Source organism: Serinus canaria, chromosome 1 (genome assembly GCF_022539315.1).
Source record: "Serinus canaria isolate serCan28SL12 chromosome 1, serCan2020, whole genome shotgun sequence".
Lineage (NCBI taxonomy): Eukaryota > Metazoa > Chordata > Aves > Passeriformes > Fringillidae > Serinus > Serinus canaria.
The window spans coordinates 42,062,929-42,124,302 of NC_066313.1; the positions used below are offsets into that span (position 1 = coordinate 42,062,929).

The 61,374-nt window shown below is 43.1% G+C and overlaps 1 long non-coding RNA gene across 3 annotated transcripts; it reads left to right on the top strand.

Moving 5' to 3' along the window:
- Window positions 1-15,636: 15,636 nt before the first annotated feature.
- On the top strand, window positions 15,637-50,378 carry LOC127059552 (uncharacterized). 3 transcript variants are annotated; one of them, XR_007777495.1, is made up of 5 exons: window positions 15,637-15,732; window positions 16,836-16,928; window positions 17,230-17,516; window positions 20,764-20,828; window positions 50,226-50,378. It is a non-coding gene; the product is annotated as an uncharacterized LOC127059552 (long non-coding RNA). The 3 variants fall into 3 exon arrangements; XR_007777497.1 differs by having other exon boundaries at window positions 16,836-16,914; XR_007777498.1 differs by lacking the exon at window positions 50,226-50,378 and adding an exon at window positions 21,334-21,755.
- The last annotated feature ends 10,996 nt before the right edge of the window (window positions 50,379-61,374 follow it).

Below are 61,374 nucleotides of genomic sequence, written 5' to 3' on the forward strand. Positions count from 1 at the left end.
GGCATAGAAACTGTTCCTTGCATATAGCTTTATATAACTGCTGTATATAACCTGCTATAGCTAAACTGCAGCAATTTAAAAGCAATGACAATTTATTCCCAAGTGTGGTCCCTGATCAAAGCTGGAGTCTCCATTTTAGGTGTTAAATATTTATTCAAAGTGCAGATCCCACATTTCTGGTACTGTGCAGGGAATTTATGATAAAGCACCATTTCAGACTGAACACCAAAATGTCTTCTACACCAGCTTTTTTTTTTTTTTTTAAGAGCAAAGTAATTGAACATAAAATAGAATTAGACCAGTCCTTTTGCCAGCAAAGATGTAGCTAGCTCTCACTTCTACAGCCCAAGTGTGCAGGCCCAGGAGCTGTGGGATGCTGGGTGTGTGCCTCCTCCCCTCGCTGGCTCTCCTGGTGCCTCTCCTGGGGGTTTGTGCTGTTGCTGGCAGAGCTGACACTGCTGTGGGTCTGGTCACTGCTCATGGTCATGGCAGTGCTGTGTGCCTGCTGTGTGCAGCCAAGGACAAAGGCTCCTCTGTGTGACAGACTGAAACTGGACAAGGAGTGACCAGTACAGAGGGCTGCAAGCACAATGGGCAGGGTGAGCACAAACCTTCCACACCCAGTGCAGAAATAAGGAGGGTGAAGGGTGAGAGGGAGGCAGCATCAGAGGGAAACTTCAGCCAAACTGAGGGAAGAATCTGAAGGTGTTTCACTCTCCTTTTGGTACAGGTAGAGCCTGGGCAAACAGGGGACTAAATTTAGATACCTGAAGTTAGCTGAGGAGAATCAATCTGAGTCCAAGGGCACACAGGACAGCTCTGCAAAGGTGGAAACAACAGTGCAGGACTCGTAGCCTTCCATCATTTGAAGCTCAGCATTCACCTGGAGGAAGATTGCCCTTTACTGATCGACCCATGGCACTTTCCACAGGGCTGACCCAGTGCTCTGGCTCAGGTGAAGTTTTGCCTTTTGGCAAAACTGGAGCAGGGTCTAGAGCTGCAGGTAATGTGTCCAACAAAATTATTAGGTTTGGCAGATGGAATCCATTTTCATAGTCCATCATTTTCTTTCTTCTATGAGCCTTATTGTTTCTAATGTCAGTAATACTGGTATGTATTGTTTGCTTCATGTACTGTGCAGTGTGTCTTCCCTGAAAAAACTCTTTCATTTACCTTTTTGTTCTTACACCCATGACATTGAGTCAGGGGAAGAAAACCACCTGACTTGGGGGTGAATAAATGACCAGTTAGCTGAGCGTTGACAAATTAAAGAACTGGCAACTCTTGTTCCACATGCTTGTGAACAAATCACAAAATAATTTAAAAGGGGCCTCTGGAGATCAGCCAGTTATCCCCTTCCTGAAGTGGTGACAGTTAGGTTAGGTTGCTCAGTCCAGCTGAGTTTCAGACATCTTCAAGGATGGAGATTGCCCAGCCTCACTGTTCAAGGAAAGGCAGCAGTAAAAGCATACACATAGAGAGGTGAAGAACACCTCACAACAGCAGGACAGTGCAGTGAGCAGTGACCTCAGCTCTCCAGGATCACAGTCACCACAAATATTTTGCTTACCTAGTTCCTAGTGACACAAAGCACTCCATTTAACTCGGGAGCTTTTCCTTATGCTATTGAACTAACAGGAAAACATGGCAATTTTTAAGCTTTAGGCAGCCTTATTTAGAAGTGAAATTCAAATATTTAACCACTGGATCGTCTCTACTAAATAGAGGTCTCATGTTTGCACAACTAAGGGTGAGGATCATGCTCTGTATCTGAGGAAATTAATGCCAGCTCTGACTCTAAGGATCAAACCCCGAACGACTCTATAGGAACGATTTATCATCACAGGAGTGAAGCATCATCTTCTTTTTTGTGTAGCAGAGGTTAGGACAGAAACTCATTGACCTTCTCCAGGAGGAGAACTGGGACACATTGAGATTCTGATCACTGTCATGTTGTTGGAAATTGAGAGAAAATCCTTTGAAATGACATTGGAGCAGAGCAGCAATAAGCAGCCTGAGAATGAAGCCCATAATCTCTCTTCCCTATGTTGTACATGTTCTTCCTTTAGCTTAGTTTAAGAACAAAATCTTAATTTGTTTGAGAAAACCAACAGTGGCTGCTGTAGTTAATTTATCTGGGGACACACTGGTGCTGATGAGCTGGAGGAGGATGTTATCTCTGTCCTTTTACAAGGAGACAGATAACACCATGATGTATGCAAGAGCCAAGCTGTGGCACATAGGTTGAGAACGAGATAGCTCATTTGATTCCTGCAAAGCACGGTGCAGGCCAGCTCTTGAGGATTCCTGAGGCACAGGGAGCAGTGGGAAATGGAGGTTATGTGTACTTTCATCCCCTTCATCCCACTGCACGTGCCTGTGACAGTAATGACCACTGTGCAACCTCAGAGCAGAGCTGCCAGGAGTAGACCCCCTCCTGATTATCACAGATGCTCCACAGGGTGACTGTAGTTCATTTAACCATTTCATCCTACAGCTGACTTTATGCACAAGGATCTAACAGGTTTCTTTCCCACTTCTTGGACGCAGTGGTGCCCAAGTTTTCAGAGCATGACTGCAAAGGTGTGAATGTGACCCGTTCTGGTGGGCCAGGCTGCCTGTGCAATGGCACAAAGGGGATGGATGAAGAAGAGTTTGCTTGGTTTCTCCTACAGAAGCAGGGAAAAGGGCTCCAGGGATATTCAGCATGCATCTTGCCAGCTTCTGTTTGCCCTGCTAGGAACTTTTTGTTTTGTGTTGGTGCTCTTCCCTGATATTTTTTGGGCATTAAAAGAGTAGAAGGGTGCAAGGCCATAATCGTATTGCACTAAAAAATGTGTTAGGCAATGGGGCTCAACACTGCTCCTTACTGAGCTGGTGGGTAAACAGGAGTAACCAGGTGTCCAGGAGAAGTAGTGCCAGTGACTATTTCAGAGGAGGTACTGTCTGAGAAGTGTTCTCCCTGGGCGAGAGGAGCCCTGCTCCAGTAAGCCAAGGGAAGGTAAGCAAGAGCTTGAGCTGTCTGAGCATCACTTCTGGTGTTGCTGCCGCCCTCCAGACCCCAGGTTACCACCAACCCTTGTGGCCCCAGGCAGGGTTTGAATGCTCTCCTCTGTGGTTAGTAGCTCTGAGCTGTACTTCTCTGGTGGTACTTGTGGTGGTGTGCACCTGAGCCTGTTCTTCTCTGACCAAAACCCGAGGGCCAGGGGTAGGGTGAAGCAGAGGGAGGCTGCAATGTCAGTGTGGCACCTCTTGGGTTAAGTAAGTGTCTGGGTAAAATTGTTCAAAGTGTCTCAGTGACCTGGGCAAACAGCTGTCTGCCACAAGTATCTCAAAAATCCCATTTATAAATGGGACTTGGGGACCTTAGATAAAGGGACACATTTGAAAACTATATCCTTCATGTTTAATGAGCAAGAAATCAATACAACAGGAGCAATCAGAGAGTTTGATGAAGGCATAACGAAATAGAAAGCATTTGCCATCCACTTTCTGGTACCAGTCTACCTTCTGCTCCCTGTCCAGGCTGTCTAAGCTGTGCATGCTTGAAGACTGAGGTTTATTTATTTGTAAATAAATAAGGCACATGCACTTTGGCTGAGGTTTCCAGGTGCTAATAAAGCAAGGATCCCTCATCAGCTTTTGGTTATCAACTCTAATTTTGGTGCATAAGCACCAGAAGAGATGGCACTGGTTACATTTATTCTCTGCTTTACATGGAGAGAAAACCTGTTGCCTGTTCATTGAACTGGATTTACTATATCCCAAAGACTGTGCATGTGGAAGACATGACAACTATTTGACAAAAGGCTCTGCAGTTAAATTCCCCACTTTGCACTCTCTGCTCAAGATAAAGTGACGTTAGCCTGCCAGGAAAAATAAAACAGCAAACTGCATAACTGCACAGTTAATTATAGCTAATGACCAGAGAAATGGGTAACCTTTGGTAGCATGGAATCAGCCAGTGGCTTCCTTGCTTATTTTACTCCTGATGGAAAAAGAAAAGGTAGGAAAAATGTCCTCTGACCTGTGGTCCAGTATTTGCTCTCAGTCCATTGGATAGCATGTTGTGTCATATCAAAAGAGCAGTGGGTTGTGACTGGATGTGACACTCTGGGTGTCAATAGAAAATAGTCCTGCAAGGCCCCTGTTGTTCTTACCTTGTTAGCTATCAGAAGAAAAGACATTTTCAGAAAATTCCTGTTTTCTCCTTCTCAATTATTTTGAAACACCTCAGCCCTAGACCAAGTCTGGAGCACATGGGAAAAGGCATTGCCCCAAATGATACCCTCCTTATGACCAAAATTCCAGCAGAGGAGGGCAGTAAATTCTGCATGTGCTAAAAAATGTGTTGAAGAGTAGAGCTGCAGAAATATTTGAAGTCTATTGTACTGCAATGTCTCCTCATCTATTAATGCACCTCAAATGTAGCCTGTCAGCTCGCTTTAGCTCTGCAGTGAATCTTTTTTGTCATTCTGGAATCTGTAAATAATGAAGGCCATCTATTAGGAAAGTATCAAATGTCTTTTTTAACCCAAGTCATAAAGGAGTCCTGTAGGCTATGATTTGGAAAGGGTCTGGGCTGCTCTAACGTGTTTGAGCCCTAATGTGATAAAATGAGGAGTTATGAGATGTGAATCTTAAGTTCAATCTCAGTGTTGGCACAAATGAGACAATGAAAGCATCTGTCTGATTAGGCAATTGAACAAGGAGAGGTGACTCAAAATATCCCTTCCATTTCAATAACTCCTGTGAGATTAGGGGCCCTTTGAAAACCATGTCAAACTCCCTTTTTCTCTAATACACCTGCATTTAATTGAAATGCTATGAAAGAGGATGAAGGCAGTTGTAACCTGAGCAGCTTTGGGTGCATTCTGGTGTCACACCAGGACTTTAAAATGGTTGAGGAATTAGGAGTGACAGACTAGTCCCCTGAGCAGTTGGTTTTTATACCCCATCTTTGTGCTTTCCAGGTCCCGCTGTGTTTCTCCTGTGTGGTGCAATGTATTTTGTGGGTTAGCAAATCCTCTGGATAAGTCAGAAGTGCTGCTCAGACAGAACAGCAAAGTGAAGCTCAAGGTCTTATCCTGAATTGCTGGGTAGGGGATGCAAGATAAACTCAACTCCAATTTCTCCTACTCCACCCTTTTGGTGCAACCAGATGTGCTGCTGTGATTGCCTTCACCAGATCCCTCAGCCTTCACAGGAGGTCACAGGCATCCCTGCAGGGATCATGCTCTCTGCTCAGTGTCCCCTGTGCCTCTGGTGCTGCAGGGAGACTGCCTGGTAGGTGAAGTGGGAATGCAAAGGGGGATGGTCCCCAGCTCTCTCTGGACGATGATGCTCCACACTCAGAACACTCAGGTGGCAGGACAAGCCTGGCTGCCCCTCAGGAAGGGTGACATGCTGGTAGCAGGCAAAGTAAACACAGAAAGGGCTCTGCAAAGGAGGTCCCCAGGTTGCTTATAAATGTGTCTCTCCTTGTTCCTCTATGTTACACTGAATTATTTGTCCTGGTTTAGACACGGAATAAATTGCTCTTGTTCTCCTGCCTTACGCATTGTGTCCTGAACATCTTGTTCTAAGGGCTTTAGGCTGCCTATAGCTTCTGGCAGGGTGAACAAATAAAATGGGTAAAAAATGCCATAAAATACCAAACAAAATTTTCAGCTAGCTCCATTCTGCTGTTTGTACTTGGCTGGGTTATATCACTGTGTTGGGTTATGTTATTGTGCGAATATATTGTGCTCTTTGGACGAGGCTGAGTCAGCGCCGCTCCAGGGCAAAGCTTCGTACAGGATTGACAGAGGCTGCTGTGCCAGGACAGGGTCAATTCTATTGTCCAGTTTGAGTCCTACTTTACTGAATTTCCTGGCAATGCAGCCAGCATATCCCAGGAAGATCTAGAGAACATCTGCAGCTCTTGAGCGGGGCCTGCAGTAGGCTCAGCTGTAGACACTCAGCTGCAGCTGAATTGAACAGAGTGGATCAGGCAGGATGGAGAGAAAGCAGAGATCACCTCTGAATGCAAGTGAACAAACACATGATGGAACCTGTCAGAGACAGAGGTCCTCAGTGGACAGACAGCAAAATAAACATAAAGGAGCTGGGAGACTCACAGTCAATGTAAGAGTGCATTTTGTCCCAGTTAGATCCTAAAGAAACACTTAAATGTTGGAATGATGCTATGTGAAATGAATTTAAAATCTGTCTAATGAGTATTGTGCCCAGTGAAGTTCTCTCTTTAATCTACAAGCCTCCCATAGTCTATCAGTCTATCTGCTGATTTTTTCCATTTAGGAATTCCCATAATGAGCAAATTGTATTCACAGTTCTTGTATTGAATATTGGTCAAAACTTTGTTTCTACAACTGCAAATGTTCATGAATTCTGTATAAAGCCAGCTTTTCAGTGAGAGCAATTTTTTGTACTGCCTTAGAAATAACCAGTTAGCATGTTTTTAATGTGCTTGATTATTGCAGAATGTCCATAGATAGAAAGAAAGAGGATGCTAGAGAAATCTACAGACAATAATCATTAAGGATTTGTTACCACAAATTGAATGAATAAATTTGAACAAACTCAGCTTAAATTCATGAGTCAAACTGGTACTTTCACTACTGTAATGGTCCAGATACTGTAATGCTTACTCTGTAGAGTGCCTTTGTAAAGTTAGGTGGAATTTTATCAAAGCTAGGATATGTAAGGTGAAGTTCATTGTCTGTTATTTATTTATAAAGAAACAAAAATGTGCTAGTCCCTTCAGAGTGCAAACAAACAAACAAACAATAGCTATTCCCTGTACTAGAGACCTTATACTCTACTCTAGACATGTGAAGAGGAGTGAGAGCATTACACATTGCAGAAAGAAGACATTAAAAGACAAGTTTTATAATGGGAAGTGGGTAAGGCTCTGTTGTTCTGTTACATACATACACTTTTATAGGCTTAAGATCTTGAGGTGATGCAGAAGGCAGTGAGTTTTGAGAAGACATGTTGCTAAGGAGAGATTATTAAGAATTTTCCTCTTTTGATTCTTCAAGTGTCACTTCCTGGTATTGTGACAGGAATGCTGGTCTGTTTGTAGCAGAGGCTTGGCTGAAGAATCAGTGCCACACTGGGCAGAAGCTGAAGCCCAAGGGGATGAATCAGAGAGTGTAGGAGGAGCCCAGCTGTGCCCTGCAGGCTGGCTGGTCAGAGGGGGGGGTCCTGTGCCCTTGGGCTGCTCCACCCAGGTGTCATGGGGATGATGCTCTGAGCTGCTGTGTGTGTGATCCTTAAGGCAGGAATCACTGGTCAAAAAAGGACTTGTGTGCCACAATGTTTTTGTGTGTTCTGTGGTTTTACTCGCTGTGCCTTGGCAGCTCATTCCAGAGCCCCAGGTCAGGGTCCTGTCTCTCTGCAAGGTGCAGGGGAAGATGGAAGAATGGATGGGCAGGAGCAGGAGGCAGCATGCTGAACAGGCAGTAGCTTTGCAACTTAACACAGGTCCCTTCAGATGGGGACGTATTTTAAATTGTTGCCTTCTCTGGGGCTTGGTTTTTTTTCTCAGAGCTAAGGGAAGCACATTTATCAGTCTGGATTTACAGTTGATAGCTTTTCCTGGAGGCTACTACTGCAAAAATAAAAGGAGAAGAGATCAATTTTTTACTTTATTTTACAACCCAGTATGTGGGATGAGATGCTCTTTCTGTTCTGCAGAGGACCAAGGCCAAACTTATCCTTGTCTGATGAAATTCAGTCTATTTATCTTCATCATCAATGAGGGATTTTTGTCCTGTGCATGAAAACTCATGGGATGAGAGAGCACACAAGTGAATGCCAGTGACACTTGTGTTTTCACTTGAAAGATTTGGGTTCCTGTTTTGGCTATATGAATGCTTTATACATTAATGCAATGTCTGCTTGACATGAACCACCCTGAATATGCCCCTCTCAGCAAGCCTGGCAGCTGGGCACTTGTAGATAAGGCTTTTCCACTGGGAGATAGGGAATACATCTGAATTAGGCTTAATTAAATTTTACTTCCCCTTGTTTGCAATAGCTTCACATTTTTCACAGATAGAAAAAGGATAGTGATGTGTTCTGTTTAAAATACCCTTATGCAATTAAATATTATGGGGGAAATTTCCTGTTTCTGTATTATGGCACTTATCCAGTGCACCATTAAGGCACATGCACTCATGCAGGGCAGCAAAGATGGTGGGGGCAGCCCACCAGAATGTGGCAATTTATGTGCTATAGCAGCCATTGACTTAGATAATTATATTTTTTCTGGTGTAACATGCTTTTTCCTTTATCTTCTATCACAGATAGATTAATCATGGAACATACAATTGCAATATATTTTGTTTTACAACTACCTAAATAGATGGCTGACTTCCTTCCACAAAGTTTTAGGTATAACAGTTTCAACATTTTCTTTTTCTTTACTCACCCTTAAAACAATGTGTCTTTTAAGTCCTTTGAAACCATCTTTTTGCTTAGTTTTAAAAAAATAAATGTTTCTGCTTAGAAGAATTGTACAATGCATCAATTATTGTACAATTACAATACAATTAAAGTATTCAAGCTAAAAAGAAGCAGTTTCCTGATTTCTTTAAGAAATAAGTTAAGAATTCAGTCAATTGTTCTTTATTTTATTTTGACAGTGTTGTTTATGCTGATCAGCGCTGTACACTCCATGGGTGTTGCCACCATAATTAATTTGGGAAGGATATGTGTGTGGCTCAGTTCAGAAGATGACACTTGTTCACCCCACTGAGGACTGGGAACCTGCTTTGTCACCGAGCAGCTCCATGACCAGAGGAGGAGCAGCAAAGAAAGTGGCCAAACATGGTACCAAACCAAATGTTCTGAGGAGGATATGCAAGGCCTCCCTTTGTAATGCTTTGGTGTAGAAGTGTTCCTCTACCTGAGCAAAGACATTTCTCTGTTTTCTGTCTACCAGCTCAGCACCTCTGGCCCAACATGCTGCAAACAGCTCTTGCACGGGCTGTCCCTCCTCCATGTGGCTCCCCAGCTTCATCCATCTCTGTGCCAAGCTGGAGCTACTTTTGATGCTTACTTTTTTTTCTGAGCTGCACCTTTCCTAGTCTGGAAAATCATCAGGAGATTCCCAATGCTCATCTCTCCTTGTGGCTCGGTGCATGCATTTACTTCCTGTAGATTTCCCCTTCTATTTGAAGATGGAAGAAGCTCAGTCCTAGCAGTGGGCTTGTGCCAGTTTGAGTTTGAAGCAAACAAGGCAGTTTTGTTCCCAAACACCCATAAACACACTCCTGTCCATTTGACTGTCTCTGATGTCCCTCTCTGCTCTGTCACTTGAATCTCTGTGACGTGGGGACACCACTGATCAGCAAATTATCTTCTCTGTTTATAATATCTTGTGTATTATCTGAGGGCTATTACATGAGTCAAACTGTTGTGCATGAGGCATTTGCCAGGCCTTGATTCCACCTTATAGGAATAATGGGCTGTGGTCCTAAATAAGCAGAAATAGTTCACCCCAGTTTTGATGATGAATCCATTTTACTTACTGATGAGTCTATTTCACTTACTGGTGACTTAACTTTGCTGTCACTTTGCAAAGTCTTACTTGTACATTTCATTCACTGTTGACTATTCCCTTCAAATGTAAAGACACCCAACCCCTCCTTTGTCCCTCTCCTTTGGCTTTGGGAAGGGACATCTAGAGAAGTAAGGACCCAAACTTAATTCTTTCTTCTTCCATCCGGCAGTGCTAGTGTTGCTGCTGGTGATGGTCATTGGTCAAGTCAGGATATCGGGTTTATGTTCCTAAACCCTGGAATTCACATGCATTTTTTTCCCACTGCAGAGTGCTTGGATTTTGTGCTAAAACCATTTTTTAGCACAAAAAATGCTCTCCTTTCATCCTGGGGACTCTTCCAGCTCCCCAGCCCCAGGGCAGCTGTCAGTGTTGTCTCTTGAATGTTGAAACCACAGTTTGGTCCAACCAATGTAATCAGGTCTCTGGATTATTATCTGAACCTGGCCCCTGCTGCCCTTAAGCCCTTGCTTGTCCTTGGCAGCATTGCTTTCCCCTCTCCTCTTTGCCTTGCTCTGAAGTCAATGTTGAACTGTACTGTTGACCTTGACATATCATTCTTTAATTTTAGAAAAGCTGCAAAGCTCCCAGCTCCTGTGTTTTGAGGGGGCAGCAAATGCCTAAACCTGTACCTTTTACAGGCACAGACACAGAGGAAAAATATTTTCTACTTGTCTGTATTTATTGTCTGAAATGCAAGGAGAGAGTACTGCAGTCCTTCACTATATTGCCAGCAATACAAGTTTTGCGGTGAGCTCCTCAATTTTCTCTTAAACTACCCCTCATATTTCTTCCTCATCGCCAGTTTTTTAAAGGGATCATTAAGTTCCTCTCAGATAGACTCTTCTGATGTTGCAGCATGGAACCCTTCTGCTTTATTGCACTGCTTCATGATGTATGGGCAGAAATTCTGCTTACCAAACAGGAGGTGAAGGGAAGCCCTGGCTCTGCCGTGCTGTCGTATGTTGCAGAACCCACTGAACACTCCTTAACACTGCTTTAATGCAGGGGGGGGAAAAAACCCAACCATATATATTTTGAGTGGTTTGAAATTATTCCAAACAGAGAGAAAAATCAGAGCTGTGATGCAGCCGGCAAATGCCAAGCATTCCAGGTCCTGGGACTGTCCCTGCAGGGGCCCAAGCAGCCGCTTCTACCACCTGAACCCCGTGGATAATGCCAAGCATTACTCATTAGCCAATGCATATTTCACCTGAGGGGGGAAAAAACAGGAAGAAAGCACCTTGTGAATTTAAAGATCAGAGCCACTATTGGAGAGGTTTGTAGATTTTGTCCCGAGGGTCTGTGATTGGGGTGGTTGTAGGAGTTATGTGTGAGAAGCACCGAGGTGTTCTGATATTCAGGTGGAATTGTTTTGACAAGTCTAGAATTAAGTGAGTGAGGAAAGGTGATGAAACAAAATTTCCCTCAATGAAATTAAGGAACTTATTAACTCAGCAGCTTTGGAGAAATACTTTCAATCTAGATGGACACCTGACAAGAGCCCTATCAAATTTTCATAGATACAATTAATTCCTTCCATTTAGAAACACTCAATTAGAAGTTTCCAATTAGGTTGTACAGTGCACCAATAAAGTGCCATTAGCCCTCCAAACCCCTGCTACTGACACTCAGGATCTGAGAAGGAATGATTAAGCAGCTTGGTCTGAAATGAAAGTAGCTCACCTAAGGCAAGCCTGGTGCTGATGTGAACACTTTCCTTTTTTCTTTTCTTTCCAAAGTAGATCATTTGAACAGAGGCACATGGAAGTGCTTTGCATCACATCACAAGCAGGTCCAGCCTGTGGTGAGCCATCCACAGGACAGGGCTGCTGAGCTCCTTGGGAACCCACTAATCACTGGCTGGTGGGAAACCTGCTCCAGACCTGGCCTGGGCTTCCTTGCACAGTGCCACATCCTGCAGCACAGTGTCACCACTCTGGCCTTGCCAGCACTGTCCTTCCCAAGCCTCCCATCTTTTTAGAAATGCTTGGAGCCCCAGATCCCACAGTGGGATCCCATGATCCTACTTTTAAAAACACTCAAGTGACTTCTCTGATTTAAAACCACCCCTTTGGTCACAGCTTTTCCTCACTGTTGGCCTGAGCTGGTACATTTTTTGGTTTTTAATGGGTGCCTGCACTTTTCCTTGCATGTAGGGTGGGTATGAACAGACCTCAGTGAAAGCCTAGTTCAAAGGTGTATCTCATAGAAGTTGGTGGAAGAGGTGGTCTTTTCTCAACTAAGGCAGAGAAAGTGTGTGCTTAGGGAACTGAAAGTGCACTATTGACAGATGGCTTAAATGCTCATTATTAAAGGCCTCGGTGAAATGAGGGAAGGGGAAAGGGAGTAAGAGTCCAGGCAAGTGGTGGCTTGAGCAAGAGACTCCCTTGGGATGTATTCTGCTGTTTCACATCTAGGAGGCACTGACCATGTTAAATTACTGCTTAAGCACCTGAGCAGGTCTTGTCAAACCTGCTGGTTTTGGCTGGGGTAGAGTTAGCTTCCTTCACAGAGGCTGGTGTGGGGCTGTGGTTTGGGTTTGTGCTGAGCAGAGAGCTGATAACACAGAGATGGTTTTGTTATTGCTGAGCAGGGCTCACACAGAGCCAGGGCCTTTTCTGCTTTTGTACTTCCAGGCTGGGGAGGGGCTGGGGGTGCTTGGGAGGGGACACAGCCAGGACAGGTGACCCCAAGTGACCAAAGGGACATTCCAGACCATCTGACATCATGCTCTGTGCTTAAAGCGGGGGAAGGAGGAGGAAGGGGGAAACATTTGGAGTTATGGTGTTTGTCTTCTCAGGTAACCATTGCATGTGTTGGTTCCCTGCTCTTGTTGGGATGGCTGAACACTGCCTGCCCACAGGGAATGGTGAGCTAATCCCTTGGTTTTTTTTGCTTGCATGCATGGCTTCTGCTTTCCCTTTTAAACTGTCTTTATTTCAACCCATGATTTTTCTTTCTTTTACTCCCTGATCTTCTCCCTGATCCTTCTGGTAGGGGAGCAAGTGAGGCTTGGTTCCTAGCTGGGGTTACACCCCAGCATCAGCTTACATAGAAAGACTGGGGGGTCACAGGAAGCTTCTGGTGCAGACAGAGTTTGACACATGAAAATACCTGAGCTAACTTGGGAAATCTGGATTGCTGGCCTGCCTCTCTGGGATCCATCCTGGTGCCAACAGGATGACTTTGCCAAATGTACTTGGAGGCGGCTCCATGCTTGATGTGTGGTATCATTAGTGGCTCAGAAATGGATGGAAACTCCTCAGTTAATGCCAATGTTGAAATTTGGTACTCTGAATGTCCAAACTTCTACTGAAACTTTGAAAAAGTTTGCTGAATGTGCCTCCTAGTAGATATTTCAAGGTAACATATCAAGTGTTTTTAATTAATTGTATTTCCATACACACAGAGATAGCATTCTCCATTCTGAATTAATGACCTGTGAAATCCTGAGTTTAAATACAGAGGTCATTTGTAATTTACTGGAGGGCAGAAAAAGCATCAACTCTCCCGTAATGATTCCACTGTTTTTTTATTTCCCTTGACCTCAAACAACCAGAAGGATTTTTCTCTAAAAAACCTTTTGCTTCCAGTGATGAGACTCTGTATGTTGAGTTTCAGCTGTGATTGAATTTATACTACAGCCGAGTTATAAACCCTCAAAAATAGGATTTATAATGGAAATTCCAAGTGCAATCTTAACTGTAACAGCCAGCTTTATACTCAATACTACTATTAACATTCTTCAAGCCCAATGTTCAGGATGAGTCATACTGATCTAATTCTTTACATAACCCTTTTCTTTTCTGCAGCGCAGGCCTACTCCTGTAATTTCCAGTCATATGCCAATGGATACATTCCTTTAATTTGGGGGCACACAGGACACAGCTGATACCCAGTGCTATGGGAATAGACACTATTTCCAGCAGGGGCATGCCCTCTACACATGTTTATTCAGTTAAAGGACAAGTTTTGAACAACTTTCCCTGGCCTGAATCATTAATGTATCTGTTGCTTGTATAATATCTATGGAGCCTTCTAGTTCTGTTTTTTAGTGCTTAGATAATCAAGCAACATTTAAAATTACTACAGTGAACAAAAAGTTTCAGGAAGCTGTGAAAGTGAAGATAAGAGAATTGTAACCCCTTCTGCTTCCTACCTGTTCTTTGTAAAAGAGAGGTGAAGAATAATTGGCATCATGTCCTGCCTCAGTGAAGAATATGACATGCACTGTCCTCAGTGGTGCTGTGCTGCTATAAATGCATAAGGTGATCCTAAAAAGGGAAGGTGAATATCAGGGATAAGAACAATGGTGATGAAATCACTTTGCTTTTCCTGGTCCCTGCACCAGAAGATTTGATGTTGCTGGCCAGAATGTAAAAATTCTGGTTTGTGAGTATTATGGAAGTTTTAGAATTTCACAAGAAAATACAACTTAGACTTTGTGTAAAAACTCATGAAGACAGCATCTAAAACAACTAGCACTTTGGGAGGAGAAGGACCAAACTGGCACTGTGTCTGAGAGTGGAATCAGCGGGTGAAAGAAAGGCTCGAGTCCCACCATTCCCTCATGGCAGGGCCTTGCCTTCCCCTTGCCTCTGCTGCCTTGTGCCAGGGAGAGAGTGAAGTATTTATCTGCTTATATGAAGTAGATTGCTCAGGTGAGATTAGGAAGCTGCCTGAGGCTGTTGGCTCCCCTGTCCTTGCTCCATCCATCAGCAGAGGGTGAAGGGAAAGAGGAGGTGCCAACAATGGGCCAAGCTGTCAGGAGCAGAGCACGAAGCACGGGGCAGCTGGACATCCCTCTCCAAAGAAACACTGGTTCATGGGAACTTGATGAGTGCCTGGAGAAAATCTGGCAGTATGGTCCTTCAGTTCAGTCCTGCTGCAGCATAGGCAGGCCCATTCCCTTTTGCTGCATTTGTCCTTTCCTCAGATAGAAAAAGTTTCCTTGCAGCCCATGCTGCCTTATCCTGCCATTAGCTGTGCCTGTGGGTGAAGCATTCTGCCAATTACATCTGCTGGTGATGAGCTTCTCCTCCCACCCACGGGCTCACCAGGACCTGTGCCTGAATGGGGCTGCAAATCCAAATGCAGGTGACACTCTGGGCATGCCAAGAGCTGACAGCAAGCTGCTCCAGCATCGAAGCAGTGTCTGTCCTCGGCAGGGCTGCACACTGCTCCTTAAAGCCTTAATTCTCATAAACTGCTTCTGACAATCAGTGAAAGTAAACAGGTAAAGCAAGCCTCTCGTGAGCAGGTTTGTGTTTTCTTTCATGGGTCACTCTGCTGTGAATTTTTAGGGGTCTGAAAATTGGAGAAGATTGACAGCCACAGGATCGCTTCTGTAAATGGCCAGAGAACAGTCAGGGAAAAAAATGTCCATATTCTTTCCACCTCTTCAAAACTGAGACATAACTGGTGTTTCAAATCCTTGTGGAATTGAGCTTCTTTTAACATAATCAATTGGGAAATTTTAATTTCTTTCTTTAATAGGTCATATTATCATAATTCAAATTGCTGTTCTCCCACAGTTTAAATATATTTCCAAATTTATCCCTGTGATCTTTTCATCAACTTTTTCAGATCTGAAGTGTCAAGCCCTCTGGGAAAAAGAGGGTCACTAACACTAATATTTGATTGATGCAGTAACATTTCCACTTGAATTTCTATTAAACTGGTTTTACAGGGTCTTGAATACACACATTAGTACCTGATTTTTAGTTTAAGCTCTATCTCTCTGGGTGTTGCTTTTGAAGGTATAAGCATAAGAAAAACTTTACTTTCTAGTTTTAAAAATAATTTTTCAGACTGTTGAAATTATTTGTGATGTTGTTATGATTTTCCAGAGAAGAAAAGTACTTTTACATATTTCTGGAAAAACTTAGAGAAGTATATGATTAATAAAGATTTGAAAGTTATATTTGAAGTCTCTTGGGTATTTTAGGAAAGGCTTATACTCTTCCAAACAAGTCTTTCCCCTCCGGGGCACAAAATTTCTCCAGCTATCTCACCCACCTTGATGTTTGCTTCTTCACATGTCTGTGAAAAGTTTTTAACCTCTTGGTTGCTCTTAGCCAAACTCAGAAGAGGAATAGGCAGCTCATGGGCCCCTGAAGAGCTCTGCAGAGATGGAGGATTCCTTATCCAGGGAAACTCAGGTGACCTGTAGGCCAGGGGCAGCTGCCAGCATCCCATGGAGTGGTGGGTGGCACATAAGGTCTTTGTAGGAGGAGAGATGTGGCTGCTGTGCTTGGGGTAAAACATTGTGGACCACAGCAAAGGACACTGGGCTGGGACAGGTCTAATGCAGGAGATGAGGGGAATCAGAGCTCTCTGTTGTAGGTGGTGTCAAATCAGCCTCTGCCAGGGACCACAGACTCCTGCCTGAGCCACATCTGTAGAAGTCTCCCGACTGAACTCGACCAATGAAGAATAAAACAAACCAGCCTTTAGGAGCCCTTGCCTGGCTGGATGTAGGTTTTGAGTTGAAATGGTTTTTTGGCTGCTATGAGACTACAAAATGCCTTTTTCCTAGAAGGAGGACAACATGTACATATTTTCACAATTAGTTTTGGAGGGTTAAAAGAAAGGGCTTGAACAGGAAAACTGCATAAAGCTATGCAGAAGGGCAGGCAGAAGACTTCAGAGTACAGAAAGATCACACACGCCACCTCTCCCCTCTCCCTGTGAGTGCTTGGTGAGGCCAGCCAAGTGTTGGTGTATTTACTGCACTTCTTATCCCTGAGTGATTTGTTTTGGCTTACCACTCCAGCTCAGCCAGGAGCTGTCACAGATTTGGGAGGAAAAGGTCTTTGCTCTAATTGCAATAGACTCTGCAGGACTGGAGATGGGGCTTAGATAGGAGCAGGCATGTTTTGCTTTGTTGTTTGACAGGTGTCCAAGGGATTTGGAGATCATACAAGGTTTTTGGAGAATCCCACTCTGGACAAAGTGCTGTTTTAGCCTTTTCCAGGAGAAGCCATATCCATCTCTCTGACTCAAGTTTGGTGCTGACAAGCTGCCTTCTTGGCATTAGCACCCTGGAGCCTGACACAGTGTGGGGGGTCACTTTGCAGGGGTGCAGAGGAGGAGTGATGGAGATTCATCCTCCTTCTGCTGCCAGATCTGTGCCCTCTTTCCTGGCTCCTCTTTGCCTGTGACTGTCACGGTGCAGACTTATGGCTGCTTATACTCTCTCATATATCCTCCTTCAAGATCCTTGATTATAGGTACTTAAAGTTAATTACTGTGGATTTTATAGGACTCTGGGACAAGATAAAGGAGAATGACAACTAGCAAGGCAAGTGGCCCTTCCCCTGCTGTTCAGGGAAGACTTAAAGGTATTTTTTAACAGGTAATTTATGAAACTGTGATCAGATTATGCAGCTGTTTCCTGCAATCTCAATATCATCCTCATGAGAACACTACCAATAGGACTTGGCAGTAAATTTCTGGAGATCTCTTAATAGTATTAGTCTTTCTGCATATGGGAAAAAGTTTTCTGATGTGAATAAATTTATATTTTTCCTGATGAACAGTATTAATTTCAGACTGTTTCTTTAGTTTATCAAAATTATAACACATTGTCACGCTGTTCTACTAAACATCTCTGGTTACTTGCAGCTTTTCTGTCACCACTTCTTTGTTGTTTCCAGCTGGAAGTCACCTGATTGAACTGATTTTCTTACTGTATTGAGAATTTTATCATGTAAGATTTACAACTTAAATTTATATTATTGAGAGAAGAAAAAGAGGAGAAAAAAGAAATCACATGTCCAAATTGCAAATTCCTGGCAATTTGCCTGGAGGAAGAGGGAAGGCACAGAGGTGTCCAGCTGCAGCTGCTGTGGCCTGAATGAGGACTCTGCATCTCATTCAACACTGGCTGAGATGAAATAGAAACTTCCATTCACCTTATCATGGAATCAATCTGGATCCTTTGGTAAGTAGCCTGTTTCAGTATAAGAAATGTCAGAGAGAAGGATAAGAAATCTCCACTGTTCTGTGATCTTAAAGCTCTTTTTAAAGATATTTCTGGTGTGTTGTCTAGAAAATGTTTATCATTTATAAGAAGAAAGTTTGATTAATTTATTTGTGATTACCAGCCTCATCAAAAAACTTGCTCTGCACTTGTCTCTGAATAACACTAGGTCATTTAGAAATTCAACTTACTGTTTTATTTGTTTTAATGTCAAGAACCACTAATAATTTAAAAAAAAAAGTTCCATCTCTGACAGAAGTCTTTTAGTGGGAGTTCAAGTAAATTATTCACAAATCAAATGATGATTTTATTCCAGTGGGAAGGTGAGAGATTGCATTATTCATTATTAATTCCATAATACTGCACAGCACTTTATGCAAAAAGAAAGAAACCATCAGTTGCAAAGAACAAATGCCTCTGGAAGCAACATGCACATGGAGATAGGTAGAAAGGGGCTGTGGTGAGCCTCAGGTCTTGTGCATATCCCCTTCTTTCTTTTCTTTTTCTTTCTCCCACTTTGTTTTCTGTCCCTCCCTGATTTCAAGCCCACCAGTTTGGAAAGGACAATTTAGATTAATAACTGACCTAGAAGAAAAGGGCTTTGGAAGACAATGGAGAGATGCAGATGTAAGAGTGAAGCTGATCCTCAGGACGTGCAGGTAGCAGCAGAGAACAAGATTAGAGGCAGCTGCTCAGGAGGGAAGGAAACATGAATTGAACAGGAAGAAAAAGCATGAGGACTGGAGATGTAGGTCATGACCACTATTTCTGCTCTCTTTGATGCATGAGCAGGATCTGTGTGGGACACAGAGCAAAGTATGAGAGGGGAGTCAGAGGCTCTTACAACCTCTAACAAGCAAGGTGCATGTTACCACCTCACAGACAAGATTAATCCTGGATCCTTTCCCACATTTATGCCCTTATTCATGGACCCATACTCCCTATCAATCAAGTAGGATGTTCCTGTGAAGGGAAGGCTGGCAGATCCCCCCTGGGATATCTACAGCTTGCTTCTTGAAGAGCAGGGTGGAGTGATGGCCTCCACTCTTCTTCATCCAGGGCAGCCCTGGCAGCAGGAAGGAGAAGGGTGGTATTAACCAGACTGTGACAGAACTACTACTTCAACATAAAAGTAAAATGATTTTCCTATTTCTGCTCTGGTTCCAAATAGGATAACTCAACTGTCTCTTTCTGTATCAACCCATCTTCCTGGAGCTATTTGTTTTGTGACCTTTGGGATAAATACAGCTAAGTATTGCAAATGGATGTTGAAACATTTGTGCTCCAAAGGGGAATACTGAGTTTTTGGTGAAGTGATACTGATTGATGAAAACCAAGGTCAAGGTGCCTCTCTGTAGGCTCTGGTATTTCACTGGCCTCCTAGAACACCTGGAAATATGGCAGCAACACATGATGAGGCCTCATTAATATCTGGTGGATGAAGCTTGCTCAGCTTCTCAATCAGCATGCAGTGTAGAAATTAGAGATTTGGGCAATGGAGGAGAAATTAGTTTGTCTTATTATATGTCTTGCTGTATGCTAGGAAAGGCAAAAACAAGGGAGTGTGCTGTGCCACATTTTGCAAAGTGACATGGTTTGTAATGGCCCATGGGAGCTCATCCACAGCCTCAGGTCTGCCTGACCAATGCTCCATCTCCTGACCAGAGATTCATTTTTCTGGTTGAGGGCCACAGCAGGGACTCTGTCCTGGACAGACCTCTGGGCACCAGCACAGCCCAGAGCAGATGCTCAGGCACTACAGGCAACTGGCTGGGCACCTGAATATTACTTATTTATTGACTTGCCCATGGTGTTGTGCCAATGATGACAGGCATTTGGGCAGCTCAGCAACATGGCATATTCTTGCAACTTACCAATAAGGAAGGAAAGGAGGATAATCTATCACAGATATTCTCTGTGGGGTTTTTTTGGTTTTGTTTTATTTGGTTTTTGTTGCTGATTATTTTTGTGGTTACCCAACTCCTCAAATACAAGGCCAGTCCCCCCTGTTCTGTTTGGTTATTTGTGGCATTACCTCCTCGGTAAAACAAGAAATTCTGCCTGTCAGAACTTGCCAGGAATGCCAGGAAATATTCAAATTTCTCTGCAGTTTTCATAAATCAGCCATCATTGCTCATGGTGAAATATGGCATGGAAAGTCATATTCAACAAATACAAAAGAAGGAAAGCTTCAGCAGGCACCTCTCTCTTACTAAACTTCATGACTTTTCTTTTACCCCAGGAGTTAAAGAGAACTTCATGGTGTTTTTTTTTCCCACTGCAATGGTTGTAATTTGAATTTCTGAGCTATTTGCAGATCAATAAATTGTGTGTTACTGCAGGCCTCTGCAGAAAAACCTGGGATGTACAGACCTGCAGAGACAGCAGTGCTGGGGCCTCGAGAGCCTTGAGGCAGAAAGGCTTGTTTGCATCAGCCTGCTGCCATTCATTGAGAAGATGCAATTATGCAGGGACAAATTACCCTCCAAGAAAACAATCAGCCCCAGGAGTTCTTAAACTGATTTTATTTGAAAACACAGCTACACACATACATATGATCACTGAAACCAAAAGGATTTCTACATAATTTCTGTCACTACAGGCAAGGGCTTCTTGATGGAAAGTGGAGCCTAAAAATAAACCCACACCACATTAATCCTAGGTCTTGTTTTTTGAGGAGATTAAACTGTTTCTGATGTGCATCCAGGAATAAGCTCTAGCAACAGCCAAGAGACTCCAGGTGGCTGTCTGCTCCCCTGGGCTGAGCAATTCATGATAAATAGGAAGTGATGTTGGCCAGGGAGAAACTGCTGTTCTGAAAAATTATTTACTGCCATTATGGGGTTGACCCAACCTCCACAGACCAGTCTCTGGATTCTGTGCTTGCTGTTGTCTTTGTGTTGCCATTGCCTGGCGATGACCCCTGTTAACCTTCTCAAACCAAAGTGCCAGTCCCCTGGAGGGTATTACCAAGGTGCAAAGCTCCAGCTGTGACACCCATGAAGGACAGTCATGTCTGCACAAGTTTGGGTTGGTTGTGCTTCCTATGAGGAAATTAAGAATGGTCATAGCTGTCCAAGAAGATAACTATTTCTCTTGGGGGTGAGGATTGGTTAAGGATACTCCTTAGAGGTTGCTACAAGGGTGTGAAAATTCATCATTTTATGGGAAAAGCTAATGGAATTATCCCTCTCACATTGAGCTGCAGTGAAAGGACCAATGCGAAGGAAAACCAGAAAACAGAAGGCCACAGTGGCTGGCACTGGAACTAAGGTAAGTGATCTCAGCTTTGATGTAACAAGATTATGACTGGGACCAGGGGAAAAAAATGATATTCCTACTTGTAACCCACACATGGTTGCCAGCCCACGATCCACAGGGCTGGTGGATCAAAACACACAATACTGCCTGAGTTATTTTTGATGGCCAGTCCCAAGGAAGTTGCTGCCTCTTGGTGTGTGTTTGTCAGAAACCCACCTTGAGCACAAAGGCAGGACATGGAGTCCATTCCAGTCACGCTGAAAGTCCCTCATGTCCCAGAGGGCCAAACTGGCATCACACCAGGGGATGATGTCTCTGCTGTAGGGTCTCACCTAGCAGAACACCCGGCTGTCTGTCCTGGAACAACTTTGACACAGTCCTTTCTGTGGGAAAATCCTACAATGCACCTTCCATGGCTGAAAAGAGAGGGGCTGTGATCAGTGATGTTAAATGCTGACAAAAGAACCATAGAAACTAAAGGGAAACCTAACTCTTCTGCTTTTAATACATTATTTAGGAACCTTGAGATGTGTCGTCTCAGCCTGTGATGACTACAGAAAGCCTCGCTGAATTTTTCTGTGGAACTAAATTAAATGAATCTGAATTTGCAGTGATGTTGCAGCTCATTCCTCCTATCGTTTGTCAGCATTTGGTGACTGTTGGAAAGGGGCTCAGAGGAATTCCTGGCAGTCCCATGGAGTGCTGCAGGGAGAGAGTGCTGCTGTTTGCAAGCCATGGCTACTGGGAGAGGCAGAGAGCAACACACCTTCCACCTGCCACCTCCCTGTGGAGCAGCTCTGGGCCTTGGAGCATTGGTCTTGCAGGACCTTCTTTTCAGAAAAAGCATATTTCCCCCTAAGAGACCAGTTTGCTTGGTGGGATTGAAATAATTGTTTAGGGAAGTTTATATTCCACGGAGGGCTGCCTCATTTAAAAGTCTCCTGCCATTAGGCTTGTGCCATTATTGTAGAGACTTTTCAGTGCAATGTGCGGATGAAAATACAGCCCAGGAGATGTACAAATTAACACTTATAATGACATTTTAAAGGAGTAAACAGAATTAATTTTTCCTGTGGAAATTAACAACTCCAAAGACAATATCCAAGTGGCTGCCTAGGGGTATATCCAGCAGTTTTATCAGTCAAGGGCAGAAAGGTTATATCTTCCTTTTTAGTTAATAGTGTTCTTTGCTCCTGATGAGGAGTATATATTGAAATTTTTCTCTGTCACGGGCCAAACTTTGTTGCAGTGTTTCACATCATTAGTGGCAGATCAGCTTTCTGTCACAGTGAAACCCTCCATGTAGCCCTGAAGCCCTCATGAGGCTGTGGGATCAGGGCAGTAATGCCAATGCAGACATTGTCTGTGTCCTGGAGGGAACGTGGCAGGTTCCCTGCCTGCTTCCTTATGAGGCTGGCTTCTCCTTCCGTGCAGCAGGGCAAAGATCATAGCAGATGAAGCCAACATTTTTTTAATTAGCTAATTTATTATTTCAAAGAGAGAGTCCCTGTATTTAGTCCAGTGCAGATGTATTGGAGAACTGGCTTGTTAGCATCATGAAAGTGGAGGCTCTTTTACATCCCATTCTTCTCACACTTCTGAACAGAGTTTTTTGCAAAAATGTTGGTGGGGTTTCATTGTCATTTCACATCTGTGCTTTGCTCTGTGGTGCTCTGCCTTTGAGCTGCTTTTGGACGTGGAATGGTCACAGAGCTGCTGCTCTCTGTGTCTGGAACAATGACCTGGTTTTCTCATCTGAGACCCTGTGTTGTTTCCCTAACATTTATCACAAATGAGTTAATCCCCCGGCATTTGACAAGCACATCAATCAGCCATTTTGCCCAAATTGACATCATACTGATCTATCATTTCCAAATATACTCAGGTGGAAAGTTACCTTGGTTAGAGCAAAAAGAGGAGGAAGAGGAGAAAGAGGAACATATTGGATTTTCCAAGACCTTGTCTTCAAAACCCTAACCCTAGGCTCAACCCTAACCCTAACCTGAGGCAGTATAGGCAGCCATAGCATAGGATTGGTTGTGACGAGAAACGTATGGAAGAAGGCATGTTGGGGCAGTTTTGTGTTCCCCCTGGGATGCCTTTTGCAGCTGCAGTGTGTTTGGAGCTCTGGGCTTTGTGGTTTTCAAAACCCTAACCCTAGGCTCAACCCTAACCCTAAGCTGAGGCAGTATAGGCAGCCATAGCATAGGATTGGTCGTCACGAGAAACGTATGGAAGAAGGCATGTTGGTGCAGTTTTGTGTTCCCCCTGGGATGCCTTTTGCAGCTGCAGTGTGTTTGGAGCTCTGGGCTTTGTGGTTTTCAAAACCCTGACCCTAGGCTCAACCCTAACCCTAACCTGAGGCAATAAAGGAGACTTTGGTCTAGGGATGGTTGTGAGGAGAAAGCTGTGGAAGAAGGCATGTAGGGGCAGTTTTGTGTTCCCCCTGGGATGCCTTTTGCAGCTGCAGTGTGTTTGGAGCTCTGGGCTTTGTGGTTTTCAAAACCCTAACCCTAGGCTCAACCCTAACCCTAACCTGAGGCAGTATAGGCAGCCATAGCATAGGATTGGTTGTGACGAGAAACGTATGGAAGAAGGCATGTTGGGGCAGTTTTGTGTTCCCCCTGGGATGCCTTTTGCAGCTGCAGTGTGTTTGGAGCTCTGGGCTTTGTGGTTTTCAAAACCCTAACCCTAGTTTTAACCCTAACCCTAACCTGAGGCAGTATAGGCAGCCATAGCATGGGATTGGTTTTGAAGAGAAAGGTATGGAAGAAGGCATGTTGGGGCAGTTTTGTGTTCCCCCTGGGATGCCTTTTGCAGCTGCAGTGTGTTTGGAGCTCTGGGCTTTGTGGTTTTCAAAACCCTAACCCTAGGCTCAACTCTAATCCTAACCTGAGGCAATAAAGGAGATTTAGGGCTAGGGATGGTTTAGAGGAGAAAGCTGTGGAAGAAGGCATGTTGGTGCAGTTTTGTGTTCCCCCTGGGATGCCTTTTGCAGCTGCAGTGTGTTTGGAGCTCTGGGCTTTGTGGTTTTCAAAACCCTAACCCTAGGCTCAACCCTAACCCTAAGCTGAGGCAGTAAAAGAGACCTTGGGCTAGGGAAGGTGGTGAGGAGAAAACTGTGGAAGAAGGCATGTTGGTGCAGTTTTGTGTTGCCCCCTGGGATGCCTTTTGCAGCTGCAGTGTGTTTGGAGCTCTGGGCTTTGTGGTTTTCAAAACCCTAACCCTAGGCTCAACCCTAACCCTAAGCTGAGGCAGTATAGGCAGACATAGCATCGGATTGGTTGTGACGAGCTTTGCCTTCCCCTTGGCCAGGGCAGGCAAAGCTCTGTTCAGATCAATACCTGTATCTGATATTGATCTATAACAAGAGCAGGAGGAGAGGTCAAACATGTAGTGATATTCTCCCTAATCTCCCTAAGTCCCCAGATCCAGCAATCTGTAGGTGAAAACAGAAAGAACCAGAGATGGCACATTTTTTATTAAAACCCTTGCATACATTTTTCTTCTGCACTTATTCAGCCAGTTTTGAATGTATTTATATTTTTGGTTTCCACAGTTTGCTGGTGAAGAAAGTGCTCAAACTGGACCATATGAACTGTTTTCTTAATTGTAAAGAATTGGGTGACTTCTCTCATCCTGTTTTCTATTTTCTCTAGCCTGCTGACATTTTATGCTGTCCTTTCTGTGATGCAAAAAATTTCCAGATGTTAAAAATCCCTTATTCCCACTTAGTCCACTTGAATATGCTGCTCTTAGGTTGAGGAATCTTCTCTCTTTGTGTTTTTTGTCCCTCAGTTCTCTTAGTGTCTCATTCCTCAGGCTGTGGAGACAGATGGCATGTTCATGCACAGCAAAGGCAGAAGTTAAAGAGGGCCTTTTCTCTTCCATCTCTTCCATGGGCTTTCATCAAGCCCAACCTCAAAGAAGATCTTCCTCTTCCTCCCTCGCTTCCTGCCACATACATGTGTGGCAGAATATTCTTCTGGAAAATGTTTTCTTGTGGAAGCATGGTCAGGGACCCCTCAGGCATTGCTTGGGCTGCAGGGCTCTCACAGGGCAGGGCAAAGGCAGGGCTGTGCCTGGGGAGCAGAGCTTGGCAGGAGGGCTGTGGGGAAGGTCTAGGGGCTCTGCTGCTGGGGTGTGAGAAGTGGGACTGGTTTATTCACAGTAGGCAGAAGTATAATCAAATGTATTATTTGCCTTTTGTCTTCCTTGTTGTTCTAACTAGGAACTTCAAATGCAGTTGAAGTTTCTACACACCTCTCTCTGGCTCAACACTCCCACAATGGGAAGAGTGAACTGAATGAGTCCTCCTTTCCTAGCAGCTGTACTCAGCCAGGTCCCTGAAATGAGCCATCTCAGCTGCTCCTCCTTTCCTCTCCTTCCTGAAACCCACCACAGTGTTCAGGGCTGCCTGCATCTACTTTTCCCAGAGTCTGGAGAGGGGAGAGAGCAGTGCATCATTTGGGAAAAGACCTGGCAGAGTCCTGTGGAAACTTTTTTTGTTCATCACAGGCAGAAGTCAGTCAGCTGCAGAGCTGTGATGCCTGGCATCTGCACAGAGAATGCAAGAAGCAATGGGATTTGCCCTGTTGCAGCAGCTGCCTGCTCTCCCTGCAATTCCTATTCTTGGCTCCTCCTGCACCATGTCTGTCCTGCATCTGAGCTGGGCAGCGAGGCCTTATGCCTTTCCCCTCCATGGGGTGCAACTCTGTCTGGGGCAGTGGAGGCACTGGCAAGCTTCTGAGTGTCCTCAGCCCTCACTGGTTCCTGTCCTAGACAAGAAAAAAGCTCAGAGGTATAAAATAAAAGACATTTCTCACCTTCAAGTAGAAAGTGATTCGCCTGCTTATAAAGGCGAAAAACATGGGGTCTGCAGGTACATCATTACATTGACATCTAAATACTGCATCTGAAGTGCCCCATGTGTGAGTGAGGAGCTGGCAGCTGCTGCCCAGCACCAGGACTGGCAGGCAGGCCCTTCTCAGCTCTAAATGATGTGGGCACAGGCTGCTGTGTCTGTGCTGCTGGCTCCCTGAAATTGCCTGTCTCTGCGTGAATGTCAGAGCCCTGCTGCTTTTCATGTGACTGATGGTTCCCCCGTGTGTAGGTCTGAGACTGACCCTGTGCAGGAGCCTGCAGACACAAGCATGGAAGGAGCACAGGAGCCTGGCAGCTCACTGGGGACAATCAGTGCAGGGAGCTGACAGCTGGAGCTGATGTATGGTCCTGTTGCCCACCTGATGCATTCAGTGAATTATGGAGTAAATGACCATGGCTGTCGGTGAAGTCAGGAGACTTGGCAGGATGCTTTAGTGCTTGGAAGCTCACAGGCTTCCTCCCCCAGCACAGTGTGCAGTGGTGAGAGAGAAGGGAGGCAGGCAATGTTGTGTGACCAGTGCCAGCACAGTGGATTCCCCTGGGGACCCTGTGGCTGGATGCAGGGAACACCTCAGGTGGGTGATGAGGGAAATCAGGTACAAGACTAAAGTGAGAGGCTACATGACATTTGGTTTTCTCCTCCCTCCACACTTACAAACAGCTACCTCTGTGTAATGGCATGTTTCCACTGGGAAGTGAAGAAGCCTCCTGGTGCTGGCTGAACTGACTGCACAAAAAGCCCCTGCCTGATAGCATGGTGCTAGAGCAGTGGTTGGCCCAAGAGATGATCCTGATTTTGCTTTACAAAAGAGGATCCAACCAAGGGTCAGCATGGCTACGTGTGGGTGGTTCAGGTATGGTAGAAGGATTCCTGCACTGAGATCACTATCAGCAGGCAGTAGTCTTTCTTTCTCTTTATTTCTTAATCAGTAAATGCTAAATACTTTTTCTTTTATTACCCCAAAACTTGTTAATTTGGACTTTTTTTCCTATAGATATGGATAAGCTATTCTTTGTAGCTGATTACTGAGAAATGTGCACATCTCACAGATAGCTTGATATGCTGCAAGTATTTACTGTAAAGGCAGGCAACAAATCAGCTTTTGATCAGGTATGGGATCAACTCCTACGTGATGCTTGTGATGTTGAGGTGTTCTGCTAACTGGAGCTGATTCCTGAATGTAATTTTTAAAGCTCTCCTCCCTACCTGATGATCAAAGACAGCAGAGTGCATAATTCATGGCCTTTCATATTCATGTTTATATTTTTGGTTTATGGTAGGCGAAAGCCTTTGCCATTTTAATGAAATATATGCCCACCCACTGCTCAGTTACTGAAAGAGAATTAGCCTGATAAATACATGTAGTTATCACTATTCATCTTCAGCAAGGAGGTTCTTTTTGAGACAGTCTCCCTGCTGGCAATTTTGCAAGGTTTTTGGCTTAAGCATCTTTGGGCCACTGGATCTCGGTTCCTTTTGGTACAGTTCTCCTTCTCCTACTGCTTTTGCTGTTGTGTTTATAGGCTAAAAGAAGGCCTTTGAAAGCTTTTGAAACTGAGCACTGTGTGAGGTCATTTTTTAAGGCTTGTGTGACAGCTTACCTCTGCTCTGGGGTGACTTGAAGGTATTTAAAAAAATTGTTTCTTTTTTCTTCTTTTTTTTTGTTTTAAAATTTTCATCTAGTAATAAATAGTGCCATAATCCTTGTAACAGCTGGTTTGGCTCTGATAATCTGTACTGCAATGATAACATGATAAAGCTGGACACGAGCTGTCAGTGTGCACTCACAACCCAGGAAGCCAAATGTGTTCTGGGCTCCTGGGCTGCATCCAGAGCAGCGTGGGCAGCGGGGCCAGGAGGGGATTCTGTCTCTTTGCTCTGCTCAGACCTCACCTGCAGGGCTGCATCAGCTCTGGGGTCCCAGCAGAGGAAAGCTGTGGATCCCCAGGCATGAGTCCAGAGGAGGCTGCAAAGATGATCAGAGGGCTGGAGCATCTTTCCAGTGAAGACAGGCTGAGAGAGCTGGGGCTGCTCAGGCTGGAGAACAGACAGCTCTTAGGAGACCCCTTAGCAGCCTTCCAGTTCCTAGAGGGGGCTTCTAAGAAAGATGGAGACAGGCTTTTTAGCTGGGCCTGTAGTGGTAGGACAAGGGGTTTTAAACTAAAGGAGGGTAGATTCAGACTAGATATTATGAAGAAACTTTTTTACAATGAAATGGTGGAATACTAGAACAGGCTGCCCAGAGAGGTGGAAACATTTGAGGTCAGGTTGGATGAGGCTCTAAGGAACCTTCTAGTGGAAGGTGTCCCTGCACATTGCAGGGGGACTGGACAAGAGGAGCTTTAAAAGTCCCATACAACTCAAACCAGTCCATGATTCCATGATATATCCATGATGTACAAACTCACAAGTAGTTTGCACTTGGGTTTGTAGGCAAAACATACGTGGGGATAGTGTAGCCTTTCAGGGAGCTTTGAGAGATAGCCTTATGCCCATATTTAATTATAATTTTCTTTGTCTTTTCTGGTCTCTATTCACATATTTAGAACAACAGCAATTTTGATCCTGATGCTCCTGGAAGACCTGGGGGCTTGTTACAAGAAACACAGAATGATAGAATAGTCTGAGTTGAAAGGGACCTACAATGATCATTGAGTCCAACACCAGAGCAGCTTTACCCACTCCTCATTTCACCACATCTTGCATGTTTAATCACTTCTCCTAGTGCAGAAGTTAATGGTGGGTCTCTGTTGGCCAGCCCCTGTGGAGCAGAGACAATTGCCAGCCAGCCCTTAATCTGCCCCTTGGCCACCTGCTAATGGCTGATAGAGTTTAATGCTCACAGGCTGCTTGATTGAGTAGAGCTCCTTCTAAAACAATTAACAGGGCCACATCTTTCTTCTGCTTCTATTCTTTGAGTACTCATAAAATCAGAAATGTAACCCAAAAGGCAAAGTAGGATGGGTTTTCATGCAGGGGAAACAGAGCTCTTTTCAGTGCAGACAGACTGTAAGGTTCCCAAGTGCATAAAACCTGTGTGTCTTTAGATTTTATAGAACTAAGCAAATGTCGCCCTTCATGCTTTTTTTTTTTTCCCCTAAAAAGGCTCTCAAGGTTAATACCTTTCAATTTTAATTTATAAGCCTTGGTTTACTTTCTGGTTATTGATAACTATTCAAAACATGAATGTGTTTTCATACATTGATGCTTCAATATGTTTTTGAGTAAAAGGCTTTTCCATTTTTCAAAAGAAGTCTAAAGATGGAAAATTGGAGAAAAAAATTGTGTCTATCAATTACTTCACAAAGAATACTTTCCCATACTGACCACAGAGTTACAAATAACTTTAAAGAGACAAAACCATACTGCAATGCTTTAAGCCTTACGTGCAAACTATGTAGACCAAGGCAATGCCACATTCTTCTCAATTTCTAAAAATGCATAGCTTTTAACAATTGTCCCTGCATTTGGCTCCACTCCCAAAGAGCATATATGGTGTTTATATTATCCAATATTTAGTCATGTTATTGCCTGAAGCTAAGAATTAAATTGTAAATAATTAAGATTTTAAAAGGTTTTGAATTGTCTTTAAGTTTGGCAAATAATCTAACCAACACTTTGTTAAGAATGTTCAATTTTTTTTTTAATTTGGCTTGAACATGTCCTACATACTGATGTCTAAATCTTGAGGAAGTTCTCAAAGGAAGTAAAGAAATCACAGCTGAAATTCCATGCCATATCCATGTCAGACAACATTGTCCATTCTGTATACAGGGGTTTTAGACTCTGATTTATTTGTAAGACCTTAGGAAGTCACTCAGTCATCATTTGTAGCTCAGTGAAGATCTCTGGCTAGCACAGCATGCAGCTTAAATGCTACATCTTACATTGATAGAACCATGCTAGCATTTCAGATGTAAGGAGCAGCTGCCTGCCTTAGCTTTGAACTTACACTACACCATAAGCACAAGAATGATTCTTAAGTGGATTTAACAGCCCAGACTGAGAGTTTGGTTTGATCTAGGTTGGTAATTTTAGAAGTACCTCCAGTACCGAGGTAATTCCTGCTATAAGGTACATACACCTCGTTCTTTGTAAATGGAAAATTAATGGGTGGTGCCAAGCAGTCCTCTCGATACCAGAGGATGATGGAGGGCTTTGCCAGGGTGCATAACTGCAGGTAAGATGAATGACAGAGGAGAAATAATAAAAGTTTTAAAAAGGGCAGGAAAATGAATAAAGAATGTAATACTTCAGAGGCTTTCCAACTATAGAGACTTTTAAAAGGTAATCAAAACTTACAAAGAGAAAGGTTATGTGTTGGACAAATGTGAGATATTCAAACCATCTGCAGAAAGAACTGGGTGACCTTGAGGACGGCAATAATTGAAAGGGACTGAAATTTAACAGCACAAAATGAAAGGTCAGGTACTTGCTATCTAATAACAAAACCTTTATTGCAAACTAGGATCTTAGCAGCTGTAAATGACAGAGGAAGAAAAGCCTCTGAAGGAATTGGCAGGTCAGAGTTGCTGTAAGTATCCCTAATTATGTGTCTGGGAAAAGGCTGTTCAGCTAGGCTAGCTGTCAGGAGTGGTGGTAGGAGAACATCAGTGCCATTCCACAAGGTGTGCCAGAAACACTCATCCCAGCTCCAGCATCCCAGGCTGCATTAAGCAAGGTGTTGATCCCTCTCTCCTGCTGTGCCTTGGCTGAGCATACCTGGAGTGCTGTGTCCAGTTGTGGGCTCCCCAGGACAAGAGAGACACACTGGACATGCTGGAGCACATCTACTGGAGGACCATGAAAATGATTAAATGCTTGGAGTGTCTGATCCATGGGGAGAGGCAGAGAGAATGGGGACTGTTCAGGTTCAGGATGAAAAAGCCCAGCGGGATTTATTCAATGTATATATGATGAGAGGAGTGAAGAAGATGGACCCAGGCTTTTCTCAGTGGTGTCCTAGTGGTGGGACAAGAGGCAATAGGGACAAACTTAAACATGAAATTCCATCTAAACATGAAAAGAAACATTTTTTACTTTGATAGTGACTGAGGACCGAAACAGGTTTCCCAGAGAGGTTGTGGAGTTTCCATCCTTGGAGATACTCAAAACCAACCCAGTCATGGTTCTCAGTAACCCAGTCAAGGCGACCCTGCTTTGAGCAGGGGATTGGACTAGCTGATCTCTGTAAAGGCTTTCCCACCTCAGCTGATCTGTGCTTGAGTGATTCATAGGAGATGAATTCAGAGTGCAGAGAGGGGTCACAGGGATGAGAGGGGTCCTCGAGTACCAATCCTGCATGGTAGGCTGAAAGTTCTATCTAAAAATTATATACAGGGGAGATTTAAGCACCACAGAGAAAGAAGAAATATTTATTGCAAAAGGCCATGGCCACACAATAATAGCTGGGTTTATGCTTGTCATAATAACTGAAAAGTTGAATTCAAAAGGTATTATGTATACCTCACAACAATCACATTTGCTATCAACTTTCCAGGCAGCTGGGACAAAAAAAAAAGCAAAACCTAACATTTTTTAAATAGCTGCTAGAAGTCATTGGAAAATAAATGCTATAATACAATTTCTTCATGAATTGGGGGTCCTTCAGTCCTCAGTGAGGAGCACTCACATATAGAGGTCCTATTTGGCTTCCTCCAGTTTCTGTTTCCTTAAGGAACAAGTGAATGCCAAGAAGTGAAATTGTTGATCTCTGAACTCACATCTGTATGACATTACTAAAAAGGGATTGTGAGGACATGGAGGAAATGAGGAACCCAAATGCATAAGAACATACAGATCTTCTGTATTTTAACTGGCTTAGCCACAGTAGAAACTTGAGCAAATCAGTCATATATATTGGAACATTGCTGTTCTAGTGGTACTCAGTGGGGTGAGAGCCCTGGAGATGGTGCTTTAGAAATACAAAACATGTTTAATTTAGCTTTAAACTGAGCCTTTCTTATCTTTCTTTAGAGTCCCATTTAACACATTACAAAGGGAGATGAATGGTTTAGGTTCTTTTCCAAATGCCTTGCTGAAAATCTCTAACTCCAGCTCCAGAAAGTTGTGTTGGAAAGTGGTCTTGCACACCTTAGAAAATTTCAGCTAATATTCTTCTTTTCCTGTCATTTCTGTTAAAGATAGAAATTGGCTGTGGCATTTTTGACCTCTGTTGATTGTCTGTTATGTGAGAATGTAATGAGGATAAGCTACAGGTTTTTTCTCTGCTGCCTCTAGAAAGTTGTTTCCTGCCTCTAGAAAGTGTTTTCCAGCACCTGTTCTTTCTAATTCCTCCAGAAAATTCAGTTTGGTTCCAAAGGTCCAAGTCAAATTGAAAAGAATGCATATGGAAAATGTATCCTTTGAGCATAATCTCTACATCCACACTTCCATGATGTACAGCTCATTCAAACTATGTGGACAATTGGACAGGACAGAAATCTCATGAAACTGATAACAATTAAACTTCATACAATTGTTAAAGCAAATTACTCTCTTCACCATACATAATTCCTATAATTTATATTGAATCATCTGTGGGAAAATAGAAGGCAAAGAGAAGCACTTCAGAACAATTTTGTAAAGCTGTAAAATAAATAAGTAGATAAATAGCTTCAGTCCCAGGTGCTTGAGTATTGATCAATGCCCAGGGAGCATGCAGCATCTAGGGCTTCCTCTTCATGGTAGTGGTTGCTTATAGCCCTTGCTTCCAGTTCTCATGATGAGTACAAGTTTGATGAGCACAATGCTCCTGGCTGATCATTTGGCCTTGGCTCACTTATTGCCACTTGTGCACTTCTCCTTTTAGAACAAGAAAATATCTTATGTGTCAGGGATTTCTATTGTACAGCATTCTGGGTACCTGCTGATGAAATATTCTCTGCCACCTGAGACTGGCCTGGCATTGCTGCACTCCCTGTGAAGTAAAGCTGCTGGAGAGCTGCTGAGACTGGCTCACAGTTCCTTTTGGGAGCTGCTCTCCTCACCCACCCTCATGCAGGCACAGCTCAGTCCCAGGCGTTCTCCAGATTCCTCAGCTGAGTGTGCTTGAGACACACCAGGCCTTTCTTCCTTGTTCTTTTGATGCATTCAGATTCATCCCTTGGCCAAAACCAGTGGCTTTTGCCTTCTCTCAAATAGTCTGGGAAGAGCTCTGCACATCTGCAAGATCTTTTGCATGCAGCGCAGGGAGTTTGATGGGATGTCTGGCACTGAGCCTCATCTCCCTTCCAGTTCATCTGCCCTGTTGTGCCTACCAGAGGATGTGGTGTTCCTGCACAGGGAATGCTTGATTCCCACTGCAGCCAAGCTCCAGTCTTCTGTATCTTTGATGACTCAAACTTCTGCCAACGAGTTCTATTAGGTTCTCCATCACACTGCAAAAGGAAGGACACGTGCACTGTTGTAAAACTTTCACCAACTTGCAGGCAAGTGCTGAGGAGTGTCTGTGGATGTGCAGTCACTCACACCATCTGGGACACTGATGTCTTTTAGGTATATTTGCAGGCTCACCCAGACATCAATACTTTTTCATGGTTTTGTTCTCTACTGTCAGAACAAATGCACTGCAAATCTCCCAGCATGTAAATCTTCACCTGTGTGGCTTCAAATTTAGTCAGTATCCCCAAAAATGCTCAGTAGCTCATGCTGGGAGAGAAACATCAGCAGATTTGAGTGCTCATCAAACCTCAGGTTGAATAGAGAGGGACTCAGAAAAATTTGGCAGTGTGGACTTTGCTGCAGGTAGATAACACAGGCCTGATGTCCAGCCATCAATTTTAGCATTAAGGCTGCATCTTAATTCCTCATACAGAATGGTTTTGCTCTGTGTGTCCTGCTTGAGTCCCTTCAAAAGGCAGCACTGCAGGAAGGAGGAGCCACCTGAGCCAGCTGTTCTGTGAGCTGAGGACTGGGCTTCTATTCCTGAGGAAACTTCTTGGTGTATTGGCTGATCCAAGTGTCATCCTAGCAGGTATGTAAAAGGGAATAATATTCCCATATTTCCAGTGGAGAGATTGTAAGATGCATTGCAAGGTCTTCTCCTGAGTGTGTCTGGGACCACTTGTGCAGCTCTCCCTTTGGACTGGAAAAGGTCAGGAGAAGAATTACTGATGTAACAAGAGAAGGAACAGCTTTTCGTATCAGGAAAAAAATAAAGGAGTTTCCCTTGTTTAGCTTAGCTAATTGAGGCTGGAAGTGATGCAGCTGCTGTCTATGAAAATGCTGGTGGGAAAAACAAGGATATCCTGAACACAGACAAAATCATGTGAAAACAAAAGATATATAAATGGGCCAGGAGCAAAATCAGGCTAAAATAGGAAAGGTGTCTCCTCATCATTACAGCAGACAAGGAAGAGCCTTCCAAACAATACACAGCTCTTGCTTCCAAAATGAAGCTTGTTGTGGCTGTGGAAGAGTTTCATACAGTATGATGCCAGTGGCAGACATCTATCATGAGGAATTCTATTCCTTTGTATATCTGGTTGCTAAAATTGCTGTAAGTTCCAGTTATTTTCCTCTCTGACAGAAGATAGCCACCATGAGAAAACATGGCACACATGCAAAGTGTGCATCAGCAAAGCGTCAGGGGGTGCATTAGCCTTTTTTGGAAGTGTGTTCAGAGGCTTGCTGAGGTCCCTGTTGTGACAGTTAAATCTGGCCACTTAGCTGTCATGTGTATACAGAGTACAGGCAGAATTAAAATGACCCAGGGAAACAAAAACAGGCTAGCAGGCAACCAGCAGGCAACCAGTGCACTGAAATCTAGTCCCTTCTACTCAGGGACTGGTGCTGTCACAGTCTCCAGGGCTCTGTGTTGTGCTTCCTCTTGGGAAGTGCAATAGTGAGGAGGCATCCTGCGAATCATGACATGCTGTGAAATACGGGTTTTAAATTTCACAGAACATCTGCTGCAAAACTCTTGTTTGTTCAAGGTTTGCTCTTTATTTCTTCTATTGTCTAGAGGAACTTAGATATGGGAATATTAATATTTTATGTCCATTCACAGACAGGTCTTTTTTTACTCAGGTCCCTGAGAGAAAATGTTCCTTATCTCTTATCTTTTAGAGGACTGCTATTACCCTCCAGCTGTCCCTGTTTTCCTTCAGTTAGGGATCCAGCTGCAGACCTTAATAAGGAAAATTTTCTTTTGTATCTTGCTGTACTTTTAAAAATAATTTGATTATCTCTCAGACCCCAAGGATTCTCCACATTTTACATTTGGATGGACTTGTGGCTAATGGCCAACTCTAATGAAAGTGACATTTCCTGTACCCAGGAAACATACTTTTGTCCCCTATAATTTTCTGTTTCCTCAAAGTGCAATGGAGGCCTGTCTGCCATCTTTAGTTTTTTTTTTTTTTCTGAGACTATTTTCATCATTTCTGCTCTGGTTTTTTACCTAGCAAGGTATCAGCAGTCTTGTTTTAACTGTGGGATGTTATGTATTCTGGTGGTACCATGGGTGAAAAGGAAGTTTCTGCTTCTTTCAGGTTAATGTTGGAAAGATGATGACTGGTTTTTTCTTTTCCTTTATTTTATTTGTTTGTAAGCAGCTGGGACTTTAAGATGCCAGAAACCTTCAGATATCTGCTTTTTTATTCTGATAAATGCACTTCAAAAACTATTTGCATATAAGAGAAAATGCTCCAGAGCTCACAGAGCCCTGCACAGTTCTGTTTCAGTTCTCTTTTCAAGACATTTTCTGTAGCCCTTCTACCCCCCAGAGGATCCATATTTTTTGAGTAAGATCATTACCTTCTGCCTGAAGCCTGCCTGAAGTCATGAAAGGTCATAAACTGACAGCAGTGGGTACTGGATCTAGGTGTCTCTCACAGTCCTCTGGCAGCTTAAGCAAGCTTAGGTAACCAGAAAGTATTTTTCTTGGCAGAGTATTTTATTTTGAGAAATATTTTATTTTACACCCTTTGGGTTAAAAGGGAACTAGAAAACTGCCTGGAAATAGGAGATTTGGTGAAAGCAGCTGACTGTCCAGCTTAGATGCAGACGTGGTCCTTCCTCTTTTAATTTCCCTACTTAAATGAATTTGTCATGCTTTGTTAGCAAGAAGTTAATGAAATAGTTTGTGCATCACAAGAGGTTAAGTGCACATAATTTCAGCAAATCAAACCAGGGGGGCCTGAAGTGTTAACATGCAGTAACTAGGCCCATTTGTAAAAGTGATTAATTCTTCATTTTATCTGCAATATTCTGGTCCCCTTCTTTCAGACTTTTTCTTTGCATTCCTTGCTGTAATTGTCAAAATTAAGTGTCATAAAGTATGATGTTCTGGAATTAGATGGGTTATCATCTTTAACTGTTAGTGAGCACTGGTCTGTGTCAAGCTTACTCCTGTGACAAGCATACTTCTTCATTTCTCAAATTTTTGTCCTGTCATAATCAGCCATATGAATGGTGCCCTTTAACAGAAGTGTGAGACCTCTGTGCCCTCTGGCAGCCTGTGCCCACATAGCCCTTCTTCTGTTGCTGGGGTAAGCTGGGTGCAGAAGGAGCCTCTGGCACGTGCAGGACTCTGGAGTGTCCCGTGGGGAAGACACGAGTAAGCCAGCAGAGCAGGCTGCTGAGCAGATTGCACTTGCAGAGGATTATGAGTCAGGAGGATGGAATCAAAGGGCATTTCATTTGTGAGGCACCTTCTAGCTGTTTATCTCACTGAGAAAACTCAAGCCCTGTACAGTCATGCACCATTCCAGAGCCCTCATCAGGTACTCTTTGGAGCAGGAAAGTGGACTGAGTTTGTTGCAGCGTTGCAACACAGAGCAAGTGTCATCTTGTGAGTGCACGTTCACACAGCTCCAATAAAAGGAAGACCATCTCTGAACAGCTTCTTGGCTGTACCTATTCACTGATTTTGCTTTTACTTAGCAAAGGACCTGACATCTGGATGCCTTTCAAATGGTCAAGGAGAGAAAGGGTTGCCCTCTTTCTCAAACAACTCATGGAAAAATGTTTGGATGACACTCTATAATCCTCAGTGCTTCCTGTGGGTATTGTCAGTCCTCCTTTGTACCAGGTCCTTTCTGTGCACACAGTGGCCCATCCCAGTTGTTACCAAAGCAATGGCCTTGCTGCCTCAGGACCATCTTGCCCAGGACACTCTCTCCACCAAGAGGCAGCAGTGCATGCTTGGATGAAGCAGGTAAAAATGATCACTGCCCTTGAGTAGCACCCTGATCCCAGCACTCTGGTTTTGAACTTCCTGGATATGATGCTGACCATATGGTGTGGCAAGGTGCCATGCAGTTTGAGTTTAATGGCCGTGAATGACTGATTATCCTGGAATTCTCAGACTTGCCCAACCCTTCAGCCTTCAGAGTGTTCTGTGTTGGTGAGTTCAACAGTGACATCATGAATACTGCAGAAAGAAGGTTTGATTTTGTTTCTTTAGGTAGTGAGGTTATGCAATGTGGGTTATGATTCATAGTTTACAGAGCAGGATGATGAGGAGACCATGGCTGCAGAGTTTGCTGGGTTGATGCAGAACTACTTCTTGCCAGCTAAGCCCCCAACCATGGTAGCACAAAGCTGAGACCCTACTAGCCCTGCATTTGGGGACCCAGCCTGACATGACACCCTCTATTTTCACATCTCTCCAATGACCACTGTCCATCACTGTAGCAACTCATCCAGCATGAGCTCTGGCCAGCAAGCTGGGAAGAGACATACTCCCTCTCTTCCTTGAGGAAGAGATAGAGCCACAAGCCAGGCTTCCCTATGGGGAAAGAGAGATCATATTGATACTTAGCCTAAATTAGGTGACATTAAAATTTCTTGTGGACAGAAATAGAAAACAAATTATTTGAGAGTCAGTTCCTCTATTAAAGCCAAAATCACTAAATGGAAGGCAAGACGAGTCCTTGGTTCTCCTTGCTGTAGAACTGAACAGCCCCATCCATTCTTCTACCTGTTCTTATCTTCAGAATTGTCATTTTTTTTTATATGCAAGCAATGCTGCAGTGATCCAGGCAGTGCCCTTTGAATTTCAATCCTTGCAGTGTGCTCTGCCTGGGGAATGAAGAAGCTGCTTCCCGACACAGCTGTGCTTTCCTCAGGGGACTTGGTAGCATTCATGCTTTTGAATCCTCCTGGCTTTCACTTTGGTTCTGGGTGAAGTTCCAGGTGTTGATTTTCAGCTTAAGATAGTTTGCATCTTAGTGGTGAACTTGCTTCTCACAGTGTGATGCTGAGGGATCTTGGATTACTGCCTTTGCAGATGGAAAAGGGATGGTATTTCTGGTGAGGATCTCATCACCAACATTTTCTCCCTCTTTTGTTTTGCCCCAAATGACTTTTTTTTACTTTTGAATCTCATCTAATTTTCTGTGGAAGACCCTGGGGTTACATCTGTGTAAGGAAATGAAACATGCCTGGAACATGTCCCAGTAGGGGGTGGTCCATGTCCATGGCACTAAATTTTTACCCATCCAGCACAGGGTGGCCAGTTTCTGGCTGTACTTCTCAGCCATGCTATTTCCTGTACCAGGGAATATTTGGGAAGTTTCTAGATGACCTGGAGCAAAATTGTCTCAAAATTGTAACAAATTAACAGTCCAAGTGATTCAGTTCCACTGGTTGGGAACATTTCCTGGCACTACTTAATAGGGATGACTGATTGCCAACAATTAGGGTAAGGTTTGCAGAAGAACTAATGATTTTGAGTTTAAGAATAAGGTGAGAAAATGATGATATTTCTGACTATTGGCTTGGAGACATGTGGGGAGAACTTTGGAACAAATAGTCAGCCTCAGTAAGAGAAGTCTGATCCAGAGCGAGAACTGTGGTCCTTGGGCATTTGGTCTGGGTGATGACAAAAGAGGTGGGAGAGGATTATTTCAGGTTGCTGATGCATCTGTGACAGCTCACAGTTTGTTTGGCTGCACCCTGTGGGGTCCAGCAAGGAATGCTGGATCACCATAAGCTATGGCAAGTTCAGAAAGGGTGGAGAGTCCCTGAAGCAGGAGGATCCAGGTGATTTAGAAGAACAATTTCTGAAAAAGCAGTGAGGTGGAACCAGAATGTATCTCTGCGGCATATGGTTAGTGTTCTTTCTGAGAGCTTAATTCTGGTAAATCCAATACCTATGCTGTCTGATCAGGACTGGATTTGACTCTAGGATTGAAAGTTCAGGAGCAAAAAATAACAAATATAAAATGTTTGAGGAGAGACGCCGTTTCAATTTATTTCAGGCATCCATCAGGAGTTCTTGTTGGTGGTGTTGTTATTCTTTCTCACAGCCTACCTGGGATTTTGTGCTCCAATCAGCTCCACTCAGGTTTAGAAGGGCAAGGCTGAGGGAACTGTGGCTGTTGAGAGAATGAGGGAAGACGATATAACAGTGGTCATTTGGATGTGCAGGTGTTTGGCAAAAGAGAGGTTTAAGGATTAAATTCTACTGGGAAATAAAGCAGCAGCCAGCACAACTCAATGCCTCGTGCTCCTGACAGAGGTCTCTGCCTCCAGCAGCAGATTCCCACTAGCTTCACACACAGCCAATAGTTATATGGTATGGTAATAATTCCAAAGTTTCTTTAAAAAGAGAACTTTTCTTCTTGCCTAAGGGCAAGAACTGGCTTGTCTTAGGGGTTTTGTTAGTAACTATTACATTTTGGTTCTCCTGTAACATAAAGTAAATCCCAAAAATTTAGGTTAAAGTCTGACTTTTATTAGTCCACTTGTTATAAAAAACACCGAGACCAAACAGCTTTCTCTTCCCTAGGCTTGTGGAAGGCAGGGGTATGTTCTGTTTTAGGTAACACAGGATGTCTCTCAAGATTCATTAATGTGATCCTTACTTCTTAAAAAAATGTGATACTGTCTTGGGATCTTGCATATGGCCACACTGAGCTTTCCTGAACACCTCTGCACCCTGCATTTCAAATACATGTCTGAGTGACATTCCCCAAAACCGCTTCAGATTCTTAAATTGGAAAAAAGAGACCTAAGCTGAGCATCTTCTGCTGATTAAAGGTTGGAGGGAAAATGTTAATAGGAGGAGCTCAGAAGGGTCATTTATCTTCTGTATTTTGCAGCAGGATAAAAAATACTTGCAAGTCTCTGGACACTGCTTTAGGAGTTCCAGAGCATTTTGGCAGTTGGGATTATAGCAATCATATTCTGGAACTGATGGCAGATAAGGGAAGGCTTGACTGGGAATTGATGGGCGCCCACTAGTCAGGGTTCTTTTTTGTACCATATCTGGACCAGCCTCCGGGAGTCAATTTGGCAGCTGGTTTGTGAGTTAGGAGAGTCAAATGCAGCACTGGCTTTTTTACTCACTGGAATTGAAGTGTAGCTGGGGTTTGTTTGCTCATGGGTAGTTTTGGTTTGTTTCTTGTTTGTTTTTTATTGTAGTAGGAATTACATACTTTTTTATTGTAGTGTCATGAAAATGGTTGGGAAATGACTTATTTTTCTTTTTTGCCTCCTTGGTTGGATCAACTAGTTAAAAAAAATGAAAAAAAAATTTATTGAATCCCTGAGTAAATACAAATTCTTTATATTTAAGTGTGTTCAATAGTGTTTTAGGCCTGGAGTTTTCCTCATTCACCTCTGCCTTTATTGCAGGCTGTGCAGATCATCAGAAGGTGCACACGGGTTTTGCAAAGAAATGGAGAGAGTAGTTGCACACATCCAATTCCTGAATTACAAACTGGGGTTTTACAGAAGCCCAAACACAGTTTAAAAAGATCCAGAGGGAAAACCTTATTAGGCAGAATTCACTTATTCCTTTTGGACTCTGAGCAGTGCAACTACCACAGAGTGATACAGCATATTTAAGAAAGAGGAGACTTTAGTCAGAACCTGTTTTTACCTCTCCTTTTGGAAAGAGGCACAGCTCATGTCATGATGTTACAATTACTGTACTTTCTAAAGAAACTGGGTTTTAATGGCAGGTCTCACCCCAAATGCATCTACTGCTGCTTAGTTTATCACATGTTGTAGGTATGCCTGTGGGAGTGGAGCAGCAGGACTTGCATTGATTTGAAAGCTTCCCTGTGTTGGAGTTATAAACTTTGTAGGGTACTTTGGGTAGTTGCCTATCAAAAATCACATTTGACATTTAGTCCCTCAGCAGCACAACCAGAAGTCAAGGGGTGGAGCTTAGCACATCACTTTGTGCCAGGTTACTGCCTGCTTGGTTGCTTAGATGCTCTTCTTTTTTTCATGCAGAACTTTTTATAATAGAATGAGAAATTAGGTAAATATCACATGGCATTTCAGATGTGTATGTGGAGATCTGTATTCAACTGTAGAAATGGTAGGTCAGAGACTGCTGTTTACAGCAGTGCTTGATTAGAGGGAAAGATTTTTTTCAGAAATCATCCAACAAAATGTAGCTCTGTGGTACTGTCATCACTTGAAGCGAGGAATCAGCCCTAATCCTTTCAGACCAAACTGACAGCAATTTACAAAATGCAGCCCTGTTAGTGTGATGCTTGAAAGTTTTCTTCCTTTCATCTATTCAGTAAGCTTTAGATTTTCATTTTTCTGTGACTTGCATTTGATTCTGGGGCTTCAGCTTCCATCAGTCACAGACTTTCAAACTCTGTGTCTTTAGTCCCCTTTTGATGACTTTTCCTGCTGGCCAACAGCCTGGATCAGCCAGGGTGTGGCCAGCAGGAGCAGGGCAGTGACCGTCCCCCTGTGCTCAGCACTGCTGAGGCCACAGCTCCAATCCTGTGCTCAGTTCTGGCCCCTCACTGCAAGAGAGACATTGAGGGGCTGGAGCGTGTCCAGGGAAGGGCAACGGAGCTGGGGAAGGGTCTGGAGCACAAGTCCTGTGAGCAGCAGCTGAGGGAGCTGGGGGTGCTCAGCCTGGAGACAAGGAGGCTCAGGGGGAACCTCATCACTCTCTGCAACTGCCTGAAAGGAGGGTGCAGCCACGGCGGGGTGGTTATTGTTCTCTTCTTCCAGTCAACAAGACTAGAAGAAATGACCTGAAGTTGTGCCAGGAGAGGTTTAGATTGGACATCAGGAAAAAATTCTCCTTGGAAAATGTTGTCAGGAACAGGAATAGGCTGCCCAAAGAAGTGGTGGAATCACACCCCTGGAGGTATTTAAAAGACGTGTAGAAGTTGCACCGGGCAATATCAGACTTATGGTTGGCCTCAATCATCTTAGAGGTCTTTTCCAAGCGAAATTATCCTATGTTTTTATGATCATTTGAAAATGGGATAGGAACCATTTTCCCTTTTCTCAGCTGGCTGATATTAATGAGGCAGCATTAATTAGCCATGGTCCATATTCTGCAGCACTCTGTGAGTGCTGTCTTTTCTATAGACACAGAAGTGGCATAATACAGCTCTGCCTTGAGGGCAGTTTTTGAAGCCCAGCATGGAGATTAACCACACAGCTGCAGTTCAAGCCAGTTACGGTTGCACCTCCAAGCATTCAAACCCTGCCCATTGCTCTGAAAAAAACCATCTAGACACGTCTGACTCTGAAGTGAATAACAACAGAAATGTTTGGCACTTCTGAAGCAGTTAACATCTGCTCATATATTAGTTAATTAACAGAGCAATATTAAGCTTTGAAGAAGCCTTGTCTTTCATCAGATGTAAAAAATAAAAGGAGATAGCGCAGCTTTACTCTGTGACACAAGACTTGCTCAGGCTGCACACCAATGTTCACTAAACTGCATTTTGAAGCCTCCCATGGACTTACTCCACCTGGCTAAGGGCCCAAGTGTGACTTGTCTGCATTAGTCACACTCTGCCTAGTTTTAGATGATTCAGCTTCTCTAAATGACATTGAGGAAGTGGCATTACTGCTGTTCCACCTCACACCAAAACTTGCATATATTGGCTTTGCACATGTGTATTTGATGGAGTGCTCACCCTCAATTGTTCAGAATTAGTTAGAAATGATGGGACTTCAGCTAATAGTCATTGTAAGGTAAATGCCATGAACTTCTTTAGCAGTGATACAGCTCTTCCAATGCGAAACATTTTTCTCTTGCAACACTTCAGTGAGAAAGGGACAATGTATTGTCACCATCTCAGCGACACACAGCTGAGGTACACGAGTTGAATTTCAGCTCCAGATTCGAACATATACATTCAGATATTGCTGACTCAGTGTCAGGAGGGTATCTAGACTCCTGTTACTGTTGCTGGAGATCTAGTTCTTCAACCCCATAGAGACTGGAGAGGAGTTATCTTCATGCTAAAGTAGATAACTATTGGCTCCTCAATAATCACAAAATGTTTGGGCTTGAATGGACCTCCAAAGGTAATCTAGTCACCCCCCCCACCTCATTCTAGCAGGGATACCTAAAGCTGGTTGCCCAAGATCATGTCATCTGGCTTTTGTGTGTCCTCAAGGATGGAGAGTACACAACTTCCCTGGACAGCCTGTGCTGGTGCTGGCTCTCACCATCACAATAAAAATGTGTTTCCCTACTTGTGAATAAGGACCTGTGTGAGAATGGGAATCACTCAGAGAAAGTGTGCCAGGACACTTCAGCCACACCTTCAGCTGCTCAGCACAGCATTCAGCAAGAGAGGTCTGGCAGTAGAGGAGAATTGTTATTCTGGGCCAGCTCTGGAGGTTTGCTTTAGGAATTAGCTTGATCAAGGACCAGTGAATCAAGGACCTCTGCATCATATGCTCTTGGGCAGGGCAGATAAAGCCACAGAATGCTTTGGCAGTGCCAATAATGGAACTCACTTCTCCAAAAGACCACTTTTCTTACTGCTGTAGTCAGTATTCCTCCTGTTTATTCAACTAGAAATGAAATGCAAAAGAGAGGAAAAAATGTCTGTACCTGCTCCTTCTGTAATCCCAAAGTTGTGTCGCTTGGTGGGTGACGGAGAATAAAACATTCATAAGGCACAGAGGCCTAACTTGTGCAATTGCTATCAAATTGTTCAATAAAACACACACAGATAGAGAAGACTGCAAATATCACTGTATTGACATAACATGCCCACTGGGCCCTGTGATTGAAATGGCAACCAAGCTATAGAGAGCATACCTAACCAGAGTTCAGAGAAAGAAAAGAATGGAGAGACAGCTGTGAGCAGCTAATACTCAATAAAGACAAATGTTAGAGAGGCTATTTAGATAAGAGAAAAGGAAAAAGTGTCTCCTTTCCTGAAAGAGAGATGTCTTTATTGCATTAGATCTGGAAGGGCACTTTGTGATCATTAAGAAGGCTCTTGTTTTCAGATAAGCGAGGAAACATAGAAATAAGAAATAGATCTCTGAATCTTCCTGCAAAAATTACCAGAGGTCCTACAGAGATTAGGTAGTTTTAAAAAAAATAAATCCAACCAGCCCAGAATTCTGAAATTAGGCTGGATATATAAATACTTGAGTAAAATAAAAGAACATGCATTTTCCTCAAGTGGTTTTCAGTTCTGCACCTAGGCACCAACATAATTTAGAAACATAGAATTGTTAATGTTGGAAAATACCTTTAAGACCATCAAATCCAGTCATCAACTGAGCACCACCACCATATTCACTATTAAACCATGGCCTCAAGTGCTGTATCCACAGATTTTTTAATACTTCCAGGGATGGAGACTCCACCAATTCCCTGGGAAGTTTGTCACAATCCTTCACAACCCTTTCCATGAAAAAAAAATTCCAATAACTAATCTAAACCTGCTCTGGCATACCTCGAGGCCATTTCCTCTTGTCCTGTCAAATCTGATGTGCTAAAATAGAGAGGAAAAACAGTAAAATTACCTCTGTTTCAGCTGGACTCAGATAAATTTTTCAACAAGAGGCTTTGCTGAAAAACCAGTAGACAAATCTGTCCTCTGTTTTGTATCCTCTTTTTGAGAGTGCACAGTAAAGAACCTGGCCATACATCTAAAGTAAAAAAAAAAAAAAAAAATTAAAAAATTTAGGATCACCTGTTTTCCTACTGTTGCTTGATACATTTGGACCTAAAGAGTGTTGCTACCTAAATCCAGCTAGGAAGCCGGAAATTATGTGCTAGGTTCCAGTCATAAGCCAGTCAGGTACTGTAAAGATGATTCTGTGCAGTGTTTTGGAGGATTTGCAAATAGATGGGGTTTTTTCCTTTTTTCTTCTGTGCTGGAGCAATACAAGTGAGTGACCTCAGAAAAACCAGGATCAGTTATTTTTATGCTTACTCTGTGATATTTCTCTGGAGCAGCAATTTACAGGGGTAACGAGCTGTGGCTCTTGCTCTGGTGTTTTGGCTGTTCACTTACTGATGAGAATGTTTAGCTAGTTTTGCTTTCTGCAGTACTGGACCCTATAGCTGAAAGGATGCACAGAATGACTTGCACACAACCCACGGCTCTTCTTCTGGGTCATGCTACTCTATGGCATGCTGGTGTTTGCACAGCCCAGGCAGTAGTGAAAATGCTACAGAAGATCTTCTACTTATGTGGAGCCATCTCTATCTTTTCAGTACAGCTGGACTGCTGAAGTTAACGCTAAGGTTAAGTGACTCCAGATGCTTCAGGCGATCAAAAGACCCCATTGGTTTCATTTATTAGGAAGCTGAGTAAGCCTCTGGCCCATAACAGTGATATCAGTCTAGCAAAGGGCAAATGCATGTTATTGCACTGCACCTGATGGTCATGCATGGCACACCTATTCCAGCTCTCTCCTTTCAGGCCACAGAGCCAGGCAATTCTCCCTCAACTCATCCCAGAGTTGCAGTCATATGTGTATCAACACATGGTTACCTCACTAGGTCAAACTAATATTCAAATGTACAATTCTTCTTCATCACCAGCAACAATAGTAATGTGACCAAGTAACGTCCTTAGAGTGTTGTATTCGTTGTTTAGGACAAATGTATTTTCAGAAAAGAGTCTCTTCAGGAAGATAAAGGGCTCTGAATGCATATCTCATCCCTTCCTGATTACTCCTGTTCCTTATATTGTGGAAAGCCCTCAATTGCTCAGTCCTGGATGTGTGTCCATCTTCCCAAGATCTCTGTGAGCTTTTGAACTTCTGTCCTCTTTTGATGTACAGTTCCTGTCTTGACCAGAAGGAAGGATTGAGATCTGTGGGGAACGACAGAAATGTTTGGTCTGGCCAAGTCTCACAACTGTTTTAAAGCAAAGATATGAAACTATTTTTATATGGTGTATAAACAGAATGTATTACTGCTTCAACAGAACATATTAATTACCATGTAAAAAGCTATTTCTCTGACACCAAAGTTATTTCTCTTACCATGACAAGTTATTTCTCTCCATCTCCTCCCCTCTTTTTCCCTAGCCAGACTTTCAGACTCCAAGCATGTGCTGCCTCAGCTGCTGTCTCCACTACTCTTGCACCAGCAGGGCTGGGGAGATGCCACTGGAGTGGATACTTCTCTTGCCATCTTGCTGTGGCAGTGGGGAGGTGCCACCTAGAGCAAAAGAAATGGGGTGCCCTGGTGCTGAAATGAGTTAGACTGAGAAGGCCCTTAGGTGGCCCTTGTGAAGTGCAGCAGGGAACATCTCTGAGTGATGGACACTTGCAGAACACGTCAGGGTGCCTGAATGCTTCCAATTTTGCCTGAAATGAAGACTTCAACCATATGTTCTGCAACACTACATTGGCTGTTGATTAAGTTTGTTTGCCATTAGGTTTCTAATTATTTTTTCTTCCCTTTTTTGCTTTTGGCATTTGCAGCAGGTACTTGTTTTTTTATGACACTATTGCACATGTGTGCTTGAGTGTTCTGGCTTGTGCAGAGGCTTTTTCTGCACTTGCTTATTCTGTGATTTTTCCTTACAGAGCTGCAAGTTCACATTAACATCAATGAGTATCCTGACATATTTGCATTTTGTGATTTAAACGTGAATGAACAGATCCTTTTACTGATGTGCTCAGAGACATCAGTGAAGGGTGTGGTGTAGCAATCTGGGTGATGAAGATTTGTTATGACATTCCTCCTAAATTATTGAATCTGTCTTGCTCTATGCTAATTAGATGTCTCTGTTTGGTGATAAAACCAGACCTGGCAGAAAATGAGAACTTAATTGCTTTCATGAAACGTTTAGACAATAATAGACCTATTAACAAGTAGTTACCTGGCTTTACAATGCAGAAGTCTTACAATCTCCTTTATTTTTAAAGAAGTTGTAAAATTAGTTAATGAATCAGCAACAACAGCAATGTATTTGGATTTGAATAATTTTATGCAGTATGTTCTGGACTTTTGTAGTTAAAAATAGTTTGGATTAATTTTACTATGAAGATAATGACATAATATGAAAATAAAAATATATGCTCTAATGAATCAAAATGGATTAAATTATTGAGAAGCTTCTATGGGATTTTATTTGATCCAATTGAATATTTTCCTTAATGATCTTAAAGAGAGAGGAAGGTGCATAATGAAAGTAGCAGTGTTATTGAGATCAGAGAATAAATGGAGATAAATGCTACAAAGGGATCTAGACCTACTAGAAATTTGAGCAGGGAATAATGAACTGAAATAAAACATTAGGCATGCTAAGTAGTCAATACAAAGCCCAGGGATCTGCAAGAGCAGGAACGCTGTATAAATTGAAAATAATTCAGAAAATAAGGAGAAAATATATTTGACTGCTGTAGAGATGAGTGTGCAGAAAAGATTAAAAGGGCAATTCACCTGCCCTGCTTTTGGATGGGAAGGTCTGGGGCCAATGCTGTTGTGTTCTTGTGTTGGTTCATATGAAATCTGTGTCACAGTTCAGAAATCAGCTTTACCAGGGTAAGGTGGGAGCTGTGAATCTTGCCTGCTGACACATTTCTGCAAACAGGTTCTGCTCAAATGCTCCAGAGGCACTACACTTTGGTACAAGCCTTGCATGCAAGGTGTCTTGGGAGGGAGAGCAGGCATTTGTCTGTGAAGGTTTGAAAGGTATGAGCTGAAAGGATCAAATGCACCACTAGCAAGACCAAATTCCAGCCTGTCAGATTCAGCTCAGTAGTTTCAAGAGCATTGTAAGGAGCAAATGAATAAGAGATCCAAACTAAAATGTCAAATCCAAATGTTCCACATCTGTTTGGATTGACCATGTGCTCTCTTTCTCTGTAAGGAAAGAAGATACACACTGGATGTAAACAACTCCCAAGTGAGGGCAAAGACCTCTTGATTTTCCCCCCATCTTATAGTCCCAGGATCTCTTTAACTGAATAGTGTTGGGTTTTAGCCTCTTTTTCCTGCACTGACTCCACAAGTTCCATTCTCTTCCACCCCTACAGCTGGCCAAGGTCATCTCAGTAGAGAGGCAGCCATCTCCTCAGAAGAATATGGGTGAGCACACTGGCAATGTGCCACTGTAGGGTATTAGCTCTGGGTCCAACCTGAACCACAAAGGAGCAGAAGAGAAGCTCTTTTTCTACCCTGTATCAACAAGCATGTAATTGTGTGGTTTTTGACTTGGATTTACAAATCAACTAAGAAGGATGTTTCTGACATTACTTCAAACAAGATATGGTGATAAACTGGTACTGTTTGTTTGCATCTCCTTTTACCCATCCCTTTGCAGGCATGGTACCACATCTGCTTAGTCTCCATGTGCTGAATTTCAGCTCCAGAGGGTACCAGGTGGGGACAGCCTCAGAGCTGTTCCAGGCTACCACCAGTGCAGTGGGGATGTCTGTTTGCTTTGCACAAAAATGCAAGGATTAATTTAGATTAATCCTTAAAACCTTTTCTTTAAATAGAAGTTAAATTCACAATTCACAATAGCCACCTTATTCTTGTGTGAGGAAAAAGGAGTGGACATCAGGAATAGTTGTCAGATTTTAAGTGCCTGGCCTGGTGCTCAGGTGTGGCAGGCAATGTTTGACCCCGTGTGAGACCTTTCAGTGCCTGGTGTGGGCTCCAAGTACAGCACCAGAGTGGAGTGCTTCAGCCTGCTGTGCAGCAAGGGCTGCCTTTAGCAGCTGCTGGTCACCTGTGGTCTGAGCATGGGCAGCAAACATCCCCACTGTCCTTAGGCACAGCCCACTGCTGTGCTCTGCTGATGCACAGATGCCACTGCTCATCATTCTTTTGAACCCAATGCCAGTGTCTATTTTAGGCGCTATAATGATTGGGTCAAATCTTTACTTCTGTGTCTCTGACGAATCAAGGTATATTCTTCCTTGCTTCCAAGGTAGAGGGTTGTCCTCTGCTGCTTCCCAGAGTGAGGCCCTGTACTTATTAGGAAAAGTGTATAAAATAGTAATAAAAAGAGTAATAAAGAAACTTGCCTCATGCCCTAAATAAAAGACCTTTTTACTTTATTTTATTTCATCTTGGGAGAGCAGTGTCTCCCAGAAGGCAGCTCAGAGATTGACTGTGCCCTCATGTCCTGCTGTCATTGCACATAAATCTAATTAAATCAAAGATTCAGATTAACCAACACAAAGGTCTCGTCTGTCGGGCTCAGTCCCACTTTTCCTGTTGTATCTCATTGCATTAATTTATTCAGTGTCATGTCTCATTACTCTGCATCACTCACTACACCCTGAACAATGAGATGCAAGTGTTTCCTGCAGTGCCCTGGCAGTGCCACAGCAAACAGCCCTCGAGGCCATCAGCAGCTCACTGCCAGGGTTGTTCCAGCACCTCCACTAAGAATCCACATCAGGGCTGTTTGCTGGGATTACACAACTGAATTTGCTAATACACTTTGCTAGGAGGACATTTATTACAGAACAGAACTGGAAGTGTGAGAGCATTGCCTAATGCTTTTTTTTTTTTTTTTTTTTTTTGTCTCTAATAAGCTGACTGAGCTAAAATTTTACTGCCCTGGAAAATGCACTGTGCATTCTCTTTTTGTGTAACCTTGTCTGAAAATTGCCATTTTAGGGAATGGACATTGGCTATGCATACTTTTTCACTTAAAATAATTACTGGTTATTTTCATATAGCAATTTCTGCTATTTTTGAGCTGGACTGAGAGGATAATAAAAGCAGGATGGTTCTTGCTCTTTCACCAGCTTACATGATTTCACTGTCATATTATCTGTAATTTTTTTGTTCTATTTTTTACTCGCTAGTGTATTGTGCTGCCAGTTCCAGGCCAGTCTGAATCTCCCATTCCCTGAGCAGACTTCTAGTTCTTTCAGTGAACACTGTTTCAGTAGCTCTTGTACATGAGGTTTGTGCATGCAGATTTCTGCAACTCACTAACCTAAATATTTCAGCTCTTCTGATTGTCTTTGCTTTAAGAGTTCCTTTAATGATGTCAGCTGAGGGTGTCCCTGATAAGAAAGTTTTATAATATCACTTTGTGCATTGGGGGAGGGAGGCTGGGCTGTATATTCTTAGGTGTATACATCTGGATTTCTATTCAAAAACAGATTGGAATGATCTTGTGGAAAAGCAAGCTATGAAGAATGCAGATAAGCTGCATTCCTGCAATCAATCAACCAACCATTCAATCAATCTTAATTTGAACTTAAATGAGTGGGAAAATATTATATTGTTGAAACTACAAGAAAACAGCTCACACCAAACAATGACATACAAACAGAGTGCCATAGGCCATATGAAGAAAAACTTTGGTCAGCTCCATTGAAATGTCTGTGTCCTGTTTCAGGTGCCATTCTACAAGTTCAGAGTGGAGCAGCTGCAAAGAAGGCAAGAGAAAGTAATAAAATGCCTGAAATCTAAACCCATGAATTCTGAGGGAAGGCTGGAAGAACTGTGTTGGACAAGAGGAATTAGAGAAGTTACTGAAGTGAGGCCAAATAATCTTCAAATATGTAAGTCAGAACTGCACTGATGGCAGTCAAATGTAATCCATATCCATTACAAAGATGAAATAATTACCTAAATTCCAAAAGGAACATTTAACTGAAAGTTAGACTGCATTTGCTACCCCTGTGGCTTGCTGCACTCTGGAGAAGGCTGCTGTGGGGCCAGGGCTTCTTCATCACTGGAGGCTCTCAAGAGGCAGAGACAGAGCCAATCCTGCTTGGTGCATCGTGATGGGCTGGATGACCTCTAAACCCCTTCTGGTCTGGTTTATTTCAGTCCCAAGGAAAATTCTGAATATGCTCACAGCTAATGTTCACACTGTCTAATAAGAACAGCAGCAAAAACCATTCCTCAGTGATTTGCCCAGGATGCTTTTACTGCAAAAGTTAGCAACATGTACTTTCAGATTTGTACTTTTGTACTTTTATGGGAGAAAGTGGGTACAGATAGAGGATAGACTGCAGTTTACTTAGTAGTGCAGCCTCTGAGTTACCTTATCTAGCAAACACTGTAAAAATATCAGTTCAGGTTTCAACTCTGTCATTTCTCTCAATCAGAAATTAAACCTGCTCCTGCCAGCTGCATCCCTTCCTTTGACTGATGAAATGCCACTGAGCTGTTCATCATTTTTGTTTGCTGGCCAGCCCAGAGATGACGCTCATTAAAATTCTCTCTGGTGGTTATTTTGTGAGAAATGCTATAGAATTGCAAATCGTTATTGCTGGTTAATCAAATACCTTTCAGCAACCTGCAATATCTTTTGGCTACCAAATGTCTCTTTGGTTGCTTCATCTTATTTCCAGTAAAAGAAAAAAAAAAGGAAAAAGAAAAAGAAAGAGTTTTTTACAGTTCTTTTTCCTTTTGCTGACTTTTAGTACTCTCTTCTATTGTTTGCCAGATGCTAAAGCTGAATAAATTATTTACTGGAATATAAAATCTGACGAATATGCCAGCTCCTATTTGAAAATAGTTTTGAATCAGCAGGGATTTCTGCAAATGTGGTTGGTATTTATATGTGGTTGGTAGTCTGGAGGAACCTGCTGATGTCTGGTAAACCTCAACAATTCATTATTCATGTGGTTTAACTGAGCTGTTATGCCACAGTGCTTCTATTGCCTGACTTTCAGAGAACTGAAAGTTTTTAGATGGGTAAGTGGTGAGCAACAAGTAAAAAGGAATAGTCTTGTGTGCAGAAGAACCTCTTGTCATGATGGGAAACATAACATCTTTCATCCTCTAAGCAAAATCCCACTTGTGTGCACACTTCCACATGCAGGCATCCCTATACATTCATCCTATAGCAGCTGGTTTGCATTCATGTGCCAGCTGCCCTGATTCTGAGCCAGAGGCTGCAGAGCAGTGCCATCCACCAGCTCCAGATTCCCTCCTACTCCCTCTTTGCCTTGGAGGGGCTGATGAAGCTGAGATGCATCTGGCAGGCTTTAGAGCCTGTTAGACCCTCTCCTACCATGGGTGAATCTATCAGGGTGTGTATCAAGGCTGCTTCAGAGCCTACCAAAATTGCATGTTGGCTGGCAGCCATTCAGAGCAATTTCCCTCAGTTTGCTCAAAACATCTGCACAGGCTCAGCAGATGTCATGGATGCCCATCCCTGGAAATGTTCAAGGCCAGATTGGAGGGAGGTAGTGGAAGGTGTCCCCTGTACATGGCAGGGAAGTTGTAAATAGATGATCTCTAAGGTCCCTTCCAATCTCAGTGCCTATAGTTATGGGAAATGCTATGACTGGACTATGAAAGCATGGTTTGGGTGTCTGGGGGACTGTAGGGTGTGCATCCTACAGTGGATCTTGGCAATTCATGAGCTCAGAGCTTGCTTGAGTGATCATTGCCAGCTCCTGCACCAAAGCAAAATTTTGATCAGCACTTGTAGTCAACTTCCATTTACCCTCAACTAAGCACCAGTGCTATCTCAGCTAAACTTTTCAAAATCTCCTTGTCTCATTGGTAACTCTGCATACTGGTGCTGCTCCACTCAGCATCTGCTACATCCTTCTGGCAACTTTGCTTCCTCAGCACCTTCTGGTTTCATCGTGTTTAGATTTTGTCTTTGATTGATATAACCAGGATTCTTTGTCTGCCACAGTGCAGAAACTTCAATTTTCTAACTGTCTGCACCATTGATTTCCCACAATTCATATCCTCTAGTTGTTATGGAAAAAATGAGGCTTTCAGTATTTTTGCATATTTTGTGATACTGCAAGGTTTTCCAGACTTTCTTGAAGGAGGACAGGGTTCCCTCATCTTTTTCTAGTTTCTCTGGGTGAGCTTAATTTCTGAAAGAGATAAAACTGCTGTTTCTGATTTATTGACTGAAACTGTAGCTTTTACCCTTTGTCTATTATTGTATTTGCTTGCATTTGTTTTACTGAGTTATTTAGTTTGCTACATTTGGAAATAGTGTATATTTCTCAGTAAATTTTTGTACTGATTATAACATTGCACTCTTTGAAGAAGCAACCAGAGCCAAGAATGACCTGCCATTAGTGCACTGAAGGTCACTTAGGATGTTCTGCCACAGAAGATCAAATCCTCCCCTGGCAAGCTTTACAAGGTCATGAAAACACTGGGAGATGTTTCGGTCTTTTTTTGCCCTAGGACTGGTGAAATGAAGAGTTGGCCATGTGCTAGCTCATCCTGGCCATCAGGAAGTGCAAGCATCAGCATTGCTGGCCTTAGTTTTAAATCTTGGCTATGTGGAAAGTCCTTGATTTTTATTTTTGCAAACCTGCATTTTTTCCCCACGTGACCAGAGATGCATCATCATTCGTGGAACAACAGCTCCTGGGCACTGTGTGGACTTTTACATCATTGTACTCAAAATGGGCTATGCCAGAAAGATGTCTGGAGCTGTCCCCGTGACAGGATCTGAGGGTTTGAATATTTCAGACCTAAGAGGACATCGCCCCTGGTCTCCAGTGCCCAGCTGTTGAGCTGTTTTCCCATAGGGAATGTCATTGCCACAGTTTAGTTTGGGTCTGTAGGTTGTGATGCCTGATCTCCCATACATCACCCAGGGTGCAAAGATGGAGTCTCATCTCTGAAGAGAAATACCATAACTTGTGCTCTGCAGTACTCCCCTTTGGTGGATTTGTCCATCCAGAATGTCAGGTGCTGACTCATGGTAGTCCCTTGGAGTCTCCTCCTCTGCTGGTGCTTGAGAGCTCAGGGCTGTGTTTGCCACTCCTGACTGCAGATGCCTCCTGCTTAGATGTGGCAAACAGGAACGTGGCAGTGACAAAGGCCTTCTGTGGAAATAGTCCTCACCATTTATGTGAGTTTAGTTAATTACTGAGGGTTATTTGTTGGTTTTATTTTAATGCAGATTAATGAAAATATATTATAGTTTTTATGTTTGTGACCATGTTAATCTATGCATGTTCAGTTTTTATTTTGCATCCAATTGCCACAAACCTAGTAGCAAGTGGAGGCAGCTTTCCCCCAGCCATACTGAATTTCTAATGCTTCCCTATAATTTGTCACTGCTCATCAGCATCATTCAGTTTTTCAAAAAAAATGTTGATTTATGGCTGTTTTCGGCAAGTGGCCTAGGTGAACTTGAATGGAAGGAAGCTCTTAAATCTTGTATTTGACTCTCAGAAATAAAATTGTAATTATCACATTGGGAAAGAAATGGCAAATTGCTCTCACTGGTGATGCACTCTCAGCATAATATAACTGGAACAAAGCTTTGTTATTCCAGCCTTGCTGGAACAAATCTCCTCTGGTGAACTGGGCCACCAGCACCCAGCACACGTGGAAGTGTGTGGAAATGGAAGTAAGTAAATGGTAGATGTCTTTGGTTTCAGACTTAGGTGCTGTTATACCATTTGATTTCATAATGAAACAAAACAGATGCCTCATTCAACACTCACCACTGACAAACCTTGACTTCCTTCCCTAACCTTGCTATTTGAGTGCTTTGTTAGATTAAAACACTATTTCTTCTAGGAAAAAGAAGGGGAAAAGCTCATGACAAGAGTGTAAGTAAAGAGGGAAAGGTGAGGTGACATCTGCGGTGGGAATGCTGTGTTTATTAACACTGCCTCTCTGCGTGTAACCTGTAAATACAAAATTTGGGCTCTGGTGACTATACTGTGCTCTTTTTTTCCTTTATTTTTTGATAGAAAAAAAATGCAAGCAAACAGCTTAAATCATAAGAGCAGACAGCTGAACATGAATAAACTGGTTCCTGTGGGTGAATTTGATGGGCTCTAACCAATGCCTTCAGCTTGTCACTATTCCCTGTCTGTAGACACAAGACACAGAGCTGACATTCCAGGATGATTTCTGTCATTAGTAGGGAATTTGATCTATTTTGCTTCTGCCAATTAGGATTTTGACTTCCATGTGCTGGGCAATCCTGTCTTCACGTATTTCCTAGAAATGATTTCCTGCTTTGGGTTGTAACATAATTCTTTAACACCTGGGGGGATTGTAGCACTCTTTAAGCTGTTAGACTTACATTTCCTCTGTAATGTGCTAAACAATAGCAAAAAAACAAGAGTTGCTATTTTTTCTTTCATGCTTTCAGTTTCCTAGCTATCCAGGCTTTGCCCAGCTCAGTGCACACAGCTGTATTTAATTTAAATACAATGCAAATGCAGATGCACATAAAAGATCAGCAGAATTAATTATGTTCAGAGTGCTGGAAGAGCCACTGGGAAGCTTCTTGTCAGCATCTCCTACCCACTCTGCTCAGTCTGTGAGCTCTGGATGACATCTGACTCAAGCACTCCTTTAATTTATAACCCTGGCAATTAAATGGCAGTTCTCCAGCCTCTGCCCTAGGGAATAGAGCTATAATAGGCTGTAGAGGTAAAGCTGCTATATTGCAGGACGAATTTTGTGTAAAACGCTAATGTTATCGTGTTGATGCCCTTCAGCAAATCCAGTTGTTCAATAAATTAAACATTTTTTTATATTCTCCTTGACATTTAATAGCATACTTTAATAAGTTAATGTAACTCTGCAATTTTTTTTCCTGCTGGCACCTAGCAATCCAGAGTAGCTCTAATTTGCAGGTGTTATTTGCCATGCTTGTGGTGAACTAATAAAATATTTCGATCAAAGTCTGCCAACACACTGGAGCTTTGAATACTTCTTTAATTCTCTAATAATTTATTTTAATTGCTGATAAACCAGAGCTGAAATAACATTTGGTTTTAGTGTAGAAAGTAGTGATTATACACTTGTTTTGTGGGTGCTTTGGTCACTGCTGTTCTTTATGCATCTGCAGTTTAGCTAGGTCACTGGGGCCAAATCACCCATTACTCTCAAAGCCCTTTAAAATTTATTGAACTGGAACATGTAGCAGAGCTGCTACATGATTCTGGAAGGAGAAGAATGCAAAACAGGGATATTCCTAAGAGGGTATTTTAAGTTCTGCCAAGGCATTTGACAGAAAGGGAACCTTGATTCAAGTGTGTATATACTTATGTGGAAGGAGGGTTGGAGGCGTGAAAAGCAAGTAACAGCTGGGACCTTATTCCTAATTTCTTTATTAAGATAAGAGAATGAGCAAATAGTGGGTTTTGGTGGCAAATGGCAAGGTGGAAGGGGAAAAAGGTGCTTCAGCTGCCACTTGGTTCTGTGCAGGAGAGAAGGGGTTTAGGTTCTCCATGTGAAGCCCACTGCTGGTGTTTGCATCAGGCAAGCTCTGCACATTACTCCACTGCTTTATTTTCAGCTGTTTCTGCCTTGCAGTCAGAGTGAAACTCGTTTTGGATTGCAGTGCAGTGGTGGGGTTTATGCTGATTTCTTTTGAAAGATACCAGCTCTAAAATGGGTGTTTGTCACTTACTTCATGCAGCTCAGAGACACTTGTCACTGGGTGGCTTCTGGGTGTCAACAGGATGGGAAAGCTGTGCCAGGGTGCTTTGTCCCCCAGCACCAGTGTGATCTGCTATGGGGAATATCAGTGAGATTGAATCACACTTTATAAGGGCTGAAGGCAAGAACCAGAAGGAAGAGGGTTAAGGATTTTACCTTTGTGCTTTTCCTGTCCTTTGATCTGGCACTTAACTGATAGAAGGTTCTTGGCACAGTCAGAGGGGCTGCTATAGGACACTGTACTCCTGCAGTCTGGAATTGGGGGGTGTGTGGTCTGACTGACATTTCTTTGGCACCTTTCTGTTCCATTCCCGCACACTTTGATCAGACCACACGTTTGCTGTTCAAATTATAATGCACTGAACATCTCTTGTGCCAGCCCTGAGCCACACCTGCACAAAACTACTGCTCTGTTAGGGGGCCAAAGCCTTCCATAAAGATTTCCTGTTCTAGGGGTCTGAAGAGAAGTGTGCTTCATCCTGAGGTCCAGCCTTGCTTGCTAGATTTAAGCAGCAGATCTTTGAGCTATGCAAATGGGCCAAATGATCTTTCTGAGGATTTATCAATTCTGTTTTATTTTTAACTATTGATTTTTGCAATCAAATATCATATATTTCCTTTTGTTCAGTCAGCAGTGCCCCGCAATTAAGTCTTTCAAGAAAATTCATTGTTGCAATGCCAAAAAATGAATTACATGGTTTTTTAATCTAAAGTCAAGCATTTTTGTAATATAACCATCCTGATCACATTAATTCTTACTACTGGGGACAGCAGGAACGGGTGCCAACATTTTGAGTCTATTTCAGTTTGCTTTAATTGGGTGTATAATTATTTTTCTACAACTAATCAATCCCCATACTATAATTGCAATTATCAAATAATGGAAAGACTCTATAGAAATTTTGTAAAGCAAGATCTTGTTAAGATTCTGTTAAAGAAAAATCTGTAAACTATTTAAATTTATTTTTATTTCACCCCAGAGGATTTTTCCCCCACCATCCTAAGCCAAAGGGCAAAACACACAAAGATAATTATCTTCAGGGTGATCATAACATCCAGGGAAAGGCATATTTGTGTCTAATTCAAAATATTTCACCCTGTCTTTTTGTTTTGGTGTAAATGCAGGCTTGTAAACTGTGACTGCATCTGGCACAGCATAAGGAGGGGAAACTTGCTGACTTTCTCAGCAGTGGATAGAGGAGAAGGTGCACAAGCCAGAGGGAAACAGGCACCTGAGACCAGTTTCAGGTAGTGTGAGGAGATGCAAATGTAAGTCATCTCCATGGGGACATTAAATCCGATGGACAGTGTGATACTTTCATTCCTTGGACCATTGCTTTCACTTCCAGACAGATTTGAGCCCAGACCTCAGGATTTAATGTCCTGACAAAGAAAACATGGACAGTGAGACCCAAAAGAGGTGGTGCCCAGCACTCTACTTGCTGCAGCGAGATCCCAGACAGACAAACAGGCACGATGACACTCCTGGGCCAGCTGTGGCAGAGGGGCTCAGATTAAAGGCCTTGCATCCTTCACACTGGCTTTGGGACCAAGAATTGTCACACAGACACCAACATGACAGTGGAGCTTCTGGGAGGTCATGTCACAGCAGGAACGTCCCAGAGATGGGTGTGACCAAGAGGGAATGGGACAGGTCCAGATGAGATAAGGGGTAAGACAGCAGAGGATCAGATGGGAATTTACATGCACTCACAGAAGTGCTGCATAAAAGAGCTGACAATTTATTTCTGGCCTCAGGCTGGGCATCATGTGGCTCGAGCTTCTATACATCTTTGGTGTGAAGATGTGGAGGGCATCAAGCAATCTTCTTGTAAAATGAACCCAGCTGACTGAATAGGAGGATGTTAAAATGTTTGGCCTGCTGCTGTCAGAATATAAGAGAGGCACAGTAAAGAAAAAAATCAGGTGATAGGAAGTGTGATAATACTGGTGTTTTCTATGTGATAATGCTAACAGTCTAGATCATAATCCTGCCAGCACCATCTCTATTTGAAGTGGAATATTTAGGATATAAATAGAGAAAAATCTTGTCCATACAATTTGTGTCACAACTCAGCTCAGAACTTCTGCCTCCATGGCTCGATCACCCTGCTAGATATTTGTTAAAAACTAGATCCCAGTCTGCATTTTTTGCTGCTACGAAAAGACATTATTTTCCTTATTTCCCCATGGATGCTGTACTTCCAAACATATCCCAACAAAACAGCAATTAACATAAGCATAGATTTACTAACGTGTGCCAAAAATTGCCAGGACACCCTGAATCTAAATAGGTTAGTAAAAAAGCCATCACCATGGTAGTCCTAAACTCAAACTAGAGTTTTCTTATTCACAGTCATAAAGCCTAGAAGGACAGTCTTAAAAACCACCTCATCTGCATGGCAGAACAAAAGGAGGAAAGAGCAGTTAAATGAAGTTCTGCCTGTGGAGCAGCAAAGCCAGTTATCCATAACAATCTCATTGGCTGCAAGATGCAAATGCAGGATTTGGGATGGTGTGAAATAATAAAGAACAAGATGGGAATGAAGGCAGAGTCTGGAAAAGACAAGTCCAGCCGGACTGTGACTATGAAGTGGAACTAGGGAAAAAGAGAAGTGGAACTAGGGAAAAAGAGAAGGGGAACTAGGGAAAAAGATAAATGTGAGAAAAAAAAAAATCATCTGTGAAGCCAGCAGCAAACAATGGCCCCAAGAAGCTGCAAATCCTGGAAATGAACTTCAATACAATTATTGAAGTAAATTAAGTGGCAGTTGTCAATGGACTGAGAGCTTTTCCAGAGAGGCAAGGGGAGGAAAGCTTAGAAAGATTAATGTTTTCAAGGTTTGGGTGTTTCAGAGCTTTGCATCTGGCTTTGAATTAGTCTGAATTCAGCTCCTTCCCTGGGCACTGGCCAGCCCTGCTGCTCAGTGAAGCAGTGATGCTGTTGGGCCAGGGAGTGTACAGATGTTTCACATCTCCATCAATCCTCTTTGCAGTGGGATTAAACGCAAATATGAACATGCAAGAGATGCTCCTAAACAGAATGGCCTCGTGGCACTGTGGTGCCCCAGTGGCTACCTTCAAGTGATGGTGATGATGGAGATTCCAGGGATTTTGCCTGGCTAGCAGAAACCCCAGAAACCCCTGCTAGTCATTGTCCATATCTAAGCACCCTCACACAATGCCAGTTCCTTCCAGTTTCAGCACCAATTGAAAATATTTATTACCAAAAAATGCTTCATACTTTGGGTGGATGTCTACTATACCAAGGGACTTGGTTTTCTTGCTTTGAACTGTTTACCCCTGCAATGTGTACATTAGACCTCCCTAGCCCAGGCCATGGCTCAGCTTGCTGTGTCCCCTGGGAGGTGTGATGGGGATGTTTGCCAGCTGTGTGGTGGGGAGAAGGATCCTGCTGCCTGTCAGCAGAGCTCCAGCTCTGGGACACAGTCCCTTGCCTGGTTATATAGAAGGAGGAAGGCTGCAGCCTCTGTATCTGCACTCTGCTTACACCTTGTGATCACCTCTTTTTGCTTTGGGACACATGCCTTTTCCCTGTGTTCAAAATTTTTTCTTCAGGTTTCCACCTTAGGAAAAAAATTGGTTCAAAGCAGCAACCCACATCCTTAGGAACTAATCTAATCAAGACCAAGACACCAGTGTTGCACAGACCCAAGCTGTCCCCCTATTAGTCTCCTGGTGTTCACAGTTTGGTTTGACCTATGCAATAAATCCCAAGTGGCCTGTGGGCTGCCTACCAGCAGTGCCTCTTTCCATGTCTTGCCTCTAGCACAAGTGCTGCCCACAAGGTCCTGATACCATTAATCTCTCCCCAAGAGAAATTAAAAAGACCTAAAACCTTTCCTTAACTCTAATCCTTTTGTTGTTTTTCTGTCATTCAGTTCACTTTCTGTGTGATTTTCAAGCTAGAGCTGACCAGAGTTAAAAGTAGTTTATAATGAAAACATGCTCCAGTGCTTTATTTAATGGCATTAGGTTACAGAGACCGTAGAGCATACATCTTATTTTCACTGATGATCAGAACTACAAAATCAAATTAAAAAAAAAGTCTACCTGAAGCAATCATAACATTTTTCCCCCTTGTGCTACAGCTAGGCTATTAACAACCCAGAAATCTGCCCTGCCCTGTATCTCAATTGATTTGAAATATGGTGGAAAACAAGCTTCCAGTATTACTAATTGTGCATAACATTTTAACAGCTGCTGTGTTTCATCATAAATCTGTTTATTTGGGGGAAGAAGATAAGGGTTGGTGTGTGCAGTGAAATTGCAAAAGCTCTGGGTTTTAAAAATATTGTCAGGTTACAGAGTGAAATGTAAGAAATAAAAAAAAAAAATAAGAAAGAAGGAAAGAAAAACAAAGTTATTGTGTGTAATTGGCAAAGCAGTTTTTCTGTTTTGTTTTCAAGAAGTTGCTGTGCAAACTCTAAGGAGGAAGGTCTGCTTCTGCCAGACCTGCTCATCCAAAGCAAGCAGCCATCTATCTGTCAGAGCCAAGGTGGAAATGTGCAACCCCCACAGCAGTGGCCAGGTAAGAGAAAGGGCTGGGGACAGCCTGGCTGTAGTGGCAGGGAGCATCTGTCCCCAGCACGAGCTTGGCCTGGCTTGAGAGGGTTTCTGCTTTCCTTCTCCAGCCTTGCTGACAACGGTGGGACTGTGCCAGCCTTCTCATTGCACATCTGCTGCACATGGACAGCGATATTTACTTGCCATGGATATTTTATGGAGACAAAACACTGATTCCTGAGTTAGTCAGCAGACCTTCCACTATGAGTCCTGAGCAGCCAGTGTGTGTGGTGCATGCTAAAAAGGAAAACCAGAATTCTCCAAGTTTATTTGTATTACCGCAAGGCAGTACAGCAGAGAATCAGTCCCTTGCCAAACCATGCTGAAGGTAGGAATGTAATTATCATTGCCTTCAGTGCTGAAAAACTTCTAAAAGCTCTTCCATTTCTGGGAACAATGGTCTGTGAATCTCTCTGCACTGAAGATGAATGCATCTCCTTCTGCATCCCTGCCACTTGATTCAGTCATCTCCCTCTCCTGGAATGTGTGTGTTTGCCCCTGTAAGCACACCAGAACTCCAGGATCAGGCAGCTCTTGCACAGACCTGGCTC